General features: G+C 34.3%; 1 protein-coding gene across 4 annotated transcripts; it reads right to left on the reverse strand.

The window, feature by feature from the left end:
* Positions 1–2,474: 2,474 nt before the first annotated feature.
* On the reverse strand, positions 2,475–53,034 carry Ttd14 (TRPL translocation defect 14). Of its 4 annotated transcripts, XR_016302538.1 has the most exons (11): positions 52,765–53,034; positions 52,289–52,356; positions 52,015–52,052; positions 51,660–51,697; positions 26,553–26,615; positions 9,396–9,524; positions 6,721–6,857; positions 5,513–6,057; positions 4,837–5,033; positions 3,677–4,319; positions 2,475–3,635 (listed from the first exon to the last, which is right to left on the reverse strand). XR_016302538.1 is itself a non-coding variant. In XM_089634928.1 (10 exons), the coding sequence occupies exons 1-10, from the start codon at positions 52,814–52,816 to the stop codon at positions 3,997–3,999; spliced, it is 1,590 nt and encodes a 529-aa protein (XP_089491054.1). In that variant the 5' UTR covers positions 52,817–53,034; the 3' UTR covers positions 2,475–3,996. The 4 variants fall into 4 exon arrangements, 3 of the variants coding, with proteins under 3 accessions (XP_089491054.1, XP_089491056.1, XP_089491057.1); XM_089634928.1 differs by having other exon boundaries at positions 2,475–4,319; XM_089634930.1 differs by lacking the exon at positions 26,553–26,615 and having other exon boundaries at positions 2,475–4,319; positions 52,765–53,033.
* Positions 53,035–72,089: the final 19,055 nt, after the last annotated feature.

Here is a 72,089-nt window from a genome sequence, read left to right on the forward strand (position 1 = left end):
GTGTGATCTGCAATCAGACCCCTTTTACAAGGGCAGAACAGAAACAGGAATTGATTTTTTTAAGCTCCTCGCTGAACGTTTCCCGAAACTGACGAATTTCGGGCAAAAAATGGGCTCGATGATGGGCAGTACCTACCTTTGTGAAAGTGCATATTCAACAATGAAGTTTATTAAATCGAAATACAGGTCTTCATTGACAGATACTTCACTTAAACATGCACTGCGCCTAGCTACCACTAGTATTGAGGTTGATGTTGACAGAATTGTAAAAGACAAATTAATGAAAAAGTAGATAATAAAATAACGATATTACGTATTATTACCAGTATTTTATTTTTATAAATATTTTGCGGCCCACCAATGTATTTAGTCTTTTTTATTGGCCCTGGGTCCCATCTAGTTTGGACACCCCTGATCTACACGTAAGGCATTTCTACTGTACTAATTAATTCTTTGTAATCCATCATTTCTTTCTCCTGTAACTTCATTTTGTAGAATTTCTAACACATATATAATACAGAAAATTAAAAGTTGTAATTCATGATTAAGCATTTTTATTAAGTGACTGATATTTTGTATTGACGGTTTTAATTTTAAATTACATTTCCAAACTTATATTATATCTAAAACACTTAACAATCATGCTGATTATGTATTCTGACACATTATAATGTATATCTCTATGGAGAAAAGGCTAGGAGATTCTATAATATTTGACATTAATTACTCTGATGTACATATTCAATTTTAAGTACACAATCCAAATCTAGTATTTGATAATAAATCGAATTAATACCACAAATACATAGTAAAGTTACTTCTCTAAATGCATTGCACAAAAAGTGTAAGGTTTATTAGATTATAATAAATATAAATAATATTCGATTAAGTAACAAAACCCATTGAACTATAAATAAACCGAAGATGTGATTGATAAATTTGGGAGAGGTTGGTGTACTTTAGCCAAAGAGTAAATGCAAAGAATCAAACATGGTTTGCGCAAATCTAATTTTTTTACAAATATTAAATAAAATTTCTTCTAAGTTGTAAGAGCAATAAGCGAGTATGGCTCTTAAATTTGTAATCTAATGAGGCAGAGTGAAACAATCATAAAAATATTCCGCTAGTATACTGAAATCCAAAAATATTGGTAACATTTTGTAATAATTTGATTAGTATTTTTTCATTACATATAACTATTTATTTATATATATATGTACACACATTGATAGATCATACAGGTACACAGGTTAATAGACAATAACATGTCCTAGACTAACTCATGCGGAAAATGACCAACTAATACGTATTTCCAATACTTCGGCTCGCAGCCAATCACTAAGGCATGCAAATCATCGTGATTTTATTGCAGGAAATTGTTGTAGAACCGTTGGAGCATAGTTAACGATAATTCAAAACTTTATACGTGGCCCCCTAGCTAGCGCAAACACATCGAAAAACATTTTATCCATTTTGTTAGTGACTTGTTATCGATCCTGTCACAACTGCAGATCACCAATGAACGAACTGTTGACTAAATTAAACTCAGTTGGTTAATGTGAACTACTATTGTTTGTCGAACAAGTGACTGACATAATTGCTAAGATTTTTATCAATGCATTTGTGCTAGGGGGCCTGGGGTCCTTATAAATATTTTCAAATATCAGGTACAAATATTTATTTAAAAGAGGAGACAACATTAAAAACAAAATAGCAGACTACATTGTTATATCTTTTTTAAACTTCATAACATTTGAATATATACCAACAATCTTTTTTGTTTCTACGCAATAAAAATATTGAAATGTACCTGAACCCAACAAAAAGCTTCTGGATATTCTTTGGCAGGTCATAATATTATATTCATGTATTAAAAAAAGTTCATTTTTAACACATAAATGTGTAAAGGTGTTTATTTCATGTTTACAAAATGTACAAAAATTGATAGTTAAATTTAAAATATTAATTGGTCAGATATCAGCATCAGTCAGAACAATTTATACAAATAGATGAAATCCACGAAGAAGGGATGATGACTGATAATTTCTGAGGAATACTCATAAATAAGTTCATAATAAAAAGTATCAAGTGTGTATGAAAAAAAAATATTGTAAGATGTAAGGTGACACATGTGTCAAAATATGCAGAATGTATGGGAAAAATAATTCATTTCAGAATTAAAACAATTAATTATCCAATTACGATTATTACAACATATTAAATGATATAACCCCTCAGGCTAATATGTTCGGTTTTAGGAACAACAGCTATTACCCATAGAGTTAATTTGTTCTCTTTTGGGAACAGGTCATATGGTCTCACAGAAATTCTTGTCTCCCTTACCGTTATAGTTAGAAATATGAATTAAACAGTTAGAAGGAGAAAACACCAAGCTTTATATTCAAATATAGAAGTTAACCACAATAATTACAATGTTCACCTCTAACAATTTGAGAAAAACTTACGACACTTTGTAATTTTTTTTGGATGAAACAACAAAAATGTGAGGTGATAATAATGTATATATGTAATACAATTGTCTTAAAAAAATATGTGTTTTTTTGATCAGTGTTTAGACGAAAAAAACTTAAGGTGGGCAACTTTTAAAACTTTTTCATGTTTGCCTTCAAATTTTTGTATTTAACAATTTAATAAATAACAATGTTTGTTTCTAATAATAAAATTTGAAAGCGTATTTCATCACCTCTCAAAAAAAGTTTTTATTTTTCGGATACATTCAGAAATACGAATTACATATATTTGGATTTTATTGCAAAGTGGAAATACATTCGAATTCTGCGACCTTCTGACAGCATATTCAAGAAATATAATGGTCAATATGCCAGAGGCCTGAGGGGTTAAGAATTAAATAATTATACAATTCAATTTATGATTTCACAGTGAAACTTATTACAGTAGTCCCAGAGAGAGGTTGAACGTACTTTTCCTTCTCACATGTCTTGTATGAAAATGAAAAAGATAGAAGATACTAGAACAATGACGTCACGTACAACCTCTCTCTGGGACTAGTACTAGTAATAGTACCGTGACAATACAATTATCAGTAGATGCATCGGTTGAATGAGGATAAAAATCTATTTATACCACCAATCACATAAAGATAATACATGTTGATAATATAATAAACATTGATAACATGACAGATTAAAAGTAAAGATTAGTGACTGTAAAAAAGATTTTTCATCTGTCCCTAAAATTGAACAGCTGATTTATCTGCCTGATTATCTCATATGTTTATGTTATGCAAAAAAAAGTTCATATTGGTGGTAGACACATAACAATCTAGCAGTTAAGCAGCCTGATTTTAAGAGTTCAATTCACGGATCTGCTGATAAATTGCATTGAGTATAAACCCGGTTAATTTTCCTAGTACATAAGTACTTTAGGATATCAATACTAGCACAATAGTGGCAAAAAATTAAATAAATAATAATACTAAAATATATTTTAGTAGAATTTTGGAATAAAATATTGCTAATTATTAGATTGCACGCCGTGATAAAAATATTAAATTTATAAATCACGGAGATTTCGGTGAGCCGTTGGATAAATAAAATTATAGTTGTGGTGACCGTAGTATAAATAACAGAACAATTATTATAGTTGGTGGTGACCTAGTATAAATAACAGAACAATTATTATAGTTGGTGGTGACCTAGTATAAATAACAGAAAAATTATTATAGTTGGTGGTGACCTAGTATGAATAACAGAACAATTATTATTATTGTGTTCACAAATGCATTCATAAATAATGTGCCATTGATATGTGAGAGGAGATGGGATGATAGAACTCCGTGATGAAAGGTAACAAAAAATACTTTTAACAATAATGCAATTCACATCAATGTTGTAAGTTGAAAGACATGACAATAGAAAAAAAAAAGTAGGAAGCCAAACTGGCTATGAGCTTTTCGAGCCAGACTACACAAATCACAGTGCAACACCGAAAGATAATTCCAAGAAAATTAATAGTCTACACTTTTCCATTGATGGCTCTCTTGGGCTCGGGTTTATGGATCCCGTTGGTTTTTGGTCGCTTCGATACTCCGTTCTTTGGTGCTTCATTTGTTATTCTGCTTGATGGAACATTTTTTGTTTCATTTGATGTTCCGTTTGAAGTTCCATTTGATGTTCCGTTTGATGTACCATTTGAAGTTCCGTTGGAAATGTATGAAGTACCATTGGTCAGTTTCGGTTTTGACATTTGTTCTGGTATTTCTGTGGCTCCATTCGTTATCTTCAGAGTCATCTTGACTGAGGTCCTGGAGTCTGCCAGGGAACCTGTTTCCTCTTTTTCTATAAAAAGATATATTGTTATAAAATCAACATATTAAAATATGTAAGTTATAAATACATTCTTTCCTCTTTAAACTAAGAAGAAATACACCTTGGTATAATTTGCTGATGGCTGCAAACCATACCGGCAAAGTGGTTAAATATTATTAAAAAAAGACAACATAAAAGTTATTTTGGAGATGGTGTTTCTCGTTGTAATTTAAGTTTAATGCTTTATATTTATGCCGTTATGTCCCTTCGGTATTACGTTTTACAACTTTTTTATGTGATAACAAAAGGAAATTTGAAAAAATAGGAGTTTGTGCTCTTTGAAATTTCAGTCTTTTTCATCATTTTAAAAATTTCAAAATATTTGAAAAAATTACCAAGTACTCTGACACAGCAGCGTCCCAATAAAAAATAAAAACTGTCATCTACTTCTCTGCTTTGAAGGGTCATAAATCATTGCTCACACTTTGGGGTGTGAAAACATAAGATATACATATTTGCCCAATATCCTAATTCAAGCGTTTCTTACCATCTGTTCCATTAGTCATGGCTCCTCGGCAGAACTGTTTGGAAGTCTTCCATTCCTCCAGCAGGGACAAGTTGAACATGGAATAGTCGGGGTTTCCTGTCACCTCCTTCTCAATGGTAAGGAACTGGGGGAGCAAGCCGAGTAGCTGGTTCTTCTCGTGGGCGCTGTAAGTCTCCAGCAAGATTAAACCTTCACACCTGGAAACAGACATAATCATCAATATATCTTTATACGAACCACTTTCTTTCTAGGTAAACCCTTTGTGGCCCTTGAGTGTGGCATGTTCATATACAGACTGGGTTATGGAAAATGTTTTGTGTTATCTACCGGTACGAAACTTGGGTCACTGCAAGGGGAACACTTGTCTCTGTAACTTGCTCATTTGACATTAGAAATTACTTTTTTTAATTTGGCATGTTTTGGTCCAAACATAAAATAAAATCATAACCTTATTTTTTCATAGATTATTGACAATTCTTATGAAACTACGAAAAACAATATTATATGGGTACTCTGAACTATTAAATGAATAATATATTCAGTAAATAATATTCCACATATATTGCAGCTAGCTAATTAAGCAACAATATTAAAAAAAAAGAATTGTTAGCTTAAAAGTAATACTCATTTGTAAGAGTAATAAGTGCATAGCAGAAAAAATAATATTTCAAAGTACCTTTGGTGTCCGGGATCCTTGTAGATATCCAGCTGGTAGTACTGATTGTTGATGATGAAGCATCTCCTCTTCTTACGGATTGTGAAGTGCGATTTGTCCTTCTGCTCCAACCTGTTGGTGTAGTCCTTGTGCGTGAGCTGAGTCTTGACCTCCACGGACTGTCCGCACCGGTGGGGTCTCCGGATGGTGTAGGTATAGGACCAGTGACCCTTCTGACCCCGCTTCCTCAGCCTGGCCTGCATCTTGCTCCCGTTATTCTGAAGGTAGTTATGAACAACGTCGAAGTCTTGGAATTTGGGGAACTCGCTGTCTGGCGGGAGGGGACCCTTGATGAGGAATTTGAGTTTCTTGGAGTTGCACGACAGTCGGTCCCCGGTGTCCAGGCCGATCTTCTGGCAAACACTGGCAATCATGCGCTTCATCTTGGACTCAAAGTCGGTGGTGTTATCTATGACATCGAAGTAGGGATGGCCGATCCACGCCGCAGCAGCTTTAGAGTCCAACTCCTGGGCTAGTTCTACTCCTTCAGATCGACAAGCGTGATCCTAGAAAACGAAAGGTGTGAAATGAAAAATTGAAAGGTCAATGTTGAAGGATGCTCTCAGAGGCTGTCAGGTGTAAAATTTTATCACAAAATCAGTGTAACAAAGAACTACAATGGGTTCTGTAATTTAAACAAAATCAGCTTTAAACACTAACTAATAATGACTAGGAGAAGTAAAAGGTCTAAGAAAGTCTAAGAAAATATCTTTCACTTTTTTTTTTTTTTTTTTAGTGAATACCTCACAAGAGTCCCAACTGCTCCCGTCTGGAGCCAGTGAGACTATGGCATCCCCAATTGGGGGATGTTGTGAGGCTGAAGGTAAGTGGGGAAGGGAAAGAGGAAGGTGGGGAAGTACCTGGCTATTCAGATCTAGTCACTAAACACGGCTAAAGCCATTTGGAGCAACGTTTCAATTCTGAATGGTGGTCTTACACCAGGGCGATACTGGTAGTATCTTCCACTCTGGAACGTGCCGCAAATATACTATATATTATTTTAATTAATTAATTGTGAAATAACACAAATTAATCAAATAAAATTTATTTGCGCACGCCGGGTTCGAACCCGCGACCTTCGGAATGGCAGTCCAATGCGTTACCACTGGACTATGCCGGCCGTCAAACTGGACAAACTGGACAATATCTACAGTAAATGATCAATTTACCTCTGTGGAGTAGAATTCAACGGCTCCATTGGCTGCAGAAACCATGTGCACGATGTGGTTGTAACGATTATCTCGCAACTCCACATTGTTCCAATGGTTGGCGGCTATTAGTTGTTCCCATTTGTCCGGAGATATAACTGAAAAGTTCAAAAGTCATTCATTAGACAAACTTTGAATAAAGATTCATCACAGAAAACAGATTTCCTGATAATTTAATTTACCAGAGCAATTTCAACTCAAGGTCGAGGGGCGAAATCCGATCCGCTAAATGGGATCAAATAAATCACAAAAGAAATGCAGAAATAATGCTGTCAAGACCGGTGCCATAAAAATGATCTAAATAATATTAACCTTTCCTCATCTGTGGTGCGTATTTACTACACATTGCTTCTAATAACTTTAATAACTCTATAAATATAATAAATTCTGGGTTCAGATTTTAGGTATTCCTCCGTTATACATTTATGCACTGAATTAAAAAATAATATATTACATAGTTTTCAAATTCAATTAAAAATCAAAAAATAAATCTTTGTTAAAAATCGGGAACAAATACACCAATACAATCAACCGTGTGATACTAAATACGCGAAGAGTGTGCGAGGAAATGACACGCTATTGATGTCCCGCTTTAATTCGCTATGCGGGAACATGAGACATCCACACTTCTGCAGTTGTAGTTTTGATTTAGACCATCGATACCTACGACCGCACAGCTGTGTCTGTGCCAGCCGCGCCGCTAGCCAGTTGGCCGCGAACCGTCGTTAGATGTAGACCTCTCGCACGTTTCTTTAGCATCTGCCGATGGTTTTTTCATGTTTTCAGCAATTAAATTACAATTAATATCACTTTTGATATAAAATATAATATATAAACATAATCGATTAGCTATGAATATTCATATTTTTCCGATATTAAATCGCTTATTTTGAGATGTGTATTGACTACACAGCACAGTAACGCGTGTATTTTTTTAGCACAGTAAGGGAAAGGTTAAAGAAGAATAAAAGTTTACAGTATTTGGCAACTTGTACTCTAATTATTGGCATGGCATCATCTTTTAACTAATGGGTCACATAGTGTTTACAAGAGATACAATTGGGAATTACTATTGACATGTGAAAAACATACATTTGTTACAAAATACAACTTAAATTTAATTAGAATATATTTGTTATGGTTTCTCCACAGATACATTCAAAATAATTATTTGAAAATATGTTATCAGTTGTCATTATAAAATCGCAAAGGCAAAGATCGAATTTTAGAAGGAGCATGAACAGTCTTAAATAATTTATTATGCATCAATTTTAAACATATAGTTTTATAATAATCAGTTGTAATACATATATACACAGTTGTAAGAACAGAAAAGTAACTGCACTCGAAATTACACAAGACAAGAATCTCACTCATCTTCATATCAAGAGGTCTAGAACCTCCAGTAAGAGGACGCTGTTTCAGTCAGAGTTAAAGTTTGATAACAGATGATTTAGTTAAAACAATAATAAACGTTTTGGTACTAACTATCCATATAAAACTATACAGATTTTTAAAATTCATGTGAAGTTCACCATGGCAATACCGAGAGAATATACCAGTTTTTTATTTTACATACAAATAATTCAGGAAAATCAGGTTTTATACAAGGAGTCAGGGGATAAAGTGCAGTAACTTCGGGAGATGATTTTTAGATAATAATACATGTAAAAAGATTAAAAACTGTTTTTTTTTGTACACAAATATTTGTTAATAAAAAAAATTGTCTTGAAAAAAATTTTCGAATAAATTTTTTTGTTTACATTATGAATAATCAAATATTTTTACTGAAAAGCGCCTTAAAACGTTTCAAATCAAAGTTATTTGATTTTTTTTTTACTTGTACTATGTAAAAAGATTAAAAACTGTTTTTTTTTTGTACACAAATATTTGTTAATAAAAAAATTGTCTTGAAAAAAATTTTCGAATAAATTTTTTTGTTTACATTATGAATAATCAAATATTTTTACTGAAAAAGCGCCTTAAAACGTTTCAAATCAAAGTTATTTGATTTTTTTACTTGTACTATCATGTACCTCTAGATTGAATTTTTGACATTCTACAGGACATAATGAATATTTAGTTGGTATAAGGTATTTTTTTAACATTAGCTCCACACATGAGGCACTCAGGAAAATAATTTCCCTCAAGGACTATGTCATCTTTCGGGATGCTGTGTGGAAAGGTCTTTTTTAAGGAAATAAAGGAGTGGAAGTTCTGGGAACAAAACTGGTATGAGGGGTGGGTAGGAATCTGCAGGTAAATGTGTCCAGGAGTGAAGGACGTATTTCTCCCACTGCGGTGCAAGGCGATGGGCTGAGAGTCCTGGTGGAGAGGACAAAAGGTTTCCCCCAATCCGACCCGCCATGCAGTTAGGTGGGCAGACGCCACCGCCGCCGAGACCTAGACAAGCCTTACCTCGTGAACCCGGGCACCCCTGCTAAGTCACCAAACATAACAAACCACTTATGATTCCCAGGGCAACGGTGATTGATGGACATTATACAGTAGATGCCTCAGCATAAGATCTACCCGGTGAGGAGGACTACTAATTTACCTTCTGAATTTTATAATCAATTGATTGATCAAGAAAAAATATTATATTGAAACAATACTTTTTTAAATGCGAGACTCACATGCACTAGCGTCCATGGCCCCCCGATCGCAGATGATGAGGCAATCGCGCTCGCACGAACGGCCAAGCTCCGAGAAGGTGTTCTCGATCTGGATCATGGTCTTTAAAAGGTTCTCTTGGAATTTGAAGGCTGGAAAACAAAAGAAAATCAACTGTTAATGCTTTTGTTCATTTTATAACAACTTCAACAAGATGATGGCGGAGGGTCTTAAATATATTGAGCCATGTTTAAAGACAAACCACGGCAATCTCCACCATTGGTCTCAAATAGGTTAGATATAACGATGGATAGAGAAACAAATATACTATTGAAAGCTGCAATGGTTTCGGAGTAAAAATTACAGAATCCCATACATTTTTGAATTATTGTATTGTATAGTTCCGCAACAAAAACGGCAATCTCCACTAGGTTACAGGACAAAAACAGCAGTATTTGTTTGGGCCAATCAGAGAGCCAGAAATATAATATCAACCAGTTCAGTGCCAATCACTCCTTTGGGCGGATGATCAATCATATGTATTTTGAATGGTAACAAAAACTCCTGGCATTTAATGGGTTAAATATGGCCGCCCCATATAAAAAGTGAATCTAAAAAAATTAATTTTCAGTTCCTAATAATACTGGCAAAATATTAATAATTCATCTGTGGAACACAAAACCAAAAAATAATTTTAATTCTTTGAAACCTGTAGTTTTCATTTTTTCAATTTTCAGATGATGATATATCCATAATAATAATTGTTGAGATTGATACTAATGTCTAGTATGTTAAAAGATGGACTTTATGGTCTAGTTTTACGCCCTATAATATTGCGCATCATGCATTAGTCACCCTGTACATTTAAAAAATAAAATGAATTCTGTGAAAAAAATATTTATCGAATTATGAGGAGCACTGATTATTTTTTTTTCCTTTAGCTTTAAATGTTTATACACAAAAATATTAGAAAGCTTGTTCAAAATGGCAATAAAAATATGTACCTACAACAATGAAAGAAATTATATTACATAACAGGAAAATGGAACTAAAATGTATTATCTAACCATATTCATATATTAATTATGTAAAATAATATGATTTCATTTAGGTCAATATTGAATCAACACAGTGTGATAATAGCATAAAAACTCGTAAAGGATAAAACAACTAATTATTATCTTTTATTAATAATGTTAGAAAAAAAAACTCGATAGTCAAATAGCGCAAGAAAATGCATTAAGTGGAAAGAAAATACACACGTGATATCACTCGAGAGATAATAATAATAATAAAATAGTACCTAACTATCTTGTCAGGTTTATCATCATTATATTGCAAGCATCGGTATTTCAGTCATTTTTAGTAATGCTTATCTTGTCAGAGTTCCTACCAGAGAGCAACTTGCCGAGAGTAAATATCTCTCAATACGAGCTTAAAATACAATTAAAAAGTGTGCAAAAAGTTAGCGCTTTTTTTAAATTGCGCCATTTGTATATGAACTTCATCATAGAAAATTTCGCGGCATAATTGGCGCGAAGCGCTTTCCCAACGAACGACAGTTCATTGTCGAAAATAGAGATGGCTGGGAGAGCTGGGAGAGCGGCGAGTTCGCGCTTTGTGATCGCCGGCAGCTAATAAATAATGTTTCCGCCGGACGCGGCGGTGCCAAGGAAAACAGTTTCCCGCGACCGCGACGGGTGGAGACGGGGATTTCCCCGGAGGCGCGGTCTGCATCACCGCTATCGCACAATCCCGCCAATATCCAGCGCACAAATGTCCGAATCGCAACAATAACTGGCCAAAATAGATTGCGATAAATCTTTCGATCAGGATCGTCAATATAAAAAAAGCAAATTAAAAAAAACACGGCGTATCCAGAAATGTTAGCACGCACACACGCCACATTTCTGTCTCCGCATCTGAGCGACTTGTTAGTATTTGTGCACCTGAAACAACCTCTCAAGTATATGATCCGATTTAAGTTGTAAGACCCCTTTCCACGGATACCAGCCCTTGCCCAGCAGCACAAGCCGAAGCCCATCGATAAAGCTTTTGTTTATCAATTATATCGGTAACTTGTAATAATCGTTCCCGATCACGACTGCAGATCGCAAAAGTACAATCAGTTATTGATAAAACCTTCTTCGATGTTTTTATGCTAGAGGACCTGAAACGATTGACGATAAATATATGTATTTTTATTTTAGGTGATTCATTTTACGTAAATTCTAAAACTCATTAAAAAGTAACTCATTTAAACTTTAACTAATTTTTTATATTGTTTAAAATTGATTGAATTCAAATTGTTGTGTTTACATATACAATTAGCGTTTTTATCTTACCTTGTGAATCTTAAGATACATTCAATTTATTAATGGTCAACTAAATTTGTCATTTGGACCGCTGTGCAGCGTCCGATGTCCAGTGCGTCCGCCAATCAACCCAACGGCCAAACTACGAATCTACACACGAGGCTATCTATATTAATTTTATTTTTACACGATTTATGTTTGAAAAAATAAAATGAAGGCGAGTTAATAATTAACTAATTCGAAAAAATAGAATGAAGGCGAAACAAACTAGATTTCATTGCGAAAATCGTGGTTGCAAAATCACGCTTATTGCAAGGACAAAGTCGTGGAATTCCATACAAGTCTAATATAAGAATGATTTTATAATACAATAAATAGATACACGAGTAGTTTGTTGTAAGAGAGAATTCTGAAATTCAAAGAAGTTAGGAATCCGGTAAAAAAAAAATAGTTATGATAACATTATTTTATGAAGTACGCGTTTTATATTAAATAAGTCAGAAAAGATAATAAAATAGAAAATGTGGTTCGTCGTTCGGGAGGATGTTGATATTAATACTAACATCCGGTACACAAGATAATAATATATTGGGTGTCCGGGGGTAAAGCACGCTAATTTCGGGGGGTGATTCTACATGATTTTAGAAGTAAAAAAGTTGAATAACTTCGAAATTCTAATGTTGTGAGGCAGTTTTTAGGTTAAAAAAAGATGAATTGTTTGTATGTGAAAATAAATATAATTCCATGGAAAAATGAACGTTGGAATTTCTAAAAAGTTTTTTTTTTACTTCTACCATCATGTAGAATCACCTCCCGAAGTTGGCGCACTTTTACCCCGGCCACCCTGTAGAATAAGGAATAAGTTCAGGTGACGACAGATATTCAGCATATTAAATAGTAGTTGATTATAAGTTTGTTATTATTATTACACTTACAAAGTTTCGCAGCACATACATGACATATTAGTCCAGAAACGCACAGATCATAGTTCAATATGGTACAGTGTGCAATGCTATGCAATTTGTGTTTAAAATAAGTTGATCCGAGGTATCGTGCCATATTATAAACATATATGTATAATGTACAGAGTGTATCAGCACGTACCCGACAGACTTTAACCAGCGATTCCTGAGTTTATTTGGAATTAAAAATGTACATGTAATTTTGCTGTCCGGTGACATTTAAAAAAATAATAAACAAACAAAAATATTTTCTATTGCACGTCGATTATCTTAAGACCCCGTAGTAAGCGTTCAAAGATGGTTTGAAAGGGAGAAATGTAGATACTAATGTCAGAGGGAGCGCGCTAATATTAAAAAAAACTATAATAATTCAGCGAAAATATTTAATAAAACACGACTCATTTGAAATAGAGCAAAAATCTTTCGACAAATGCTTTAGTTGCATTTAAAGATAAACTGTGAATAAATTTGTGATAATTTTTTCATGCCTATTTTTTATTATTTATTGAGTTATTTTATACAAAATTTGAATATAAACAAGATAATATTTCATTTTGAAACTTTAAATATTTTTACAATAAACATAACATTTCTTTTTAAATACATTCATTCTTCAGACTTTCAGGCATTTCATCATACATCTTTAGTCCTATAACATATTAAATAACAGAAAAAACGTGTTTTTAATAATTTTCGTAGTTTACTTAGCGATGTTTTTTCTATCGGGGGAATTTCATATAGTTAACGCTTCAGTATAACAAAAGTATAGATATTATCTTCGAAAATAACATTTTAGTAATTAAAAACATAAAGAGTTAACGAGAAACTTGTCATAAATCGGTAGAAATTAGGTATGTGGGGGCTTAATAATCATTATTATTTTAGCCATTTGTACATCCAAGTTTACAGATGTTTAATTTATGATTAATTATATACATACATTATTACATTTTTATTGCATTTTCTATTGATAAATATAGCTCCAATCCAGATTGAATATATCAATTGGTGCAGACTTTATGGTTTCTTGCATTACTTTGCATAGTAAACTATTTTGTGTATTGGCTTTGTCCTTTTTTGGTAACCTAATAAATTGTACTGCACGTTCTTGTGTTGTCTGTGAATGTTCTTATGGCACATAATTTTATTTAAAAAGTATTTGGTAATAAGTTATTTATAACTTTACGTTTAAATATCATCGCGTTTAAGTTCAGCCAGCATCTGTTGCACAGTTAGCCAATTTAGTTAATTTTAATTTAATTTATAATTATCTTTATCTGATGATCTTCTTGTTGTTCTAGCCTGACATCAATATTAGAATGAAATAAAACGTACAAGTGCACAAGCGAACACCAATGGTCCAATGTGACCCCGTCATGAGATGCTGATTATGTCAATTGAGGTGGCCAAAAAGATTGATCTTCTCGGCCAACAATTTACACTTGCGCGAGGGACACTTTACGTCGGCAGCCAATTTATTCCACTCAATTGTATGTACCTAATACTAGGTCAATTTAACTGAGAGCTTAACAATGGTTGAACTAATAAATACTAACAATATTTCTTTTAAAGACGCTCTCACGCGCAACTAAAGATAGCGGGGAAGTTACATATCTATGGTCGTAGGTCAAAAATTGTAATTTTGTGATAAACATATAATTTAATTATGCTTTGTGTCCTCTTAAGTATAATTTAGCGACCTATGTTCCTTTTTCAAAATTGTAGATTCAGAGCTTGACTGGTCAATTTAAGAGTACCTACTCGACACACTAGGCACAAGGACCTATTTCAATGTCACCATTCACAAACAAATTATGTACGAGTAGCAAACTCGCCAATACCTTGCCTCCAAAGTTCAGCAAATGTATATACCAAAGATATCAAAATTTTACATGTAATAAATTCGTTGTTTAAAACATTAAAAATAATTCATTCTGATGATTTCCGTTTATATTTTATCTAATTGTAAACCACTGTTTTGTGAGAAATTATTTTTTGCAAACATTATGTACAAAATTGTAAACATCAATGTACCCAATGACAAAGCACCATGGGCGTATAAAAAAGGTAAAAAAAAAATATAAAGATGATATCTCAACCCTAACTCGCCAAGAAACCGAATTATTTTTAAATTTAAAGTGACAATTAATTAGGATGGATTGTTTCACAGAATTTGAACAATTCATCGAATTTTCAAGTTCTGTGAATGTTCTATCCAAGTTCTGTTATTATATCATCAGATGCTTCACAGAACTTTAATAGAAAGTTCACAGAACTTGAAAATTAACTTCGAAATTGTTCAAATTCTATTACAACCAGTCATTGAAAGGTTCAAACTGTTCTCAGAAACGTGATTTTTGCAAGGAGTTGTAAAGTGTGGAGTGATATTATCACACAGGCTGTAACTATGGAAATGAGTTCTTGCATTTGATAATAAATTATTGTAATTGATAATAACTCGCGCGATCAGATACAAGGTAAAATTTAAGCACCGTATCCACTAGTCAGTACAATTATTACTGATAAATCTATTACAAATTAAACGGTAATTAGAACCCTAATTATGCATGTGATTATCTTTTGAATCCGATGTCATTACATAGGTATATAAGATAATTCCAAATTTTCATAAATCATGTTTGCCTACATGATGAGTTTGTATGACAAACATACGAATTTGTGATAAAAGAGTCATAAGTGTTTATAGTACTTACTATTTTAGCAGGAAAAATTGTTACGTAAAAGAACAGTATGGAAATGCGCAATTTTGTATAATTATATAATATATACTTTCAGTAGAAATATGATTGTAATAACGGATAATTTAATATCAGCTTGGCAGAGAGCTGCCCGGATGGTCGGTAGCCGAATTCACCGCGATAAACGCTTTACTGTATTCATAAACAATGTATTCAAAAATAATAAAAACAGAAGATTTGATTACTTTTATGATCTTCCCGTGAACGGTGATTGTCGGATACAGGAGTAAAAAAAGCATAATAATTGACAGGGCGAAGTAGCGAGGTCCTGTTTCAACTTGACCGTTTGGCATTTCATCCGTCTTTAAAATTGCTTGTACGTTCCTGTGCATCCATTTTGTTATTAAAACAAGCTTCACCTTGACTAGATGGTTGACTGATTTGCGTTTTAGAAAATCTGCTGCTTCAACTTTATTAGCCTTAAATTTTGGTTTTGATTTAATAAATATGAGAAAATTAAAAATATTTTCAAATTTTACGTAAAATCTACTGTTCAGAGTAAGAAAGCTACAGCTTTTACTAAGGCGTGTATTATCAGCATTGGACAGAGATTCGCATCTTCCAAAGAAAAAAAAGGTAAACAACAATTTGACCAAGAAAGATCAAAGTGCAAGGCGCCGAAGTTTGTTATAATCGTAAGATAAAGTCCACCCCTGAAAACCAGTGATCCGCACTTGGCGGCAATCAACTACTCTCCTCGGGGATGGAGATGGAGAAGAGGCGATGGGATGGGAGAGGCGGGAGGCTGGGTACAGAGAGAGATCTAAAGATAAACACAACTGCGTCGCGCGAGCCTGTTTTGCGAAAGAATGTCAGTTTTTCCGCCAAGTGAAAAGAAAACCACATGGCCGCCCCCTTATGACGTTTCGTACTGTTGTTTAGCTATTCAAGCAGATCAATTACTGCACACCGCCAAATTATAATTATCTCTCTTACATGCATCGGGTACTGTTGGGTGAGAAGGTTGGATAGAGGTGATCTATTATATTAGTACATTAATTAGACTCGTCTTTTCACTGAAATAGAATATTGAACTATCGACGTGTCTCGTTTTCAGTGACGTTTGAATAACTTTCTGCACCTCTGTCAAACAATGCAACTAATGCATTAGCAACCATAATAAAACAATGCACCGTATGCATTAGCAATCATAATAAAACAATAAACACTCGAGGTTATGACAGCAATGCGGGCTAGATAGATACTAGATAGTATTTGTCAGCGATTAACTACATAAAACGCAATCGTAAGGAAAAGAATATTTATAAATATGTATCTGCATGCGTTTAAAAAATGGTGCGGTTGGAAAGTGGGAATTCCGAGAATATTACTAATTTAACATAAAATTTAGCAATCATAGTACGTTTTTATAGACGAAACAAGTAATATTTGGACACACTTTCTCTTGCGATTTAAACTACATATATTCCCTAGCTATAAACATGGTTGACTAGCTTTCACCCGCAGCTTCGCTCGCGTGGTATTAGGGAGAAATTACTGCACAAAGAATTTTCCCACGGGAGTGAAATGTTTTGCCGGGGTGAAATGTTTTGCCGGGGTGAAATGTTTTGCCGGGGTGAAATGTTTTGCCGGGATGAAATGTGGCCTAAGTCACTTCTTAGTTTTTAACTATCCATATGCAAAAAATCACGTCTATCGGTCGCTCCGTTGCGACGTGAAACAGGACAGACAAACAAACACACTTTCGCATTTATAATATTAATTAGGATTGAAGTGAATATGAACTAGGAACGTGGGAACCCAAACAAAGGCGTTGGCTGAACACGCGTAAAATGAAAGAATGAAAAAATATAAGCAAAGAAGAATGAAAACAGATTCAGCGCGAGTCACGTGGCCGTTTCACGTGATTAGGCGAAAAGCTGAATAAGCAGTAGCGCCTGCGCCGCGCGGAATAATGACATCATTGTTCAGTCGGTTCAGTCTTGCTAATATGCTTGCTTGTACCTGTCAACGCGAATGCTTTTTTTTTACTCGCAGAATGTTGAGAAACAGAAAAAAAAAATCCTACTCCCGCAACTAGACAGGGTGAAAATTACTGAAAATAGGAAATTTACAATCATAATTATACGTATGGTACCTACCTTTGAAAGAACATGCCATAAACTCTATTATTTAGACTTTAGATGAACATTTTGTAATTGTTTGAATTCTGCAACACTAAGATAAGAAAGATAATAGCAGGTAGATGCGGGATGAGAGCTCTTCGGTCGTCATCAATAATAACGGGGAAAATGAGAAATTATTAGCGCAACGAAGTGCGGCAAGAGGAAAAAATAAATTAATTAAATGCAGTTCTTCAAATGAATCTCTAATATTTTCGAATACCCGTAAAAAAATGATTTTACGTCTTAAATTTGTTACTTTTCGATACAAATAATGCATCATTTATATCGAAAACACTTCAATATAATTTATATATTTTGTCAGTGGTTATTTATTTATTTAGTCTTGTTCTCACATAAAACGGTTATGCACCAATATAATACGAAGATTATAAATTTGAGGTAAATGTAAGTATAAAAAGGTCATGGGGGCAGTTTTACTATTTTGTGACATGCGTCCAAAGATAGTCGCTGAACTGTCTGCAAGTGTTGAGTCCTTCTGTTGATGGGCGCGTTCTGGTAGGCGGAAGTCCTCGCTTTCGGAGCATAAAACAAGTGCATGTGGTCTCCCACGAGTATACTTGTAAGTAAATTAACTTCTTTCAAGATAGGTGGATGAAGTATAGTTCCAGAGATTAACTTAAAATTATTTTTACATAATTTTTTTCAGACTGCCGACGATTAATTGAATTAGCAATGAGCGTGCAAGTGACTTACTTTCGAATGACTTAACTAACTAACCCTGTAATAAAGATCTTACGCTAGATCTTAATTATGAAATAACTATGCATACAGTTGGGGGCATAAAATAATACTTAAAGAATGACTCTCATAATTGTCTCCGTAACAAGCGACGAGCAGTCATTTGTTCACATGATCTGACTTGCGATTTCCCAGCACGAGACAATTCATAATTGACATAAACAATATCATATAATCGTAGATTGACTGACATGGTAGTTATGACTGCGATCGCATCATAATAAATAACATTTATATCATGAGAGATGTGTTTTTAGATTGTCAGTGGGGGATTTATTGATGTTTTGACAGGAGGACATTCGTTATCGTTTTTACGTTACAGTAAAAACCCGAAATTTGATAGGTAAATCTAAGGATTTACCAGTAATTTCTAGCTTTATCGAAGAATACTGCAGAATTGAAGAAATTTTGTTGGTTAAAGGACTTGTAAAGCCTTCCATGTTCATTCCTACTTTTACAACCTTTTCGGTTTATGTTTGTTTACTAGTTTAAATTAACCGTAAAACCTTAGTTCTTTACGAATTTTTAAGAATTCCAGATAATTTAATATTTTCCAGTTTTTTCCTGATTTGGAGTCACCTTGTAATGTGATAAACGCTTTGATGTAAAATACCCACACTTGAACAAATCGGTTACATTCAACTGTGACTAAATAAAGCAGTGTAACGAAATATCTAAAAAAAAATAAACCTCCATGCCACGATAGCAACAGACAGAAGGATTTTCATATCATGTTATTATAAATATCTTACATATTTTTTTACATTCAAATCCTCACATCTCATGATGGAAGCTACGTTGCAAGTTGAAAATAGTTGTGTGCAATAGTTTTCTGCTTTACAGTTAGGATTTAGAGCTTGGTAGGTATATACACTTAATAATTATCTTCAGACTCCGAAGGAACATACTACGTATCGAAAAAAACATGTAATAAAAGCACGAATCGTTAAGACGAGTTTATTGATTTCCATACAAGATGTTATTTGGTAGAGCATACCATCTGAACATACATACCTATTTTTACAAACGAACAGACGTTTTATAAATAAGTACCTTCTGAACAACCACCATGACACGCGACACGACACACACATACTATAATAATAAATATGTTCGAGCGAAACCTTTCAATTATCGGGGACTTTGATATGAAGTGAACATTTTTCCGAGGCAAAAAATGTACCCATTTAGTGGTACGAGTCGATACTTCAATATTAACAGATTCATTGTTGCCTCCTCAAACATAAACGTTACCAGAATTCAATAATGTATTTTACCTTTTCTGAGTTCTATAACGGCATATATATCTATCTACGTTAGTATTTTAAAGGTCCAAGGCAAACTTTAATGCATTAATTGTAATGGACCACATACACAAGACGTGTAAACGATATATTTTTTAATCTCAACATGTTTGTATCACCATGTTATGGTAACTATCATGCAGAGGCGTGCATTCCATGTAGGTACATAAAGCACTGCCTTACTTAAAGAACCAAATATTAATTAAGAGTATTGCAATAACAAGTAGGTACCTACCAATCGCAGGCCCGCGTGCCCTGCTCTGACCGTACTACTATTAGTGTCAAATGCATAAACCAAGTATGCAAAATGACGAACACGACATAATCAAGTGACGATTCGTTTGTGTTAGTGCCGAAAACTGCCGTGCTTCGGTTACAAATATAGCGCCACTGTCAAATTTTTACACCATTTTTGTTATGCTTCTATTAATTAGTGCAATTAACGAAATAATGATAATATTATGTTGGAAAAGTAGGCCCATTTTCGTTATACTGTGTGTTTATTTAAGGGAATTTTATATATCCAGTAATTGGTTTTTAATATACGTAAATAAACTTTTTCATTTAATATTTTTTCATTCTAGGTAACTAGGCCACTGCTATCGTGTACATGCGACTGCAAATATGTTCAATAAAGTAAAATCCCTAGTATACACTGTGTTACACACTTATATCGCGAAATTTCGAGGGGTGATTGATTATTCATGGTAATCTAAGAAAAAAAAGTCTCGATTGTAATTATCCACCAAAAAAAATTGTAATAAAATTGTTCTAGTGTAATCGTAACTTTTGCTAGTCGTAATTAGGTACATGGCTAGTATCAGCGGTTATTCACTTGGAAATATTTTGCAATTACCCTTTAAAATATAAATAAATAAAAGAGTTTAAATTATTTTCAACGGAACAATAGAACTGACCCGAGGGCGGAGAAATTGTAATTATAAAGGCGTGTTTATACGAACTTATCCTCAGTTTTTACCCCTCAAAGTTTCGCGGTATGAGCATGAAACAGGGTGTATTAGGGCATAATATTTTAGATGAAGATAGATCTTAAAAATATTTCAATTTATTTTGATTAGATTTCATCTTTAAACGAATAAACATAATTCGATCATCACGAATCGACTAATGTTGACTTGGCACAGGTACACAGGAAAAGTCCCCCGACGACAACTGATTTCCATCGACGATGAATGAAAATCAAATTAAGTTTACGGTCTGCAAATAAATTAATTCAAAAATAGAACGTACTTTAAATATTTCTGAGTTTTACGAATATACGTAGAAAAGCATTGAGAAGTTTAAGCTCACTATCACATAAAGTACCTAAGCATAAATATAATATATTAACCCCTCAGGCCTCTGACATAATTTCCGCTTTACAATCAAATACAAATAAATGGAATATTTCTGAACATATCCGAAAACTACAAACTGTTTTTGAAAGGTGATGAAATACGCTTTTAAATTTTATTATTAGTAATAAATATAAATTTTAATAATATTAAAATGTTAAATGCAAACATAAAAATAGCTCAACTTACGTATTTTCGTCTAAGCACTGAACTAAATTTAACCAAAAAATAACTGTCACCTTATTTATTTGTCGTTTCATATAAAAATAAAATGTTCACAACATTTTATTTTGATCCTCGTATTGCGGTCGAAACCTTCGGTTTCTTAGAGTACATTGCAATTATTTTGTGATTAATTTCTAAATTGTGATTATATAGCCTGGTTTTTGTTTTCTCATCATGACAGTAAGGGAAACGATTTCTTAGACCATATGAACTGTTCCCAAAAGCGAACAAATTAACCTAAAAATAAAATATAAACAATAGGCGAACAGTTTTGACTTAACACCGTTAAATAAATTTTCTTGATAATGTTAATACAACAGACTAATTTATGCGAGTTTATTTGATTGAAAATATTATTAATATGATAAAAATGTGAAATAACATAATGACCATTCCAGATTGGTTGATAAACAAGATAAGATAAAAACATTGTTAAATGTGATAATAATTCCTACTGTACACTTTTATTCAGTCAGCTGATGGGCAACTTAAACAAACAACTCGACGACACCTCGCTTTATTTCATTCATGGCTACATTATATATTGATACAACAAAACACGCAATAAAATTAATGGTTTTCAATTGACAATTAAATGACAGGTGTAGGGAATTAACATATTGGGTAAACAGTGTAGGCTCTGTATTTAGTTTTCTATTGTGTTTGGTCAATAGTTTGTCATAGTTCACTAGTGATGGGCGGAATCAATCGATATATATTGATTTGAAAATAGTTGAATGATAATTATAATTTCTTCTTCAGTAATCGCAAATTCAATTTGCGGCGTCATTTTAATTGATACACCATTTTAATTGGTGTAAAGTTTAACCGAATGAATTAGTACTCGTATAATAGACACTAGAAATTAATAATAACCAGACCAGTAACATTAATTATGGCGAAAATTATGCGACCTGCCGTATGCAGAAGAGGGGTCAGAACAATTTACGGAGCGTCGTCATTGCGCGGCTATCATCTGTCAAAGTGACAGATCCTATATAATAAAAATGATATTCCGCGGCAGTCCCCAAATTGATCTGACCCCTTCTCCTGAGTAATATTATAGCGTAGTGTGTAACCCCAACATATAATACGTATATACCACGCCCAAATTATGCGCGCATAATGTGTCTAAGGCTTTAACACCTGCAGGACAAGGAAGTCAAGTCACCAACCAACATCAACGTTTCGGAATACCTGCAATCTTTTATTTCTTTCAATAATTTGAAATTGGAATGTTTCTTCGTTTTTGCTCTATAGACTCAAAGTTTGTTCTTATTAGTGGAGTCAAGAGTATTTAGAGAGTGTTATCGGGGACGCCCGACTTAACGCATTATCTCAGCTCTGGGCTTGTTTTCAATAGTGACAATGTGTGGTAAACATTATTGAATGGTAGACAAAATCGGGGAAACCAGAGGACGACATGGCACGATCAAATAAATCACATACTTAAGTGTGGTAAAATATGGTGTACGTAATGAATAAAGAATATATGACGTGAAATTGAAAGGTAGAGAAAGTCGAGGAAGCCCAATACAGAGTGGTACGACCAAATGAAACAAATACTTAAAAATAAGTTAGCAAATACTTTTAATTGTTACGATAATATTATTGACATCTTTAAAATGCACGCAGTTTTCAGTTACACTAAAAAATTGGCAAATTCAGACTAGGGGGAAAAAGCAGCCCGGAGTAGTTTTTCATTAAAGACCATTCCATAAAAATGGCGAAATTTTTTTATACTGTCTATACAGAAAACACTTATTGTATTCTCCTCTGAATGCGGATAAACTCAGGCAATTATTAAAAACAAACCTAAAATACATCTTTTTCCAAGAACCATTATTATAAATTCATTATTGAAGAGAAAGGGGCCCTTTTGGGCCGGAGCTCTGTATGCCAATACATATTTCAAAAAAGGAATACTAAGAATTTTTAATAAACAAAATGATATGACACAGAAATGACACTCATACAATCAGATTAAAATCGACGACCTAGTAGATATTGTATTGTCATTTCTATTTAAAATTATTTTTGATAAAATATTCATTCGATATTTTTTTAATTGTTTTCTTTATACTTTATTTCATAATGACGATTTATTGAGGTTTTTAAAGATAAAATAACCAAAAACTTTATAACCGAGTCACTTTTAGACGTGCTGGCATGCTTTTGACTAAGATGCGCTGTCATTTTTACGCTTACGTTTTTTTCATTGGGCAGAAGGAAGTGTGCCAAGATGATCGAATTCCATATAAAACTAGTGGACCCCGATATGCTTCGCTATTCCTGATGTCGTTCTCGGGCGTCTCCGACTTCTTCCATCATTCACTACTGTATATCTCAATGTTACTGTTAGAAAAAACGCTACATCGACTTTAATATATTTATTTATTCCGTATTTCATTCTGGTGCAGAGATATTGCGTTAAGTATTCCTCGGGCGTCCCCGACATCTTCTACGATTCAAACCACTCTCTAAACACTCCTGGCACTAATAAGAACAAAATTTGAAATTTTCATCGATATCTGTCGACTACTTTTCGAGTTTTGCGAGCACAAACATAAGCAGGCTGAATTTTTATGGTTCCATAATATTTCATCAAAATGACAATTAAACACCACAAAAAGTGATATATAGTCATTAAAAGTGATGAAACAAAAACTAGGTTAAATAGTTACATATGTGACCTATTTAACATAGTTTATTTTCATCACTTTACATTACTTTAATTGAACTGTTATTTTGATGAGATATCCGGTCACCAATTTTTATATATTAAGATTTGTTTCCATTCATAACTTTTAATAATTTTTAACGTTAAAATATCAACCGAAAAATTAAAAAAACGCGAGACAGCCTTGGGATACGACTGGTGAACCCTTTTGTGAACGAGGCTTAAAAACGTCATTATTTCACGTAAACATAATAGCATCTTTAGGTTCTAGCCTGTGACAAACCACGCTATATTTTCGTGGCTTGACCTATTTCACCATATCGCTCGCCATACATTCCCATTGGTTGAGCCTACCTCTGCCGCAAAAAAATTAAATCATCTTTTGTCATACTGTAATATGTAATACAAATTAGTAATAAGTAATGAAAAACTTAAGAGGAAGCTACAAGCCAAAAACATGTATATTCTTGGTATACCTTATATCGTAGGTAATAGGCATTAAAATCGATTGACAAAAGGAGTCTAGAAACGTTCGATTTCAAGCAAAAAACTGGTTTTTATTTATTTTATAAATAATTTTAAATGAAAGCAAAAAAGTTAATCAAGTGAAACTGTCACAGATAATCTTAGCTATAATACTGTATTTTTTAAAAGTTGTCCCCTTTATGCGTTCATACATTTCTATTGCAAAAATATATTTTTTTAGTCGTTTGCATTTATATTTTTTATTGAGTAATTTATTTTTTTTATTTGTATTCTACTCAAGCGAAGCGATAGTAAAACCTTCAATTTATCTAAAGGATATATTTTGGTATTCATAATGTACACCAATTCCTTATAAAGATTAATCAAAATAGTGATTTGGCATTAAGTTTCGCCAGATTAACGAAAACTCTACTATTGATTAGCCTAAAATTTGCTTAATAATGGTTTAAAAATTTAAATTTGGCAAGTTTATCAATAATACTAATTTACTTAACGCTTAGATCAGTTTGTATGACTTGTTGCATAGCTTTTATCAAATGTAATTTTATTCTTATTTTTTATGTTTGAAAGTATTTGTCAAATTAAAATTATACTACCAACCATGTAAAAGCCCTCTGGGCGTTAAATAAATAAATAAATAAATTATTGATTAACTTGCCAAAAATTAAATTTGGCAAGTTAATCAATAATACTAATTTACTAAACGCTTAGATTTGCGCCTAAAGCTTTCATTGCAGGCAGATTTGAAGGGGAAACCGAGACATGTCGCGGTAGTAAAATGTCAACAATAAATATAGATAATTATAAATCGATAATGTCGTAAGATGGGAATCATGGATATTAGTAGATGACTTCATCACATTTAAAAAATGAATTTTCGATGTGTGTGGGTTCAGTTCAGGTTCATCATTCTATTATTACCGTTAATTATTATTATTACTCTTGTGCTTTAGGCGATATACGCTATAATGAAAATCATGATATTCCTCACGTAAGTTACTAAACATATATAGCATCTGGCTATGTGACGTCACGTCTGTATCCATAAAACAATGATATTATAACCTTTGAAACACATGTTGAACGAGATCTGCAAACCAGTTTTTGCAAATAAAAAAGCGCGGTCGTGACCTAATACATACTAACGAAAATATAAAAAAAAATATATTTCGAAGCATTTAAATTTTTAGAAGAATGTATTGCGACGCAGAAAGAAATAAGGGTCTATGTACTTCGTATCTAATAGATAAAAGTGCGATGTATTTAGTATCGATTTGTGTTGTTCCTGAACACAAACAAAAATACTCATTATTGAATAAACAATGAACGAAATTATGTCGTGCGAGATAAAGACAGTTCTAAAGATAGATGGTCAACAATACAACACCAATATTAATAATTATTACTCCGGTAATGCTTGTCTCACAATTATTAATGAATACATACGTTTGGAGTGTAGTTGCTGTAAAGAGAGGTAAAAAAATAATGTTGATTAGTGACAGCACGCAGAGAGAAATATATCATCGCACAACATAAAGAGGCTTAAACAGCTGAAGTTATCACAAGAAGATCATATCACACATTGCACTAATTGTTGTTATCACAAAACAGTAGCTTGTCTATTGTGCTACTTGGGTCACGAGAAAAAAATGATTAGTACTTTTCTAAATTGGCAAAACAAAAACTTTGATGATCTAAGTAGGATCATTACGTTGATTCTAAAAAAAGATTTTAATAATAATTCCAGTTTTCAACACGTTAAAAACCCAAATAATTAAAAGCCTCTAAACAAGCTTGGAAATACGCACGAATGTTTTAGCGTTTTTTTGTAATACTGGTTTCTTCAATGAATAAATATATATATGAATGACCATTTGAATGAATGCCTCAAAGATGGACGATTGGCGAATCAAAAAATACAATAAAAAAGAGGTTTTATTCCGAATTGGCAACTAACAATGTGGTTACATCACTATTCGAAACATTGGGAGTTGATATGAAGCAATAAATAAACGAAAACGATGGGGCTTTTGAGGATCCGTACAAAATGTATATTTGAAAGAGAAACAGGTTCAGAGATGGTTCTAGTGGCCTGACTGGGGAGGTTGGTAGCGAGTTAGTAGGTACACAATCGTCAAGGGGAAAGATAAGCGTAGCGACCAGACAAAGCAACAGTGTTTGTGTGCCGGCGGCTGGGCCCTTCACTCACCCTCGCTGGAGTAGCCCTTCAGGTTGGCGCACAGGTCGTCGTGCCCCCGCGGCCCTCCCAGCCCTGCAATACACATCACACCGTATCTCCCTGCGAACACCTTACCACACTACCGCTATCTTACCAAACCAACCCCCGGGAAGATCACTGTCCAAAGGATGACTTACAGATACCAAGTTCAATAATTAATTAAAATGTTAAAAAATAATTATTAAAAAAATATTACTGATTACATAGATTTTGATGTACTCCTAGATAAAAACACGATTTAAAAGAATCTTCTATCTCGGAGTCATCTGTTGAACATAAGCTTCCGTCTGGTAAATTTTCAAGAGTTAAACGGTAAAACATTAAGTACTACAATCATGTACAACCATACCATTTAGCGAAGGCTTTGTTTTTCGTTGGAATTTCAAAGACAAAGGAAATCTGTTTACAAGCATTCCATTAGAAATTTTGCTGATAAAAATACCATTAGGTAAATATTTAAAAAATACTCGCAGAATAAATTATTATAAATTTCCAAATGGTAGGCGGTTTAAAGTTGTGTACATATTATTTAGGCAACTAAAATCCAAATGGCACGTTAGCTAATGGTATATAATTAATCGCAATGTATTCTCTTGCGACATATATGACGAGTACACGATATCAAAGTGTAAGAATTAGTTGACTCGAAGTTCAATAACCGATTTCCTTGTTTTTTCAATAAAAATTTTCCATATACATTATGGGAAAATAAATAATTTTAATTAGTTAGAATGACATCTATTCAAAGCTACCAGTAAAACGGGGGAGTAAAGCCTCTTAAACCACGATTGTGGTCAATTTTATGGGAAAACTGAAAAGAGCTTAGTTAGATAGTTCCCAAAGCTTTAATTTATGCATTGTTGGTTAAACGCGTCACATTTTTCATTATTTGTTGTAAGGCAGAAGATAACAAGCTGCATACCACCAGGAGCCTTCAAATTACCAGATAATGGAAATTCCACTCGTTTTCTGTCAAAATTGTTTTTTTAAAATAATTGTTGATAAGAACACAAGGTATTTTTTAAATCCCTTTTCTCTTGTGCTATCATAGCCGTAAGGATATTTTCAAAAAAATATTTCTCTGAATATAACTAGCCATTTTAGGGAAACTACTTATAACAAGAACATATTATCTGGTAATATGGTATAATTTACAAACACATAATTTATAAGTTACTACGAAATAGAATCAGCTGGCACACTGCGAAAATTCAGTGTCGGCGATCAAGAAGTTAAATAAAAGGGAACGTGGCGTATTTTCACCAAGATTATTAAGGCTCAGTTGTCTCGCAGAAATTCAAATGAAACATTGTTATCAAATGATCACTCAGCGCCATTTGTTCCTTTGTCATTTTAAAGGTTCCCGCCGATTCTAGGTGCGTTTCAGCTCTCATCAAATAGTAATAAGCCGAAAAGCTTAACAACATGTTGGCCGTCCTCTTATGCTGACCACAATTCATTCAAAATCTGAAACGGATTTAGAAGGGAACCTTTCAACTGTCAAAACAACATAATGGCGATGAACGGTCTTTTGAAAGTTATAGTGTTAAACTAGTATGTGCGTGCTGTCTTCTGTAAAATTTTGTTATAAAAACAAATTGTTATAATCGTAGGTATATGTTTAAATACATTCAACATATGACTTGTTGAATAGTGTATAAAATCGAGTCGGCTACCTTTGCAGTAAAATAAGGATTTCAATAATCAATGAAAGAGTCAGCTAATTAATTATTTGGAAAAACCAGAATATAACAACATTGTATTGACGGGTTAATAAGATGAGTAAGTAATATTAATGTAATAACAATATTATTGTACTGTGCTGGTCGGGGATTTATTCGTTTTATTTTGGAGATCCTGACTAATACATATTATAAATGCGAAAGTGTCTTTGTCCTTTTTTCATGTCGCAGCGGAGCGAACCCTAGTTCCATGGGAGCGACCGATCGACGTGATTTTTTGCATAAGGCTAGTGGGATGACTGGGAAGTGACATAGATTACTCTTCAATCAGGAAAAACATTTTATTCTAGTGGCTAAATTCTCCGTACAGTAAATTCCACCCTTAACCATGCGAGCGAAGCCGCGAGTAAAAAGGCTAGCGCGAATTCAGAAAATTTCAGAATTGTATTTTATCGAATTGTACAACTGTTGTTGTTTTTATTAATGTTAAATAAAATATATAATAAGAAAACACGCCAATATCAGTACTAGCTAACCCGAAATTACGGTATTTATTTTATTAAAATGAATAACGGTTCCCAAGTAAATAGGTTCAAATTCAACCATGGAAGTCATGCGAAGGCAGTAAAATTGGTAAACAAGATAATTTATGCAAGGAATTATTTAAATGTTACAACTGCCTTTTGCTCGTCGTAAATCACGAAAGGAATCGCGTGAGACGTAAATTGCCAGTATCTTCTTGATATTATATTATATAGCAACAATAAACGAAGATAATATTAAAAAAATAAAATAAAAACCAGCAACAGCTCTGGTATGACACATTATAAAATATTAAGAGAGAAAGGATTTTAATAATCACATAATTTCATATCTCCTTCCAGTCCTCCATTCAATAATCCTCAAAACGTAATCGACTTTCGTCCTCTTCTCACGCGTCGTTTTTGAAAACGAAAAAGACTAAAAGAGAACATACTAGAATGACGTCACGTACGATTTCTCACTGTGACTAGTGTAGAACCGCTGGCCTATGGCAGGGGTTTGCAGTTGGCAGTTGCAGAGCCAAGTTGTCAAGGAAACGGGATAATAAAAATGTATCATAGAGCCTTGCGATGGAGGTAACACAACCGGTTCCCTAGTAACTTTTAAATCATCATTTTACGGGAATAAGCTCTGCATAAAATGAAGTGCTAGAAAAATGTGAAAAATATCTGAAAACTGTAGCTCTGTAAGAGCCGAGTTGGCAACACTGGTGTTATTCGAGTCAAAGTTCGTTGGGTGGCGTCACATCATAAGGCTGGTTGAGTGGAGGTTGAAATTGGAGTTGATGCCTGAAGAACGTTTAAGGACCGCACGCGGCTCTCTAGCCGCGGTACTGTGACCTCTAGCCAAGGCAAAGGATGTTTGTGATTTTTTAAAGATTGAAGGTGTTTTTAAGGATATTCCGGGATCTAATGCGACACTGCAAATACAGAAAATATTTCATACAAATACATATTGACTTTCGGAAAATTATTAATCTTTATAAGTGTACTAGTGGACCCCGCAATTCTTCGCTATTGTCAATGTCTTTCTCGGGTTTTTTCGACGTTTTCCACAATTTACTGTAAACCACAATGTTACTGTTAAAAACTACATTACATCGACTTTAATTCTACTCTGTATCTCATTCCGGTGCAGAGATATTGCGTTAAGTATTCCTCGGACGTACCCGACTACTTCTACCATTCAAACCACTCTCTTAACACTCAAGGCACTAATAACAACAAAATTTGAAATTTTCATCGATATCTGTCGACTACTTTTCGAGTTTTTCGAGCGCAAACATACGCAGGCTGTTACTAATATCGGATGTTTCTAGTTATCGGTGAATATTTTAGCGATTAGTCTTACCAATTCTCATTGGCACGACTGAGTATACGGGGATCTCCACTGGGAATTCCATTGCCATTACAGATAATACCTTCCTAAAGTAGTAACAGTTGGTAATGGGAAATCGAATAGAGAATCGTGACTGGTGATACTGGTTCAAAACACGACATCAGAAAAGGAACAACGCACATCGTCAAAGAACATGCCCCAATGGGCCGATAAAGGGGTGGAATCACTTAAAACGTAAGTCGATTTGAAATAATGCTATCCAAGAACTTATATAAGAAAATAGAGATGTCGGTGAGTCCCGTTGGTAGGACACCCGGCTAGCAGAAGGGCGGACGGAGTTCGAACACCACAGAAAACTTTCAATCACTTTTGTTGCGAATATAATATTTTAGTTTGAATCGGGAGGCAAAATAACACGTTGAGAATTCACGGAATGGTTAAAATAAGGTAACGAGCTAGGATAACAGTAAGATCATATAATAATTGCAATGCGCCATGCAGTAATTATTCCACCTCAAAGACTTGACGGGTTGTTTCACAGGATTTGAACAATTCATCAAATTTCAAAGTTGATTTTCAAGTTCTGTTTTATTTCAAGCCAATGATATCATAACAGAACTTGAAAATTAACGTTGAAATTTGATGAATTGTTCAAATTCTGTAAAACAACTCGACCTTGCTGAAAAAATTATCTAATTAACGGAGCATCAAAATCTCAAATATTGGTTGCAGAATCTACATGACGCAAAGGCACTTAGGCCATTCTTACACATAGACACTTGCAAGCTGTGTGACTGTGATGCAACCACAAGTCGCCTATTAACATGCCACTCTCAAAAGCTGGATTCGGTACACGGGGCTACCCAAATTATACTGAACTTGATAATTTTATCACGTGCAGCAGTAGAGTTAATACGATGTCAAGTATGGCTATAGTATACTATATTGAAGACAATATTGTGCGTCTTCGTTACAAACATAAAAAAAAACGATTTAAAAGAAGATGTTAACATTCGTCCCCGCCAAGGAACTACATGAGAATGATGTTGTATTTACATACACATAAATACTTTTCCACCACCAGACCGAATTTAACATTAAAATTATGCTCTGACACCATTTCTGTCAAAGTAGTAGATGTGTACTCAACTGGCGTTGCGTGCTACCAGCACTGTCAGTAGCGTGCAACTGACGTCAAACTCGTTGCCGAGGCGTCGCGTTGTGTACGAACACTAGCAAAATAGTATGGCGGATACTCATGAGCGACGCGTATGCTACGCGCACAAAACTCGAGTCGCTTGTAAGTATCTCTGTATACGAATGGCCTTACTAAAAAAATGCTTTACGGTCGACATGTTTAGGCGAATCAATTCAGAAGAGTAGAGATCAGGACATAGGTACCTATAATGCTACGAAAACGAACGAAGCAACTGCAAGCGGCGTTTCGCGCCATTTGCAGTTGCTTCGTTCCTTTCCCATGAGTTGTGGTTCAGCTCTGCAGTTCGGCTCGCTTATGTTTTAGTAGCATAACACCATCGACAAACAAAGTCACAACACAGATACCGTCTTTAGACTTCGAGAAACATTGATGTGTCTTATTTAGTCAATGTCGAGAAAGCATTATTTGACAAAGCCGACCTTCACATAAAGGGGCCTTACTAATAAACGCGTTTAAAATTTTACACAAAAATGTGTAAAAATTAACACTTGTTAATTAGTCAGGGCAAAAAGGCTAATTATCAAGAACAGCAGTAACAGCATAACTTTCACTCCAATGCAAACTCCTTTCCACGGTACCGGTCTTACATTCCTAAATTGGCTGCGCATAATCCAACCTCCTCTTCACCCCGAGGCCATAGTGTGTGCAGGGTATTACTTCTTTAATTGGTTGCGTTTTAAAGGACGACAACAGACATTTTTTATGTCAAACAGCTAGATTAACGTTATGTTACGTTACGTTATGTTGGCGGCTCCTAGGAGGAACTAACGGACGATTTGAATTTCAGATTTTTTCCTGGTAAAATAAAATAAATAATAACATAAAAGCTAGCGACGCCACCGAGTTATTAGCGTTTTACACTGTACGTGTACGTGTATTTCTGATTCAAATATGTTGCAAGACTACAACCATTTTTAAGCTGCACTTATGTTGCACTTACGTTTCACGACCTGAATACCCGAATTATTGAATAAACCACTATTCGATATCATTATTATAAATAATTATGATTACGATACACGTGTATTGTGAAAAGAGCATACGTACTTACACATAATAGACGGTAAATACTAAACATGAAAGTAGGCAATCTTCGGTAGGTACTTAATTGGCTTCAAATTACCTTCGTAATCTCTCTTATGCCTGTGACAGAGCACGCTATAAGCGAGCTATATTTTCATGGCTTGGCCTATTTCAACATATCGCTCGCCATACATTCCCATTGGTTTGTGTACGGAGATCGATATGCTGAAATAGGCCAACACATTATGCGTATAGCGTAATTTGTCGCCTACCTTACAGTAGTGAGTAGTGAGTATAAGGGTACGTATACATTTGCGAACCGAAACGCGAACCGTACCATGAATTACGGGAAAGGAGCGAATCGACTGCAAGCGGCGTTTCGCGCCATTTGCGGTTGCTTCGTTTATTTCCCATAAGTTCGGCTCGCAGATGTATACGTATAGCATATTATGATAATACATAACACGATCATTATTCTATATCTATAGCAATAAAGCTCAGTCACAGACACAGAAACACCGAATAGATAATACACACTAGAAATGCTCTCCGTGTAGATTGGAATACCAACCAATGTCGCCACTGACTTCGTAGTACCTTTTGATTCTGGACTATTTATTAGCACGTACTCTATCTCTCTTACACTGTATTGTATATCGCCATCCCATTTGATCGAAATAAAAAAAAACATAAAGATGATGAAACACAGTTCTGTATTTCAAATTTGAGCAAAGAATGGTCAGACTTTTGGATCACGATCCACGCTCACATCGCATGTCGTGTATTCTTCTTTACTCTAGTCTAAAGAAAGTAATTTATTTCAATTTGAATTTATTCAGCAAGAATAATAAGTCTAGCTTCACAGATTGATTGTAATAGACGGCATGTTTACTGATCTCTTGTCCTTATTAATTAAGTAATAGCATAAATTATGGTTTGTTCTATATTCTGAATGCTGGTGAGAACATGGCTCACGCCTGGCAAGCCAGACCACGTCACAAGCGGACTAATAATATTACCAACAAAGTCACGAGGATAATTAAAAGTAAGCAAGTTGGCAGGGATTCAATTTTTTGAAAATGTACCCGAAAAAAACAGGGAAAAATGAAAAACGTGGTGTTTGGGATGTGATAAACGTGTTTAAAAAAAATCGTAAACACGTTCTTCGTTTGATTGTCGTACGTGCTTTTTAAGAGCAACGTCTTGCGGGAAGAAGTTTACTTTATTCCTGAAGGAAGAATGATATTATAAGCGTGTGAAAAGGTGAGAGACGAATATAAGAGCATCCCAAACGAGAATTCGCGCACAACATTGAAGATGATTCCATTAGATGCCAAAAATACAGGTAACTGAAAACTGAATGCTTGATATGAAAAAAAAACATTTAGAGTGCTTATTTGCAGTCATATATGCTAAATTAATATAGGAGTAAAACGATACGCCTAATTAGAAATCTCAAGTCGGGGTAGTTTTAAAGCTATAAATATAAGCAATGTCCTTGGAGATGGATAGAAAAATCAAGGTGGAGTAATATTAAAATTTCCCATAATACTATATACCTCATCCAATCCTAGGGGCCGTTCAAGCATTACGTAAGCAGATTTATTACAATTATTTACCCCCTCTTCCCCCTTGTCACCAAAAGTAAGCAAAGCTCTTACCCCCCCCTCCCATGCTTACGTAAAAATTGGTACCTATATGCATTTTTCTGTTAGTGTATTCTGTTTTTTGAACGTATTAATTATTTGTGGGAATCCCCGAATATGTATTCGGTTTTCAAATATAGACAATGTGTGGGTTGCAAATGTAAAAAAAAATAACTACTGCTGAGCAGTGCTGACGTAATCACTATCTCGACCCCCCCACCCCCCATGTCATCAAAAATAAGCAAAGCAAAGACCCCCTGCCCCCCTATAGTGCTTACATAATACTTGAACGGCCCCCTATCCAAAATATGACAGTTTCATAAAAATATTTATAAATGTTAATGAAGAAAAACTTTCAATCCCTCAGAATCGGATTGCCAATTCTTGTCACTTGAAACTATTTATGATGATGATAAATCACCACTTTTTGCCCACATTCAAAAAATAGGGGTGATCCAGTCAGAGAGGTTGGAGAATAAACAGGTTAAGCAAGGTTGCCATAACAATTCAGTTAAAACCGATACTCTTTAAAGATTATTATTCGTTATTATCTTTGTTTGTTACTTCGTTCCACAGCGAGTTCGGAAAGGGGTGCTAAGTTTGGAAAATTATGATAAAACCAGACTACTCTAGGAGTATTAGGGTAGTATTAGGGTAGTATTAGGGTAATATTAGGGTAATATCAGCGTATTTCAGTCGAAACCCATGCAAAGGAAAGACGAATTAATATCGTAAATTTAAAATTTTTAATTGAGCAAAGTAATGAGCTCTGATATCAGCACCGCTAATCGTAAGTAGAAGCTGATTAATAATATTATCCTCACTGGGTAGGGGAGACCGGGGTTAGTTGACTATAGGCCTTAGTAGACTCAGCGGTGATAACTTGAACGGTTCTCAAGAAAGGGCGCTGTAAGTCCTTCCCATCATTTAAATAGCCGGTGCGGATTAGTATTTGTGTTCCTTTGGATCCTTACGCACGTGTCGGTTTATATAGTTCTGATTTTCGATATTTTGCTTTGGTGAGTAACTTTTTTATTGCAATTTATTTTATTATTGCTGTGCCCTAATTAATCAAGATCATATAAACATAAACTGGGTGCTAATTGTGCTTCTTTTATGAGTGAATAGCGATAGTTGTGTTTTTTGTGGGACTGGTCGTTTACTGGAAATAATGCTTTAAAATTAAAAATGGCGACTTGGGTTAGTCGACTCAGTGGCGTTGGGGTTAGTTGACTCGCTGAGTCAACTATTTAGTATTTGCATATTTACTTAATATTTTATTTTTGTAATCCATATAATTGTAAGTCGCTAGTATACGTATAATTTTAACAGAGAACTTTTCATTTCGATAGATATTCGCAATGAGAAAATACAAAAGAAAAACCGATAAGGGGAAAACTTGCGATACAAATAAAAAAAGAGAAGCAATCTGGAAAAACTAACAAAAAAAGAAATCCAACACTACTAAATTAACAATGGCTACCAAAACTTTGTTTACTGATGACGACGAGGATTCTGAAGATGAAACTTCATGCCTGATTTGCGATGAGCCCTACACATGTAATGTTCCTGGGGAAGAATGGGTGAGGTGTATGATCTGCCAATTATGGGCTCACAAAAAATGTGTATCTGGCAACGCTACCTACTACCAATGCATCAACTGTAATTCAGATGACGATATGTAATGTTTATAATGTGTAATAAATTTTCATGTGTAAATTTTGACTTTATTCTTTTTCAATTCGATATTGACTCATTTGAGTCAACTAACCCACTACTATGAGTCGAATAGCCCCACACCCGGGGTTTGTTGACTCAGTGGGAGGGTTTTTTTGTAAACATAATTGCTGACCTGTAGGTGGATGTTTTAACTTGTTTTATCAACTGATCACATAGTCAAATGTGTATGTTACATTATTGGATTAACAGTCCATGGTGACGAGCCTTCATTTTTTTTTTTAAATCACGAAGTGAAAAGTGGGTCAACTAGCCCCGGTCTCCCCTACTTGTATTTAAACGAGAGAAAAATTAATAGAATTGATAACAGTAACACATTTCGAAGTTGAAGAGGACTTCTGGCGGTGTTGATGAGGATCTCTAGAAAACATTACAGATCCCTCTTATATGTATTAATTACGGCGTAATTTCATAAAACAGCGAAATTGTTAAATATGCAAACAACGTAAATGACTTTTTTGATAAGATAAGGTACAGAACAAAGATAGAAAAATTGTAATTTTGAAGTTAGCGACCTTGGTAGCTAACAGATTATAAGCAATATTTACTTTTAAAATGCAGAATATTTTATAACGCACTCTAAATATGAGAGCTACGTGAGTAATTTTAAAAATATACATTATTATTATAGCTTTTACTGCTTTGTATTACGACGTTGTAATTGTAGTAATCTTATAAAGATTCCCTAATACGCCGCTGCAGCACTGGTATAGCTATACGTTGGGGAGGCCTTATACTCCTCGGGTTAAAGAATTTACTCATAATAATATTCATGCAAGATTTTTTAGACTGGCACCACTTTGTTCCAATCCTCAAAAACACGGTAATTTTCGCATATCGCATTTAGTTGCTAACTTCACGTTTCTTCAGATGACATTTGCGCTGTCATTGACCCGGTATCCTTTGAATTGCTTCGAAATTTGGCCAATTTTATTATATTATGTTTATATTTGCTTTGGGATATCGATATTTGGATTTAAAATATTCGTCTGATATTACCAATAAGTATTACTGTTTTTTTTACATTTTTATTGCGCGATCGATCGATATTTGTCAAATCAACTCGATTGTTAACAAAGCCCGCGATCTCCGTCTACGACAATAATACGTCCCCAATCCCGAGGGTCGGGCGGTTTAAAAATCTGTCGGCGACTAATACTGCGGTATTACGGCTGGTATACGCAGTACGCATGCGCGTGATTATGAGTAAAGTTTTCTACTAAGCTGTTCTTATCCCTCCGTATTATCTATTATGATTAAGACGGTAAAGGTTTAATCATTGTGCGCAGGAAAGCGGTAGTTAGTAGTTAGGTATATTTATACAGGACACCTGTGACTGTGAGCAATATTAGGTATGAACAGTGTCATACGTTATTTTATTATTCAAACGACAATCATTTGTATAATGCTGGTCGCTGGCATAGCTCTCTTGGCAAACACGCATTCTGTCTTAGAGAAATAATAACTAAATATTATTTATTATTTCAACTGTATTTTTAGAAAGGAATAAACACTCAAATGACAACTTCTAGAGTAGATGAAAAACTCTTGCGTCGTGTTATTAAGTGCCTTAAGAGAAAAATTACTGTGTAAAACATCGAGGTAATTTTTGATACCTAATATGGGTTATATAAAAACACTTTGCGAAATATTCCATTATCTTACCTGATAACAATTTGATAGCGACCTCAGAAATTGACCGTTGCTTATTTCCATCCTACTTGCGGCAAAGATAAATAATTATGGGATATAATACAGTAATAAAATATTAATTATTTTCAGAACAGGTTACACCTATGAGGTAGGTTATGTAAAGCATACAAGTAGTTATATAGAAAATTAATTACGGTACCTACTATTATTGTTGAGATTTTGTACGAAAACTGTAAAAATTATATTTCAATAACGCCGATTTATCGGTACTGGACTAAACTGGTTATTAGGGTGTATCGATTTTTAACTTTTTTTTTGTTTTCAAATTCCAAGTTGAGAAAAAGTTGCTACTAGGTACCACAACTTACCACAAAAAGTTTTGGATTTTTAAAAAAATGTTTAGGTCTCCCGCACAAGGCCTAAAGTTTTAATTTTTTTCAAAAAATATCCAATTTTTTTTAAATTAAAAAAATCAAATCGTAACTTTTGTGTTTATTCCAAGTAAAAAAACAGTATTATTAGGGCATAAAAATAAGTAAGAAACGATTTTTTTTTATAAAAAATGGATTTTTAGGTCTCCCGCACAAGCCCTAAAGTTTGTTAATTTTGATGAAATTTTGTAATTTAGTGTACATATATGAACCATGTTTTTTTTTTTAGTTTAAACCACCGGAATTAATTTTAATTTTCTTACAGAAGGCATAAAATGAGTTCAGAACACAAAAGTTACGATTTTATTTATTTTAATTTTTTATATTTTTTATATTTTTTGAAAAAAATTAAAACTTTAAGCCTTGTGCGGGAGACCTAAACATTTTTTTAAAAATCCAAAACTTTTTGTCGTAAGTTGTGGTACTTAGTAGCAACTTTTTCTCAACTTGGAATTTGAAAACAAAAAAAAAGTTAAAAATCGATACACCCTACTGGTTATGTGCTTGTTTCATTTTAAAAAGGTGGGTTTTTGTAACAGGCAGTGTTATAATAACAAACAATAAAATGCATAAATAGCTTTTAAATACTTATTTCATTTTGCCAGGATAGCCATTGATATAATATTACAATAAACGTATTCTCTTTCGCATGTTCACCGTCAAAAAAATCGAAACAATTTAAAACGATCCAAATACATTACATTTATTTGCAACGCTATTTGAAAGTTACGTCAATCAATGATAATAAAGAAAATAGACACCAGCAATTTATAGAGTACTATGGAAAGTTTGTAAATTAAGTGAATACCTTCATTTCCATGTATTTAAAAAAAAGGTTATTTACGACCTTGTGGCAAACAATAGGTGTCATGAAACGTTCTGCTCCAATAGTCCGTAAAGTTTGTAAATTGGTAATTGTAAAGCAGGTAGTTGTAAATGACGATAGATTGACCGTGTCTCCACCTATTACCAGGTAAGGCACCGCTTTTTTCGCGACATGACTCGTTAAATTAACCAAACAAAAGCCTTGTGAGATGCAAATTGAAAATCAAATATATCCGAATCGGAAAAAAAACGTGTCACTGAATTTTCCTCTTTCAGTAAATTGACACTGAAAGACGGACACGCAAATAACCTCCATTGTAGGACAAAAGAAAAGATCTTTAAGATACAATAACTACAGACACGAAAAAATGAATATTTAATCATTGACGAAGATAATATCAACAACTCTTGATGAAAATATGTCACACAGGAGCACACTTCGTAGCTCGGCTTGCGCCTATAATCGTTTCTGATCGACGGTGGCCGTTCAACAGATATTTAAACTAATATTTGCTCGACCTCACAACGCTTGTAAAAATGTCATGACTTTTCACTTTAGATTTGCAACGCGTCAAGTGGGTGCAAGTGACAGGTATAACGGGGCAGTGACTAGCGATAGGCGCAATTTAAATACGAAGATATCCGACAATTTCAAAAGTTATCACTAGGACCAGTGGCGGTTTTTTCTTTAAAGTGGGTTTGTGCGGTGAATCCCCATTAAAATGTGAGATTATGAGGACAAACTTGCATTATAATCATATTAGCACTTTATAAACAGCGCGCCATTAAAATTCTAAAATACGGTCAAAAAGCAACCCGATATTCCCATGTTGTACGTTAGAATCGCTGACGGAGAATTCTTATAACCTACACCAAAATAAGACGATCTTTGTGCGCCGCGATAGCGAATGTTTGATGCTAAGTGACCCCCAGAGCATGATTGGCCGAGCCGTCACCGCCCGCACCGGCAGCTGACCAAGAACCGCCACTAGCTAGGATACACAGATCTACGACAAATATCATGATCGCTGTAATCGTTTTTTTTATGAACTATCAAATCAGAAATCGATTTCGTAATCAAGATGTTTATTTGGACTGCTGAAATAATCGATCCTTTTGGAAGGAGTACCCATCTCTAAGACGTCCATCACTAGCAATGACGTAAAATCGAACGGCCGCTAATAAAGCGTAGTTGTGTTCGATCTGCCCCTGGCCGGAACAAAGTGCCGTTTTACGATACAATATGCAGTGGCCTTCGCCTTGACTCTGGAGAAAATGCCTTGGAACGAAGCTCGTACCTTATGAAGGATTTTATGTGAAAAACTCGCATCGCGTGAAGAACAGCTCAATAGAATGACTAATCTACTAGGGAATACCCACTTTACGCAGGGAGGTACATTCCTACGTGTCCTGTTGCCAATCAAATAGAAAGGTTTACCGTTCAACTGAGACAACTGTAATCTAAACAGGGCATTGTATTAATATATGCGATCACGCGGCTGCAATAAATAATGTTGCAATTCAATCTCACTGAATGGAATGAAATGTTTAAATTATTCATTAATGCGTTAAGAATGAGACGAATTTATTGATCAACCGTAATATCTGCTGCATTTGCAAACAAACAAAGGTTTATAGAACATTCAGACTCTTATGGTACGTGTATACATTTGCGAACTTAAACGCGAATCGAGCCACGAATTACGGGAAAGGAACGAAGCAACTGCAAGCGGCGTTTCGCGCCATTTGCGGTTGCTTCGTTCCTTTTCCGTAAGTTGAGGTTCAGTTCGGTAGTTCACTCGCGTATGTATACGTAGCATTACAACAACATCAAAGCTTAACATTGATTGACAGCTGATTAAACGAAAAATGGGACAGGCCCTCAAAATAATAAAGTCGGATTATTTTTACCAAAAAACTCAGTTTATTCATAATGATTTTATTATAAAATGTACGCGGATTATTTAAAAGCACCTGCTTCAATATTTACATCTGACAGAATGTACAATATACTAATGCCTTCATCGTAATATTTATTATACGTAGACAAAAAAATACAGGTACAATAAGGTAGTATATGCGCCAAAATAATCTAGAAATTGAATATTTCTTGGTTTTGATTTTTTTTTGTCAGAAATCCGCCAAGAAATATTATTCCGATCACTAATTTTAAATTTATTCATTAAGTAATTGTAGTTTTTAATACAGTTAAATTAGTTCAGTTATACGAGTAGCTCCGGCTGGTTTAAGTAAAAAAAAAAACATGCACTTGGATCATTGAGCTTTTTAAAACTTACGTACATTTTCTTTTGAGCGATCTCGGAGTTGCCATTTATGTACAACCTTTTAAATTAAATGATCACAGCGCCCTCAATTTTTATACACATGTTTTGAACGACTTTTAAATCATTTTTACATAAAATATAGTGTTGGTACCTACTTAATCATCACGTGGTGTAATCAGGGGACAGACGTTTAGAGTTAGAAAAGAGAAAACACGCACCTATCTAATGTAAATAATCATTTTTCACGTGCATAACAGGTTTTTTAATCAATGTGCAGCGATTTAAAGATAGAAGTCGTAGTAGGAAATAAAACAGCAGAGCATTTACTTAGCACGTATTGATAACACTGACGCCGCTGTACTTTACCTTTTAAATATCATATTTTCGTTTCGAGCACCTGGCATGTCGTAATATCACGTTAAAAATTTCGTCATATCTTTATTTTTCTCCGTATTTCTGACAACATTCAATGAATACAATGTGGGCCATACACATAATACATTGATAAGAATTCAATGATTAATAACAATATTGATAGTGCTATAATATTATCACATCGACCGCTCCAAAATTTATCGAGAAAGTGAAAAACCCAGTGGTTAAATAATTTACTAAAGAGACCTACCTTTTTATCTTTTCACGATTTGAAAAGTCAAAAGCCATAGATTTAAAAAATATAATAAACCCATCTTATGGACTGGTTGTTTCACAGAATTTGAACAATTAATCGAATTTTAAAGTTCTGTGAAGGTTCTATTCAAGTTATTTCAGTTTTGTGAAACAACTGGCCAATAATGATATAATAACAGAACTCGAATAGAGCCTTCACAGAACTTGAAAACCAGCTTTGAACTTTGATGAATTGTTCAAATTCTGTGAAATAACCATTCCTTAGGTTAGCAATATTACTAGGCGTTATTTAGTTAACTGGACAAGATTTTGAACGTTTAACCGTCATGTGTAAAAGAAATTGGTTTATTATTTATTATACATATAACAGCTAATGCGGAAAACTAATAATATTGATAAAATGGATAATTATTGGACAACCAGGCAGGCGCAACGACAGGAGGGAAGAAAAAGGTAATTGATGATCTGGTGTGAAGGATTAAAAGCCTCCTCCGCAAGAAGTGGAGGAAACTGGTCCATCAGAGCAACGAGGCGGTGTGGAGGTAAGTACAGGTAAATCATTTTTAAAGAGTCTCTTGTTTGTGTAATTTTTTTTTGTAACCTAAACTAACGGTAAATGAACAAAATAAAAAAATATACATTTATAAAAAGAACATTGTCGAATTTAAGCCTAAGTAATAAACATCTACTGTATATTTGGGCATCATCGATGTTATAAATTAGTAAAATCTTATTTGATACTTTCGACACTATCGGTGTACAAACACATTCAAACGCGTCCTCTTTAAAATGCTTTGCCTGTAACTAGCCGGCCCTGTGCAGGGGCAATTGGAGCAGTCCGCTCCGGGCGCCGACTTGCCAATGAGTCGAGACACGGATAATAAAGTAACACCTAAGGATTCTTAATAAATTAGCAATATTTTATATCAGTGTGTTTTCTCCATGTATTATTGCGCTCCAAATGGTAGATGTACAGCTGAATCCATTTAAGGCGAAGTTTAATGCTAAATCACTATTTTGATTAATCTTTATAACGAATTGGAAATACCAAAAAATATGCTTTAGATAAATTTAAGGCTTTCCTATCGTTTTGCTTGAAAAGAATACAAATAAAAAATAAATTACTCAATAAAAAATATATGTAAACTACTGAAAAAAATATTTTTTCAATGTATGAACCCGTAAAGGAAACAACTTCAAAAATACAGTAGGTATTACCGCTAAGATTATCTGTGATAGTTTCACTTGATACATTTTTTTGCTTTCTTATAAAATGATTTAGAAAAAAAAAAAAAAAAAACAGTTTGTGCTTGAAATCGAACGTTTCTAGAATCCGTTTGTCAATCGATTTTAATGCCTGTTACCTACAATATAAGGTATACCAAGAATATACACATTTTTGGCTTGTAGCTTCCTCCTAAAAGCAACCTAAGTCTCTCAGACCATTTAATGTGGTTGTCTTATTTCGGAGGCAGACTGGTTGATGGCTGTAATGCGATTTATTATGGTATCTCATAACATACACAGGAGACAGTTTAAACGAGGCCGGTTGATTACAATGACCGCCAAATTACGAGATTATACCAATGTAATATGTGCAAATTACATACGTCAAGATTACGAGCTAACGATTACACTGTCTTTACAACCCAGAGTGACGATAAGTTACTGTTATTTTTAATTTTTATTAGATTACAGCAGTTAAATAATATTATTATCATCACAGCGTTATCACCGCAAAGCGTACCTCCTATCACTGTGACATTAACTTAATTAGAATATCCGTGGATATACACAGTGTAGCCTCGAATTATGGGAACGGAACGAAGCAACCGTAAGAGGCTCGGCTCGCGTTTCGTTTCGCAAATGTATCCGTACCTTGATACAGTGTACAAGGCATAGACATTCAAATTAATAGACAAGACAATCGGGGAATAAACCAACTTGTCGGACAGTATACAGGCAACTCGCACTGCAACAGCACCATTCCGTCCTCGAAAATAATATCTGCTTAGGAATTAATAGTCTTTTTTTTTCAATGGTGCGCAAATTACGTATCCCAAAGCAGGTAAACAAAATTTCGGGATTGTTTCCAATTTTTTTTACACTATTTAGTTGGATACTTTTACAAGTGTGTTATAATTTACCCCCCTCACTTAATTTGAGCGTCGCTACGCCAGGTAATTCTTATTTTAAGAACGAATATTCAGATCCTGTAAAAAAGTCTCATCGCTGCAAACGATGATTGCCTCACTTTAGCGAACTTTATTTTTCTGCACATGGTCTGGTTATTTAAATGTGCACTCTTCGGTGGTCAATGTATGACTGATGTCATAGTTTATTCAAAGCGTTCTCGAATTCTCCTGGTGTCAAAAAAATGGTCACGAGGTTTTCCTCTAGCTGGTTTCGATTAGTAAATATGAAACCCATATTTCATGCTAGGCAAGTCTATTCATTTGGATGTCTATGGTGCCAGGCAAGGAGTGATATAAAATCGATCAAAATAAATAGTGTCAAAACCACAGACATAGGAATTAATAGACGAGAAGATAATGGCGAGGGGTAAAATCAACTGTTGAAGAACGAAGGGAGTGAAGCTGACTGATTCGTCAATAAATCAATCTGACAGTAAATAGGCATCTCGCATTATAATATCACCATTTACTTCTTAAAAGTAAAATCTGCTTTTGAATGAATACACATTTTTACATGGGAGCGCAAATTACTCGCCACGTTATGAACAAATTTGCGAAGTCCAAATTCGGCAAAACAATTCGGTTCTATTTTCAGAGTCGAATATTTCGTTTAAGTATTTAGTTAAGACACTTTTATAAATGTTGTAATTTACTTCCTAGCAACCAACCAGCTTTGTGTTTCGCGTCCAGACGTTTCTCGATGTGATAGTAACAACTGATTCATATTATACGATGTGAATATGCTTAAAATAAAGTAAAATAATGCTTATATATGGAATGTAATACGACAATTGGGTTTATTCTCTTTTTCACATCTATTTTTATAAGTTTTCATAGTACAAGTCAACATTTTGCCGTGTTATTTCGTAAAATGAACCGATGATGCCTCGACCATAGTTCGCACAAGAATGATGACGTCACGTTTTCTAAATTCACTTGAGGCCATACGCGAGCACAGCCGGCTCCAATGGAACCGGTATGGGGAGTGGGGAATAATACGCTTTTAATCACTTAGGGCAGGTCTACTAATAGTCATATGTCTATGTGTCAAAACATATTTTTTGTACAAAGTTAAGAATTACGTATTACACAAGAATCTCATAAATACACTTTACAACATTTACAACCATTTATCACTTCTGCTGACTAGATACTTTCACATTGAGTATTCATCGCGACGGGTGTCTTCGCAAAAAAAGACGAGAGTAAATGACCCCAAAAATAAAATATTAGCAAAATATTTGCCTAGCAAATATTTTGTAGATAACAAACATCGATAAAGGACTTATTAATATTCTTTTTTATTTAATATTAAATTATTATTTAATATTCGGTAACTTTTCATCGTACCCGAGCACGACGACAACAGGTCGCCAATTAACAAACAATAGTGCACGTCGACTAAATTAAGCACATTTTGGCTTAATTTAGTTGGCTATCTGCAATATAGTGCTCGGGAACCGACATTATCGACGAATGTCTGTTTTCGTTATTTATCGTTGTGCTTGTCCTCGGGCAGGAGTCGGCAAAATTCCAAATGAGAAGAGCCAAGTTCTCAAGGAAACGGGATAGCAAGCAATCCATGTATTCGGGTGGGTCCAAACGTTTGGGAGCAGTTGGGACTCTTGTGCGTATTTAAAAACCATCTCATAAAGCTGGTTGAGAGGTAGTGAAATTGGACGTCTGGAGAACCGCATACGCCTATGCAAAGAGCCGCATGCGGGTCACGAGCCACGATCTGCCAACCCCTGTCTTAGGGGCCCTGGGGAGCATTTCTATCAAAGTTCCATTATCATGTAAAAAATACACGCCTAACGGATTAAACTCAAATTACCGGTTATATCGCAAAGGGGGAATATACCATCACTAACAGCTGCTTGGTAATTCTTTTACCAAAATAACAATTTCTAAGTTATAAAGGTTTGACAAATAACAAGTCGATACTCATTTATTCAGTTCCAAGTATGGAACTTGAGAAGCGAACAATGAAAAAAATATTTAGTAGAGAACAATTATTGAGGTATATAGATTAGAGCTAACATTGGCGTTTGAAGCACGGGCCACAAACATCGGTTAATTGTCCGCTGTGAGATGCCATGGGTTTCAGGAAGTCTCCAGCGATAACTTCGAAATGCCGACATGCATGCTGAGATTATATTATTGTACAAGTCGTACTATAAAACGAGAGGGAAAGCAATTGTATAACCTTTCATCGGTAAATATGGTTAGTAGTCGTGGCTTTTTAATGTTACCCAAATGGAGTTACCTGCTACTCTGTTTACTTGAGTTCGTTCGCGGACGGAAGGATTCGGGCGACATCAACACTATCGATCGCCGCCAAATGCCCCTTCCTTACTTCCCCGCACGGGGCAATATTTTACACGGATTTTGCAAGGTATGTCGACTCTATTTATATAACTCAATGGAAATAATCGACAATCGCTCGTGTAAAAATGGTATTTTATATGCATATAGTTATTTTCCATCAATCATAGCAAGTTGATCAAACGTTTACGAGCACAATCAATCTGCCATTGAAGCGGAAACCAATATACCTACGACGGGATCGTAAATGCAGCAATTTGATGTTCATTTTAAATTGAATTTCAACAGTTGGGTAACATGATAAATCATGCCAACAACAACCAAATAAATTAGTTTACAAAAATTATGATGAAACCGCAAAAACTCTTAATCGGTGATCTCTGGTTTCACTTGAAACGGGCAAAAAAGTTACTGTGAGGATTTTCTAGACCAAAGCAACTTTTTACAGATGGCTACAGAATTTCCACCACAATCAAGATATTTGAAATTAAAACAGGTAAATACGGAACATTTGACTCACTCTTAATGCTACCATTTTCCACCCTCCTCGACTTTCCAGGACAACAAAACATCCCACAAAGATTAGCAATTAATTTATTGGACAATTTGTATAGCGCCGCTTTTGTGAGATATCACCTCAGGATCGCTTTACAGTTGATGCAGCTATTACAAAAAATATAAGTATTACAAAAATTAAGTTAAGTAAAATGAAGAACAGGAACAGGTGACACGAAGATAGAGACTCTGCAGTAAGAATCCTAGGTGGTGAAGATACTGGACCAGCTGCTGCAAAGAAAGGTTTACTCTCCGATGAGCCTTCGCCGCACAGAGTTTTGACGGCCGCGCGGAAAGAGCCGATGAGTCACAAGGCGGGCCGAATTAAGCGTCGTTCCGTGCAAGCCCATCTTGCCACGCTTACTACGCAGGAGTCGGTTTTACCTCCCAGGCGTGCCAAAAGACGATTCACATAAAAATACGCAATATGGCTTGTAGCGTATTGTGATTTCAAATCTCTGGCCGTACAGCTATTTATTTTTAGATCAAAGGCATGCACTCCCAGTTGATACACTTGGAAATCAGGGGGTCTGTATTGGCCGGGGTCGGTACCGGGCAACGGTGGGAGACGGTGTGGGGTAGGTTATGTCGCCCACCCTCAGGCGCCCTTGACCTGACCCCCCTGACCCTGCGCTGGTAACCCAACAAACCCGGGCCCTGCTGTCTTCTGCTATCCCGGGAGATCTACCTCTATTCACTAAACTCAAACTCCACAGGTGACTGACAAAGGTATATTACATTATACGGGCACAGCACCCTTGAGGTGATTTTGCATAAAAACGGCGCTATACAAGTCATACAAATATTATTATTTGTGTAAATTAAATAATTACAATTTTTTTTTCGCATGACGCTATACATGAAGCACAGGTGACAAATATAAAACAAACATTGGCAGTGTCCACTTTGTGAACGAGAGGTGAACATTAAACAACATCACGTCTATTGATTGGACTCTTATCGAGAGAAAACCTGCAGTGTACAGAATGCGCCCTACAACACACGGAGGATTTAACAGGATAGGAACACATAAACACAGCCTAGTTGTTTAAACCTCCGTCAATTTTAACGTCACAAATCGTCATTTTCGAAGTTTTTTTAAAACTCCACTTTTGGTTAAAACTAGCGGAACGTTCTACCCACCGATCACCTCATTTACGAGGCTGAATTGCCCACAGAATTTAGTAAAAAAAATAACATTTATTTCGTAATCGGCAATGTTTATCTGATAAGATGCGCGGAAAAGCAATATCAGTATACCGACGTAAACTACGCCAAAAACAAACCACTTGAGGCTATTTATTGGAATCAACTAATATTTAATTTGACAGGGCTTCAAATAAATACCCACGCAATGTTTGCTATTGACGTTATATGTATTATGTGTATATGTCCATGGCACTGTGTGCAGTTATTCCAGGTATTTGAAAGACATTAAATAAAACGTACGCATCCTTGGAATCGTCAGTGCAAACTACCGACACACAATCAACATGGGTACGGTTTCATAAATTATTGCGGAAAATGGCAACAAATATAAATGACCACTTCTCGGTTTGGTAAAAAACGAAGGTTACATAACCAAAACTCGTGGGTGCAAGACATTTGTAAGCCCTAAACCTAAATAAAAACCAAACAAAAATGAAAATCTCAAAAGGTTAGGTGTACGTGCAAATTATGAAAATCTGAGACATTATTTCATTTGTGCCCGGCTATCAGTGATATTTTAAATTTGCAAAGCGGTCAACAAATTACTGTGATTTAATGGTAAATCGGCGCAACAAGAGTTCTGTTATATTTTTTAATTTGCAAGTATTCAATTTGAGATATTAACCGCGAAAAAATTAGGTGGGGCACATGTCCGATTGCCTTGATGAATAGCCGCCTCTGAGACGTTATAATAGTGCAGGCAAGATAGACAGTATATCCTTTAGGCTCGTGGCTCCTGCGTAGCCTGTTCGGTGTCACATCAGTATTCGTGGGTCACATCACTACTGTGGGTAGTGAGATTGTTATTGTCTGGTGATCTGTTGATGGAACATGTCGTCCTTGTCAATAAAGTCATTTATAACAGTCAAAAGTGCTCTCCATAATCATTCTTAAAATACCAAACAAAAAATTCAGATGTCTTAGCATAAGTGATATGCGCACCGATGCACTGGAAGTTTGCAGTTAATTTGGACAGTATTATACTAAAATCAAAGCAATCAATCACTGTGAAGTTTGATAATATTGTATTGAATTAAAAAAAATAATAACCAATACATTGAAAGAAAAGTAAAAGCCACTTTCAAAACGCGCCCATTTAATCAACAAAGATACTTTTTTATTGTGTTTTGGTGCAATCTATGAGCAGTGCCAACTTGCTAAATAAAAAGTGATTATGCCACAATATTACGTAACTAACATAATGTTGGAGTTAAGAGATAAACGCCACGAGAATCGATCATTGTCGCCACCAGTAGAATTATAGAAAGCCCTCGCCTTGAAGGAAATCGATGAGCATTCGATAATTCGCAATATTATGTTCGGTTGTGGAAGCCATTGCAGATTTGCAGCTAGTCAAGTCGATAATTGGATCATATTTGCATACCAAATCCAATATGCCATGTTTTCCACCGCGCGCAACCGTGAATCTATTTTTACTTCTTTAATCTCGTCACAATCACGTTGTAAATTCACATATACTTTGTGAAATATCGGCTTATTTTTACGATGCGTAGGAATTGTTAACACCGCATTTTTAATATTTAATGTTCCCATGTTGTAATCGTAATTATTATCGTAAGATTAGAGAACTACGTACTGCGTGTGCATGGGTGAATAATGATCGCGTTGCAAAACGCGTGGTTCGAAAATCTCTGAACGTAAATTCTGGATTTCATGGAAGTACCAAAACATTTCAACAAAATGGTCGTAAAATGGGGAAGTTGGTGCGTCAGAAAAACACAGCGGAAAGTTTTTGGAAACAACAAAGGAAAGGTTTTTCGCACATGCTTGAATATTGAATATCATTTACGCACGTAAGGGCGGGAAACTACGGAAATTTGGCAACAGAGATACATTATTTACAGAAAACGTCCTAACCCAAATAAACACAAGAATGTCGACTAGTCTGCCATCTTTAGACGGGAGACGAGCCCCCCCAGCTCTGAGAAACAAATTATTAAAGAATTCGCAAAATCTTTCTTAAATTTAATTAAAACATTATGCAGCAGCTTTATGGTATTCGGGCGTTTGGTTAAAAATAGTACTGATAATAAGTTTAATTTTTATGGTCTGTTGACCGCTGCGCCATTTCAGTGAACATGATTATTATTAATGTTATTATTTACTAGCAGTACCCCGCCACGCGTGTTGCTTTTACGTCAAGCAGATGGCGCGGTTTTTCAAAAAACATGTTTGTGACATCTATATAATATAGGAATATTTAAAAAAATATGTGTATTCGAATGCAAAGTTGTGTCAAAATTTCAAAGCAATTGGTGAAAAACTGTCGGAGATTTAAGATTTTGAACAAACAAACATTTTTATAGAAGATATAGATAGATACGGAGAATCAACCCCAAAAATAGCTTTTTTTTACAAAATCCAGACAGGTATATATACTAACATATCTATTCATAATAAGAAGAAAATTATACAGCGGTTTTCACAGTCCATAGAGATAATAATAAAATTATATATTTTTTTAAAACATCAAAACAAAATAATAAAATGATAAATATAATAATGGCAAAATTAAAAGTAAATTATTATACACAAAAAACACAGAAGGAACTGTTAGGCCACAGGCACAGTAAATAAATTCAGGTATCTCCTCCTCACTTAACGGCCTACCTTTTTTAACTGGTCGGACTTAAAACCAGCTCTCCTCGCAAAGCGAAAACTAAGGACGGGTTGTTTCGGAGAATTTGAACAATTCATCAAATTCCAACGTTCTTTTCCGGGTTCTGTGAAAGTCCTATTCAAGTTCTGTTATTATATCATTATAGGCTAGTTGCTTGACAAAACTGAAATAAAAACAGAACTTGAAAAAATATTTCACAGAACTTGAAAATGAACTTTGAAATTTGATGAATTGTTCAAATTCTCCGAAACAACCCGTCCTAAATGTTTAAAAAAGAAGATATGCTGGTAGATTTATTTTAGGATTGGATTATCAACTGCTTCACACCCTCGGTCAAACGTAGTTGTCTGGAAAAGGTTGATCCCTTAAATTGATCCTTCTGCTTGATTATGCCCCAGGCCACCTCCAGCATCTCGATTATTTACACCCAGAAGTTTAGTAAAGGTAGTGCATCTGCCTTAACCTCTGGAAAACTCTTTGTGCACCAGTGACAAGAATTTTTTCACACCGACAAACCGTTCGTGGACTGTTGGCATTGGAATTTCGCCCTAGCTGGAATTTTTTGATATGCGATTTAAACCTGTACGCCATGAGAAAGTGCATTTTTTTTTTAACAGAATCGCTTGCACTTGAAACACTTTAGAGTTAATTTTTGATTTCCCTCAAAAAGGGTCTGGTGTTTCAAAGGTTAAAACATGACTACTGTCCAACAGCCAATGGGTCAGGGGGCTAGTCGTTGGAACGAAACTCGGTCGTTAAGTGAGGAATACCTGTAATAGATATAAATATGGAGATGTGGACACTTTCAGGCATCCGGGATTAAGGGATACACTTAGAAGATTTGTATGTATTATTGAAAATAATTAAAGTTTTAAAAAATGAGTCTTGCTCCTTTTCATGCATTAGAGCTGAATGGCATTTTGCCAAACATTTCAGAGTTATTTGAGGAACGAAATGTTTTAAACTACACAATGTTGAACATAAAGACCGAGTAACAATTACTTCCTGCGCTAAGTTCCTCTTTTCTACACAAACACAATATTTGGATTGCAAATTTTATAATACAATTCATACTTAGGTGAGATGAAAACTAGGTAGTGAAAAGGTTAGTTTCATCAACAGTCATCCAAAGGGACTCACCTTCATCTGCACTGAGGTCGGAGAACTTGATGCCACCGCTGCAAACAGAAATAACAAACATATTAATTTTATTTTAATTTCTGACCTCCGTTATATTAAAATTGTATTAAATAAAATTAAAAACAACTAAAAGATTTTAGTTGAACAAAATTTTTTAAATTACCGCCGAGTCTTACTGACTCTGGCAACAAGTTAGAATTCATGGAAAAGGCTATTAATTTAAGTGAAATAATAAAGTTTATTTCTTGGTAAAGTATATAAAATAAATACAAATGAAATCTACAATGGGATAGAAATGAAAGTATAAATGTAAAAAAAATCCACGAGGGCCCGGTGGAGCTAGCATCAAGCGTACCTGAGAAGGACGGTGGCAGTTTCAGGCACACGGAAAACCTGCAAATAAACGCATTGTGGAGCCGTACTCTTGTCTGGAAAGCCTTCTAAGGCCTTCCATTTACATATCAAAATTCAAAACAGTGTGCCCTCAATGGGAGATTTAAATAATAAAATACTTTGTGGGAACTTTAAAGTCAAAATAATTCAACAGGCACTTTTATAGGGCACACATTTAAATATTTACATACTTCATAACAATTAAAATTCAAAAATATATTGTAAAAAATGCGTACCTTCCATCCCAAATTTTCAAAGAAAGTACATAATCGAGATTGTCCTGTTGTTTTTCCGCCGCAGGGTCCTGGAATGTTAGAGGAGAAATACTGTTGCCATGAAACATGTGAATTATTGGATGTCCCTTCGGAACTAATAAACAATCCTTCATTTTGATAATATGTATGTCCTATTGATACAAAAAAAATCTAGACGACACTCATTGGTATGGATTTCAAATAAATTGTGATATTAATTGTTTATTACCTACATAAAAGACAGGCTGAAAATAAAATCATGAAAACCTATTGACGTAAGATAATAAAACAAATTATAGAAATATCTGAACTGAAATCAAATATAATAAGTATTATATATGCTGAAATACACAGATGTCAAAATTGTCAAATGACACAATTTTGAGTTAGGAATCACTTTATTGAGTCACTGAAAATGCATAAATCCGGAAAACCATGTGCTTGGAAAACAAACTCACCTCCAGTCAGAACGATTTTGTGAACGCGCTTTTTAGCTCCTTTGGGATCCATTTCGAATATAAAAATAAATATTTTACAGAATGTAATATACTAAGAACAGCACTAAATCACTTTTAATTTATGCATAATAAAGATCAAATATCATAAACAAAACACAAAAATAGACATTATTCACTACTGGACACCGCACATGACGGCGCAACTCGAAAGCACATTTTCAAATGGTTGTTTTCTGTCTCTGCCTTCTAATCTTCTGAAATCGCAAAAATATTGGAAGGGAAGCAATATTTTTTTGTTGGTACGTGTCAGTAGAATACTGAAATATTTTCATCATTCGGCCTGCGCAGAGGCAGGTTTGGTGCTAACTTCACTTCACCCGCTTAAGTTGGTATTGTTGTTAGGGTTGCCATTATTATGAGCAATATTAACCCCATCAACAAAACAAATTTACCTTTCTTTATTTATAAAATATCTTTCTTCTCCCACTTTTCATAATATGAAAATGAAAAAATAATATCGTCGAAAAACGATAGGAAAACCTTCAATTAATCTAAAGCAATTTTTTGGTATTCATAATATACACCAATTCGTTATAAAGATTAATCAAAATAGTGATTTAGCATATAAGGAAGTTGAGTCCATTTTTTTATTTTTTTTTATCAATGTTCGCATTCAAACTTAAATACTGGTATTTTTTTTTTTTTTTAAGTTTGTTTTCATAGTTAAATTAATTCTCAAAGTTTAAATTTTATTAAGCCCGCCAAAACGAGCGGAATCCGAGCGGTAACAGGCGGGGTGTAGTGTGACGTCATTAGAACTGTGAAAACCACGTCGCTTAAGCATTATGTATGGAAAAAAATTTAATTCTTCAACAAGGAATTCCAGTAATTTTTTTACCAATGTTAACCGTCTATTATAATTGATGTTATTAAAAAAAAAAAAAAATTGATTAAGATTTCATAGTTAAATTAATATTTTAAGTTAGAATATTTGCTTTTCACGCCCGGTACGGTATTGCCGTCGCTACTTGTTGACGTTCCCCGCGCGAATTCAGGACCACCGCGCAGAAAAGTAGAGACCAAAAGTAAAATAACGGTTTACAGACCAGTTCACTGTGAGACTTTTCTGAGCGGCCGGCGGCCTGAAGTGTATCACATGCTATGTGACATGTATAATAATAAAAACATCTAAGTTATGCAATAAACAACATATTATTATAAAGCACTATACGAATATGTATCTTTAGAAATCCATTTCATATAATAATAATAACAAATACATACATATATTTGACAAACCCAAATAAACCTTTGGCCTATACACCTCTCTCATCTAAACCGACCATCTCTCATGTAATAGAAAGAGATGCACCATAGGTGTTCCGTTGTACGTACTAGTCACGACACATGTGACGACAGAATTCTTTCGACCAATCGTGGAGCGTATACAGTCTAGTGCTATTGAATGCTTTTTCAAGAACGTTTAACTAATTCTAAGAATAATAATATAGAAATATATTTATATATTTAGAATCGATATTTTTTGATCTACATGAACATATTTTTTATAAGTCAAAATATTTTTCACTCAACTTCCTTATTAGCGATTCGCGATCGAAGTAATTCCGGTAGTCCCAATTTTTTTTATATGTTATATAAATTGATCCCCTGATGTAAAATCTGAGTTTCCGACCTTGGCGCACCTGTGCTCGCGCCGCCATTTTGAAAAAACTGGCCGAAATCGGGCCAAAATCTAGTTTTTTTCCAAATATTTCATTTCCAATGCAAATTTCGGCTAAAGTATCTTTACAAGTATAATAGAACATAAAATAACCTACAACTTTTGTAAAAACAAATTTCTTCTATCTCTAATATGTATCGAGGTAGAAAGTCGTAATGGTGCGTATATTTTTGAAAAAACAAGTTTTTTGCGCGACTAGGTTTGGTTTTTTATAAATACCTCGTTTCCAGTGGAATTTCATGAAAATTTTATTGATACCAATTATGTAGAACATAAAATTTCAAAAATAGCTGTGCAGTTTTTATGTTTATATAGTTTTTTTACCGATATTTACCTGGATTCGTTTATCTGCATAACATTTGTGAGGGTATCGAGTCATTCTGTGGGATTGAATCAGGAACGTCAGAGCAAAATGTAGAGATGAGGCCTACGAGAATTAAGAGGGATGATCGAGACGTTCAAACTCTCATTGATTGGTTTGCTTGCCATGAACCATTTCCTAAAACAAACGTGATTATGTCTATTAGCAGTGGCACAATCGGGGATAGCAAAGTCACTTGTCACATGGCTGAAAAGATGGGGAAATTAGCTATGTCTAAAGTTATCAACCAGAACTTTGGAAACCTACACTTAAAACGTAATAATGCGATAGTTTCTCTTGCGGCGGTGACCAGCAGTGTCAAAAATCAGGGCGTGACTATGGCAATAGATCCATTAATGCTATTCCATCGTACGTGTATTGCCAAAAAGTCTGAAAGTGAACTTAAAGAATATTTTCAATATGAACTCTCTCCTGTACCATTGTCTCTTTTCTCAGAGGAAGGCATGCGCAAAGGAACGAAGTCTATATTTTATTCATCATTCAACCCTCTACCAAATAATACAGAACTGGGAAGCAGTAAAATACACGTAATTGATGGAGGATATTTACTGCACAAAGTTGTATGGGGTCGTGCTCAACCTTTTTCAGTAATTTTCCAGCAATATGTCAGGTATGTACAAAATCATTATGGATCCAATGCAGTAGTCACAGACATAGGAATTAATAGACGAGAAGATAATGGCGAGGGGTAAAATCAACTGTTGAAGAACGAAGGGAGTGAAGCTGACTGTGATTCGTCAATAAATCAATCTGACAGTAAATAGGCATCTCGCATTATAATATCACCATTTACTTCTTCAAAGTAAAATCTGCTTTTGAATGAATAGACATTTTTACATGGGAGCGCAAATTACTCGCCACGTTAAGTCCAAATTCGGCATAAAAATTCGGTTCTATTTTCAGAGTCGAATATTTCGTTTAAGTATTTAGTTAAGACACTTTTATAAATGTTCATAATTTACTTCCCAGCAACCAACCAGCTTTGTGTTTCGCGTCCAGACGTTTCTCGATGTGATAGTAACAACTGATTCATATTATACGATGTGAATATGCTTAAAATAAAGTAAAATAATGCTTATATATGGAATGCAATACGACAATTGGGTTTATTCTCTTTTTCACATCTATTTTTACAAGTTTTCATAGTACAATTCAACATTTTATGACTTCTCCACTCCATAGTAAAAAACCCATTTTTTAGCTTCTGTTTTTTCACTCTTTTCTTTTATGACTTTTTAACTTTAATATATATGTTTTAACTTTACAAATTAATATTGTAATTTAAATAACAATTCGAATATGATTTTAAGTCCCTATAAATGCTGATTAATTTCAATCCATTTATTTTTCTAAGTAAGTAAAAAAAAAAAAAAAAACTGTTCTCCATAATGGTATTCTGTATTATTAGTAAAACATTTATGTACTACAGATATAATAACTATTTTATTTATATATGTACGTAAACTTTTAAATGTCACATAGTTAATGTAATAACACTAATAACAATGTATGTAAAAGCCCGATGGGCGTTTAAATAAATAAATAAATAAATTTTGCCGTGTTATTTAGTAAAATGAACCGATGATGCCTCGACCATAGTTCGCACAAGAATGATGACGTCACGTTTTCAAATTTCACTTGAGGCCATACGCGAGCACAGCCGGCTCCAATGGAACCGGTATGGGGAGTGGGGATAGTACGCTTTTAATCACTTAGGGCAGGTCTACTAATATTCATATGTCTATGGCAGTAGTGGTATGCGATGGATACCCAGATTCTATGGAAAAGAAAAGCACTAAAGGGGTGGAAAGAGCATGGCGTGCCAGAGTTACAACTTCTGCTGAAGTTTTGTTTTTGAAAGCATGCACCCACAAGTGCCACAGGAAAAGTTTCTGGGAAATGAGAAGAACAAGTCTCGTTTTATTTCCCTACTCAGAACCTCATTTGCACGATCCCACATAACGACAGTACAAGCTGAAGAGGATGCTGACGTTCTCATAGTGAACACAGCAAATTCGTTGTCATCTCAACATGATGTAGTCAGAGATGTGCAAAATGGGTACCCAAAACCATTTGAAATGCAAAATGGAAATGGGTCAAAACTTTTCCATTTGAAAATGCAAAATGCAAAATGGTTTTTAGAAAAGCATTTCAAATGCAAAATGCAAAATACCTATTTTCAAAATGCAAAATGGTTTCATGTTCAGTATTTTTTGTAATGGTATCACTCAATTGACAGGGCTCCTACCAGGGAGCAACTTGACAAATGTAAATTATCTCTCATAGCGAGGTTGAGGACCGACTATTTAGGGTTTATGAAAAAAAGATGAGTGGAGATAGTAGGAAGAATCTTGCAAAAAGCATTTAAAATGGAAAATGCATTGAAAAAAGCATTTAAAATGCAAAATGCAAAATGGTTTTTAGAAAAGCATTTAAAATGCAAAATGGAAAATACCCATTTTGCATTTTGCATTTCCATTTGAAATGGATTCATTTGAAATAAAGCACATCTCTGGATGTAGTCATAATCGTTGGTCAGGATATTGATCTGCTGGTACTCCTCACAGCTCTCTCACCTCCAGAGGCGGATTTGCCCTTAGGCCTATGTAGGCCCGGGCCTAGGGCGGCCAGATATTAGGGGCGGCCAATCGTGACAAAAAAGTCACAGATGATAACAAGAAATTACTTCCTAAGTACCTAAATATTCTACGTACGAAATAGCGATATGCAAGAGCGTGTTCACACACAGCACACAGCGCACGACAATCGACAATTATACAGTAATTGAACTAGCGAATTTAACAAGCGTATTTTTTTACATTTATTCTACACAGGAGGCTTTGAGGAAAATATTTTCCCTCACGACCTATGTCATCTTCGGTGATGCTGTGTGGAGGGTCTTTTTAAGGAAGGGAAGGATAGGAAGTTCTGAAAAGGAAAATGTATGAGGGGTGGGTAGGAATCTGGGGATTAGTGTGTCCAGGAGTGACATACGTATGAATACATCCCTCCAACTGCGGTGCAAGGCGATGGGTCAAGATAGTCCGGCTGGAAAGGTCAAAAGGCCTCCCTCACCCAGTCTCTCTCGATCCGGCCCGCCACGCAGCAGGTGGGCAGACGTATCCGCCGCCAAGACCTGGACAAATCTCACCCCGTGAACCATGAATGATAATGGCAGGAAAATTAAAACGGTTTTGACCCTAGGAACTTACTGAAGAGTTTGGATACTCCTGGTCAATATGATGGGTACTGAGAAAGGGGCGGCTACATGGTCTGGGGCCTTAGGGCCTAGGGCGGCCAAGACTGCAAATCCGCCTCTGCTCACCTCCCAACGTATATTACCAAAAAGTTGGAAAAGGTAAATCACCTAACGCGTTGTACTCGAACAAATGTTTTAAACACATTGAAATAGTTGAAAAATTTTTATTCCTTCATGCCATAAGTGGTTGCGATACAACTGGAGCTCCGTTCGGTCAAGGCAAACACAAATTTTGTAATATTCTTCTCAATAACCACTCAGTGAATGAACTTGTTCGTGTATTTCAAGACCCAAAAGCAAAGACAGAAACAATCACTTTGGCTGCCGAACAACTATTTGCACTTTTGTATGGCGGCAACGAGAAATCAAATTTGGAAAATTTAAGGTAGGTACATCATTTTTGTCAAAGGAGTAAAAAAGAACAAATTCAATTTATCCAGGCTACCACCCACCAAAGATGCAGTCCAGCAACACGCTTCAAGAACATACTTGCAAGTGCAGATTTGGCTTGGTAACGATAAAGATCCGACTGAATGGGGGTGGAAAAAGGATGCTGTTGGGTTACTTACTCCAGTAACAATGTTGAAGGAAGCTGCACCTCAGGCCTTGCTGAACTTCATATCATGTCAATGCAAAAAAGGTTGCGCTGGAAAGTGCACCTGCAGAAAGTCGGGTTTGAAATGTTCCCTACTCTGTATTCATTGCAATGGCAACTCCTGCGAGAATGCTGTAGAAGCCTTCGTTGATGACGATGACGGGGAATATGATGACCCAGTCGCCACAAATTTGGGTGATAAGACTCATAAGACAGATGAAGAAGCTATTCAGAGCCAGAAGTAAAAAAACTATAGTCAAGTACTTCTGTCTAAACTGATCTACCATTAATTTTATTTTTTGTTAACTAATAAAGAAAAGAATGTCAATAAATGTTTTTAATAACCATTTTTTAATCTTTTTATGTACCTTATCATCTTAATTGTATTAATAATCTTAAATGTATGTTGTGATTACGTTGATAGGCATGTCAGACCAAGCTGCGAGCACAAATGTAGTAGCTTGGCCTATTTTAGTGGTCTTCCCATTGGGAATGTATGGCGACCGATATGCTGAAATAGTCTATCTACTATATTTATAGCTAGGTCTGACACAGGCATGACGATTGTTGTCAACGTATATGTTCTTAGAACAATAATTGTTAAAGAAAAATAAAATCAAGGAATGCCAAGTTTAAAACACCTAACCTCTGTTTCAATTTTTGGCCTGGTTTTGGTGGATTAGAGTTTGGATACGTAATAGAGATAAAAAATATAAATTATATAGGTACTTACCTGTTTCTTTAACGAAATTTTATTTTCTACAAAATTATTATCAATAAATTTTTCACAAATTTGTTTTTTCAAAAATATACGCACCTTTACGACTTTCTACCTCGGTACCTATAAGAGATAGGAGAAATTTGTTTTTACCAAAGTCGTAGGTTATTTTATGTTCTATTATACTTGTAAAGATACTTTAGCCGAAATTTGCATTGGAAATGAGGTATTTGGGAAAAACTAGATTTTGGCCCGATTTCGGCCAGTTTTTTCAAAATGGCGGCGCGAGCACAGGTGCGCCAAGGTCGGAAACTCAGATTTTACATCAGGGGATCAGTTTATATAACATATAAAAAAATTGGGACTACCGGAATTACTTCGATCGCGACCCCCTTTTTGGCTCTAATTGCACTGGCCTATTCGCCTTAACGACCTTCACGAAGAATTTCCTGACATTTCTCGAATTCTCCTTGGTGATATTGGTTCGGAAAACTTCGTTACAAGAAGTTGTGTGCAAGATGGAAGCCCAGAGTGCCGCACGTGAATTTGTGGATAGTTTTGCTATAGGACGGATAAACTTTTCTATACTCTATCGCGAAGGGGGTGATACGTGGGTCACTACACCCCAGAATCCAAAATAAAATCACTTGAGCGGCGTCACCCATTCAGCGGAAAAGTAATAACATCTATTTTTTGGGACCGTAAGGGGGTCCTTTTGGTGGATTTTATGCCTAGAGGGCACTATGCAGAGGCTTCCTTTAATACCCTAAAAAAACTCAAAAGAGCCATTCAGAACTACAGAAGGGGAATGCTGACCCTGTGAGTCAGCCTCCTGCATGACAACGCCAGGCCCCAAACTGCGCGAGTTTCACAGGAGCTGCTAACATCGTTTGGATGGAATATTGTCACCCATCCCCTATTTACCCGACTTGGCACTTTCGAACTATCACTAGAGGTGGGTCCTATGAGTTATTTTCGTTACTGGGTACAATGAGTACAGGTACAAAAAAATACCGGTGACAAAATACTCAAAAGTATTTAATATACCGACCTGAGGATTGATTCAGAATAAGTAATTCTAACTCGCATAAATTCTGCCCACATATTCCCCACAATAAATTATTCTATTATTCTACGGGATTAATTCCCCGTTTTATTATTTGAAATCCGTGGGGGGGGGGGGGGGGGGGGTTGTTACAGAATTTCCGAAAATTCACCACAATTTTTTTTTAAATGAATACTCCACACGAAATATTTGGAATCCATGGGGGGGGAGGGGTTGTTACTGTAAACCATAATTCCCCACAAAAATTATCAAAAATACCCATCGAAAATACCTATCGAAAATACCTACTGAAAATACCCGTCAAAAATACCCGTCCAAAATACCTATCAAAAATACCTACTGAAAATACCCATCAAAAATACCCGTCCAAAATACCCATCAAAAATACCCATCGAAAATACCTACTGAAAATACCCATCAAAAATACCTATTAAAAATACTTGTCAAAAATACCTACCAAAAATACCTGGTAAAAGTATCTATTAAAAATATTTAGGTATAAAATACTCATGAGTATTTTGCAACCAGGTATTTTAGAGATCTGTCACAAGTACAAAGTATCGCATGGAAATACCCGGTACTTTTACTGGGTAGGTACGATAAATACGCCTCACCTCTAACTATCACCTTTTCACTAAACTGTAGGAGTTTTTGGGTGGGAAACGTTTTTCCAAAGATCAGGAGGTCGAGGAAGCTGCGAAGAAGTGGCTGAAAGAGCTGACGCCGGAGGTCTTATGACACTTGCATACAAAAGCTGGTGCCCCGACTACAGAAATGTCTCGATCTCGCCAGAGATTACGTTGAAATCTAGTTTAATATATTTGTGAAGTATCCTGTGAATTTCAATTAAGATTATACGAGAGATATTTCAATATTTTATGGTTTTCTGCATTTTCGAAATCGCCTGTGGCCATAACAGCAACGCGAAAAAATATATTTAGCATGAAAAATATTAGATCAATGCATGTTCTCTCCTACTCAGATAAAATCGAATATTAAAAAATATACTTTTCTTAATAATTATAATAATATATTTAGATACTGTTGAGGTTTCTCATAACCTGTCGAGGCAGTCATTTTAAAGGTTAATTTAAATACATATAACCTACGATTATATTATAATAGAATAGTTCAATATTTTTGTTGAATCAATAGTTTCTAATTTGGTCGAGTGCACCGGTAAAGGCCCTATTATTACTTTTTATCCAAATTATAATGTTCTTTTTGAGTATCACATTTTTTATGTTCTCTGGAAGGGTATTGTACAATTTTGTTGCAACACCTAAAGTAGTATGCATTACAGGAATTTGGAGTAAATCCTTGTTATTGTTTCTAGTACAGGGAGTATTTAAACTATGAAAATATTACAGCATACATCAAAATTCCCATAAAAGAATGTAAAAAACAAATATGTTGAACTATTATTGGACAGTGGCGCGGATATATCACTGATTAACGCTATGGCTTTAGATGGCGAAACTGTATATAATGATAAAGAATTAATAAAAATTAGAGCGATTAACGCTGAAAAAACGGTCCAAACGTTAGGATCTGTTAAATGGAACTATTTATTCAACGGACTTATTGATAATGATTTCCTAAGAAAAGTAAATGCTAAAATAAAATGTAAAGAAATCTTAGTTGAATTTAACGTTTTATTTAAAACATATGAAATAGGAGAGGGACTTATCTTTGCAGAAGTATGTCAAAAGCAATCACGTCTTTTTAAATACGACAGAAAAAGCACTAAAAGTTAACAAATATGATATTAAAAGAATTCAATGAAAAAGATAGTAGAACGTTAGAAGCTGATTACGATGATATAATGATTGAAACAAAAATAAAAACGTACATAAGTTAATAATTAACGGAAACTTCGATAATACATTTAAACTTTTAAAATCATCATTACGGACTGAACATTTAAATAAAGAAGAAGAGCGATCACTATTTTCAATTTGTCCAGAGTATAACGATATCTTTCATTTAGAGGGAGTTATATTGAGTCAAAGCAATTCAACTAGACATGAAATAAATACTACAACACAGACTCCAATTCACGTAAAAACATATAGATATCGTGAGGTACATAAAAAGGAAGTAAATAATCAAATAAAAAAATGTTAGACAAAGGAATAATTAAAGATTCGAATTCAGCATGGTCTTCTCCTTTATGGGTAGTGCCCAAAAAGAAAGATGCAACAGGAGTAGTGAAATACAGAATAGATTGATTACCGTAAATTAAATGAAGTCACTGTAGGCGATGCTTATAACTTAAACAACATTACAGAGTTATTAGATCAATTAGGACATTCAAAGAATTTCACAACGTTAGATCTTGAATCGGGATTTCATCAAATTCCAATGAAATCGGAAGATTCACTAAAAACAGAATTTCCACCCCTCTAGGACATTACGAGTATTTAAGGATGCCATTTGGATTAAAAAACGCTCCTGGGACTTTTCAAAGATTAATGAATAATGTTTATCTGGTATTCAAGGACTAAGATGTTTCTCATATCTAGATTTTTAGGAGTAGGGTATTTTTTATGATTTGAATTTTATCGGGGTTTGATTTAACTCCATTTTCTGATATAATATGACCTAAATACATGACTTCATGACGCATAAATTCGCATTTATCAAGCTGTAATTTTAAATTGTGCGATCTTAAAGATTTTACGAAATATGCTCAACCTCTCGCTCAATTATTAAATAAGGATATTCCATTAATTTGGAAGGAAAAACAATAAGAATCTTTTGATATACTTCGAAATCAATTGACTAATGAACCAATACTTCGGTACCCCGATTTCAGTAAAACGTTCAATGTTACTACAGACGCGAGTAATTTCGCTATTGGTGCAGATCTGAAGGCGAGATTTCAAATGATTTACCAATATCTTTTGCTTCTAGAACTCTAAATAAAGCCGAATCAAATTACTCAACAATAGAACGTGAACTTTTAGCTATAATTTATGTAGTAAAACATTTTAGACCTTACTTGTATGGTGTTAAGTTCAATATTATAACGGATTACAGATACAAAAGACCTCGCTTACTTCGTTGGCGTTTAAAATTGGAAGAATATCAGTATAATATTATGTACAAACCGGGTAAATTTAATTCTAATGCCGATGCGTTATCCAGAATTGATTATTTTCAAATATTACACTTTTGAATGAACCCAGAACCAAATTCTTGAAAAGAATGTATTAGGTCTCATTATTTTTTTTTATTTATTTATTAATTTTCGGGAAATCGACAGTTTACATTTCATCAGTTTGTACATAAGTATTATAGGGCCAAAATAAAACCAATTAAGGATTTCCTCCTTGTGACTTTACCTCTACTGAGACAGCATAATATGGAATTAATAACTTAAATTTGTAAGAAAGGAATATGAATAAAAAAAAATATACAAAACAAAAGATTATATAAAACGGAAAATTTACAAAACAATACATTTATAGCCATGGAGAGAGGTTGTAGATATAAATCAAATAATAATAGATATATAAACAATAGCGACATAAACATTTTTCACAAACCATCAGAGAAATATTCTTTTATGGACCTCTTGTATTTGGTAAGTTCGCAACTGAAAATATCAACCTTGGATAATACGCTATTGTAATTATTGTATAGTCTGTTCAGGCAAGAATTCTGCTTAGAGTTCGTTTTGCATTGATGAACCCTGAACAGGCCACAAGAGCGTGTTATTATAATAATTCTATTTCAGAGTTATTTCACAACATTGATCAAATCATTAATATATAAAATAAAAACAATGCTCCGAGATGAGAACCCTGTTGGATCCCAGAGGAAATTTCATTAAAATCTGATACGAAGGCCTTTATTTCTACTGACTGTGATCTGTTAAGTATACATATAAGATGAAACCCAACGAAATAAATTACCACGTATAGGTACCTAATGACCAAAGTTTTCGTAATAATTATTGATTAATTTTATCAAATGCTTTGGCAAAGTCTGGATATATGCAAGGGCGGATCCAGCTTTGGCGCCAGGGGGGGGTCACGTAGTCGTGGTCAAGTTTTTTTTTTTTTTTTTTTAAAGAAAGACAAACATTCCCGGGTTACGAATAACCCAACAATAACTCCTACCACCACCACAGAAAGCCGAAAATGCTTGCTTGTGTTGTGATGGAGGACTTAGGTCCGGTCAGTTACAGTTACAAGAAGTTATCATTTAATTTTGATAATAATATATACAATTAAAAAGTAGGTATTGTTGGATATGGTAACACTAGGTATATCATTAATATTGTCTTTTGCTCCGCAAGCCCGGGCGGCGTAGGCTCGTGTAATGTCAATTGTCAACCAATACAGTACAGATTACAATTATTAATCGTGTTCTTATTTCACCACAATATAACATGGTGTCAGGTGTGTCTTCAACATAGTATTGTGTGTAGGAATCTTGCAACTTTTTGAATTTCCTTTTCCTCGTTGTAGTTATTCGCCATCATATATAAAAGAAATGATTGCTTAAAACGTTTCCACTCGCCAACCATATCCGTAGCATTCTGCATTTGCAGAATTTGACTCGACATTATTATTGTAACACTTTGCTTGTCACGACAAAATAGACAAATAATAACAGCTTGTCGACCGTTATTTCTTTGCTTCCTGGTAAAGAATTTGAATCGTTCCACTGTAATATTCACTGTAGGTATGAAGTGTCTATCCAGTCTATCGAAGAGTAGAATAATGCCTTCCAGCGTGCTCTTCTCAATAGTGAGGCCGAATGAATTAAAAATTTGAACTCCTTTAGGACCAATCGTGTGCAGCAAATGTTATTAATAAATGTAAGTACTGTACTTCCATATTTAAGAGGAATATAAACGCTGGAAATATTTCGATTCTTGTGCTTTATAAATTTTAAAACCGAGCGCCTTGCACCGTCATATTTTGGCCTGATTTGCACGAGGCAAGTAATTTGAAATAAATATTGTTGCCATGACGCGGTGCTTGCAATACGTAAGAAGCGCCCAGCGAGATCTCCGTTCGCCGATGCTTCCATACGCTTGTTAATACCTTGTTACCTGGTGGATGAATACCGTCCATTCTATTTTGCCAGCAGCGGCCGAGCCGGCAGCGTAGTCAATATTATCGACAATCCTCAAACTATGAGGAACGCTAATAAAAGTAAATATTTATAAAATTTGAATTGATTTTATTTATTTACAATCCAAACAAAAATATTCTGAAAGTGAATTATTAATAGGTACATATAAATATTAATAAAAAGAAACTTGATTAAGTTAAATATAATATGTATATATATTAACAAAATGTAACTAATACGTTCTTTTACAAAACTAGGTATATGTACTTTTATCAAATTTACATACACTTTATCAAATTTCCACATCTAAAATTTTTGTAAAATTTATTTACAAATAAATTTTTTGGAAACAAATCAACAAACCAATCTCAATATTAGAAATGATGATGGAACAACTCACAGCTAGGTTTAAATATATTCTACAATAGATGCATCAATTTATGGATACATACACTTTAAAAAAAAGGTTAAAATAAATAACTTGCATCTAGCTATTCTGAATTTATCCTAAAAGAGCATAATTAAAACAAATACAATAGATATCGCGGGTTCGAACCCCGGCAAACAAATCTCAGTATTAGACATTTTCAAGGAACAGCTCACAGCTACATATATTTAAAAATTATTCTTATAAAATATTAACTCTGATCTACCAATACTGAATTTAAGCATTATATTCGTCAACCTAAAATTTCTCAAATGAAAATATTCTACATTAGATACATCAATTTATGGATACATAGACTTTAAAAAAAACGGTGAAAATAAATAACTTGCATCTACCTATGCTGAATTTATTCCAAAAAGTAAACAATAAATCTAGTGAACGTTAAACGTCAAATTCAAAAATTCGCCGGATATCAAAGTGTTGCCGTATAAAAAAAATAATCAGTGTGGAATTTTACAAAATTAAGGGAACATAATCGGAGACAGAACATTTTTATGTAAATCATTCAAAATCCATCATTAAAAATAATACTATGCATTTCTAAAAAAAATTACTAACGTTTTCGTAATCTTAGTAAAAAAATCTATGCACACTTTTAGCCTTCATTTTAATTGATTCTGAAGAATTTGTTACAAATATTAAAAATGTGTCCACTTCCGAAGTTATTAATTCATCATCTAGAAAAATAAAATCTGGTACTTACCGCTAAGTCCGCTAACTTTATAGTTATACACGGGTTATAAATTTTAAAATCGTTAAACGTAAAATATATTAATTGTAAGGTATTGTTTCATTAATCTAAAATATAAATAACTTGCATCCCTCGTGCGGCATAATTTTATTTTTTTTAAATTCAATTATAATTTCGCCGAAATAAATTAAAATGTTAGCCTTGGGCAAAACCTCGATGAACGAGGTTGTGTCTCGCCTTAAGAATTGCTTTAGGAAGTATAGGAAGGCTGGTAATTCGCGCGGGCGCGTTAGACCTGTCCAGACCTGTCAAAAAACTTCCGAAAGAATAAGTTCTGTAACTTACTAAAATTACGTTAAGTGACTTTTGGTGTCATTTACATTGGGAATTTGGCCAAACTCGCCTTCAAGAGCGATTTACAGGAAAAAAACTTACGAGTCTAACCCCAGCCTTAGAACATTAACAAATAACATTTGAGTTTAAACACACATACACTGGCATAATGAAGAAACTGATTAGATTACTTACCATTTCTTGTAATGAATTGAATTTGCAGCAACAATTTTTAAGAACACTATTACTTATATTGGAACTTATTTTTTTAAACTTAGTAAACAAAATAAAAGTAAACACTTTATTAATAAAGTTTAGTCGTTCCGATTGAGGTTAGGTTTTGCTAGACGCTAGTCGTTAGTCGAAACAAAGCGCGCGCAAGCGTCACACGTGGTTACACGAAATGTGTCATAATAATATGAAAGGTGGCGGCCGAAGCGCGCGCCGGTGGCGGTGCGCGGTGACGCGGTAACATTCGAATTTTCGATGCGTTCCTTCCCGAATAATGCGTTTGCCGTCAAACAAAGTATTATATTAAATTAATTAAATATTGAAAGTACTTAAATAAAATTTATATTGTGACAAAAAATATATAAAAACATTATGTTTAACAATTTTAATTAGTGGTCCACCTAGGTCCTGGATGGGCCCAGGACCTAGGTAGTCATGCCCCCCCCTGGGCTGGGGCCCAGGGGGGGGGTCATGACCACCGTGACCCCCCCCTGGATCCGCCACTGGATATATGATATCTACTTGAGTGCGGTTGTCCATGTGATAGACGATAAATTCAGTAAGAGGAACGAGGTTACTTTCCACATTTCTGCCTTTTGTAAAACCATGTTGCTTTGTTGTTATGATATGATTAAGTTGTGGACTTAGATATTTATAAATATTTTTTCCAGTAATTTACTGAATATTGTTAGTTTTAAATCGGACGATAGCTTTTAACATTATTTTTTTCGCCATTTTTGTGGATTAGTGTTATAGGCTCTTTTCCGTATTTCAGGTACCGTGCCTTTGTCCATTGATTTATTATATATAATGCAGAGAGGCTTTGCGAGTGTTTCGGCGCAATTAGCTGTATACGAGTAGTATGATGGAATCAGTGATTGGTTTATTTATGGATGCGTTTGTGTTTATGTCAAGAGCTTTTATTTCTTTTAAGACAATTTCTCGTGTGAATTTAACCATGGTGATATTTATGTTATTTGTGTTTTCTGGTATTATAAAAATAAACAAACTAATCTCTGCACAAATATTATTGAAACCTATGAAAGTCTTCTAACACGGAAGATAATTTATGTAACTTTACTTCCAATGATAAAGAAATCAACCGAAGGGTTGCCTACGGAGATAAGGAATATAATGAATAATTACGATGATATAAAAAAAAGTAAAACGGATGTAAGAGATATATTATATTAAAATAAAATATTTAACGTTTACCATCTTATAAAAATGGAACATTTTTGGGATAAACTAACATATGAAGTCATTTTTTATTGTTTTCTTAAATTAAGAAACGTATTAATATCACAAGAAAAGAAATCGCTTTCAATTCCTAAACTATCTAGCGATAATAATTATTTAAATTGGAATACAATAAAAAACAATTGTTTATTAAGTCTTTACAAACTCCGGAATCACGATAACGATTTGTAATAGTAAAATAAGTAACTCAGATCCCAATGATATAAGTAAATTAATAGAGGAAAATCGCGACTCTCTGAATCAGGACACTCAGGGTTTCACCGAACGTGTAATAGAATTAAAGAAAGATATAATTGGAATATATAAAAATGGACATAAGAAATTTTGAATTGTGTCAAAAAAATAAAATTTCTCTCAACAAATTTATTCATCCAATGGAAATAACTACAACTTCTGAGAAAGCTTTCGAAAAGATAGCTTTGGATATTGTAGGTGCGCTACCCTTATCCGGAAATGGAAATACATATATTCTCACATTACAAGATGATCTAAGAAAATTTTCACATTTCCAGTTCCAAATCATGAAGCAATTACCCACTATCATCGCAAAAGAGTTAGTCAATAACTTCATAATATGTAAATTCGGAATACAGAATCAATTAATTAAAGATCAAGGAAAGGATTTCACGACAAAATTTTAAAGGAAGTCGTGAAACTATTTAAAATTAAACAAATCCAAACAATAGCATATCTCCCTCAGTCCAACGGTGCATTAGAAAAGTCGCATGCGACCTTAGCAGATTACTTAAAGCGATGCACTACTTCGTGTAATATTTTAAATTGAGCCGCTATCAATAACAACCCTTACGTAGATGGCGATAAGGTTTAAATTCCTGCTTAACACCATCCGCCTGTTTTGATTTATGCAAGAAAAAAACATGGGCAAAAAGTGCCTTTTATTTTATTTTGTGGAAGTTCAGGAATAAATATTTAAATTTTTTTCTTTCATTTTATAAATAACTTAATTTTCCACATTATACAATAAAATCATAATCGAAAATGGGTTCGTAAGTAGGAGATTTTGACTTTAAAGCAGTTTTCATAGGCCTTATACATTATATTTTTCTGGGCTTATAAAAAGACTTATCTAAAAAATACTCGATTATTTCAAAGGCCAAGATGTATTCTACTCGCAGTATTTAATTAAAGCATCTGAAACATTTCTAGGCGACCAAATTTTCAAACCAAAAACACATGATTTTGCATTACTACGTATGGCATCGCCTTAAACATAATATTTCAGAAAAACAAACAGATTGGGACGAATGGATAAATTTTGCTATGTTTTTGTATAATACAACACCTCATACAAGTACTACCAGTACAATTATTGGTTTAAAACCAGAACTTCCGACATCATTAAGGCGAAGTTTAATGCTAAATCACTATTTTCGATTAATCTTTATAACGAATTGGTTTACATTATGAATACAAAAAATATGATTTAGACAAATTGAACGTTTTCCTATCGTTTCCCTTTATTAGAATACGAATAAAAAATTTAATTACTGAATAAAAAAAATTTCAATAGAAATGTATGAACGCATAAAAGAAACAACTTTAAAAAATATAATATTATAGCTAAGATTATCTGTGACAGTTTCACTTGATTAAGTTGTTTGCTTTCTTATAACATTGTTTGCAAAATAAATAAAAACCACTTTTGTGCTTGAAATTGATCGTTTTTAGACTCCGTTTGTCAAGCGATTTTAGTGCCTATTACCTATATTCGTGAAGATATAAGGCAATATACACATTTTTGGCTTGTAGCTTCCTAGCACAAAAACCCGAATATAAATATACTTATGATAGTTATTTTAAAAATTTAAAGTTGAAACTGAACAAATCACAGGAAAGCGAACATTTTCATGTTCAAAAGATAAGATGAAAGGAAAATTTCGATAAAAAATTTCTAGTAATGAATTTTTTAAAGAAAACAATTTAGTCTATTTATGAAACGAAACTAAGAAAAGCAATCAGTCCAAATTATCACCTAACTATCAAGATCCATATAGGATTGTTCAAATTAATTCAAAGGTAAATTGCACAATACAGATAAATAAAAAAATGGTATGTAAAAGTACATTTCAATCATTTAAAAAGGCTATTATTGCAGATTGATGGCATGGTTGCCATATAGCATTGTATTCCACTGGACACAAATATCTTTGTCCGCAGGAATATATTATGAACACATTAGTTATTGGAATATAGTAACATATATTGATTTAGACATATATTTTGATAAAAAAAGTAAATATTAATTGATAAATCATCAAAATGATAATTCATCACATCTTTAAAAAGTTATATAAAGTCATGGAAAGTGATGAAACAAAAAAATTATTAACTGGGTTATGTAGATTAGGTTAGGTTCGGTTTAAATTTTTTTTCCATCGTTTCTAATGACTTTATATCACTTTTTAAAGGTGTGTTGAATTGTCACGGTGTTGAGTTATCATGGAACCGATAAAACATATAGCGGTACACAAAAATTATGTAATGACGATAATATTGTGCATAAAAGGTTTTCTCTTGTGAACCACATTTAAATATTTTCCATCAACAGATAAAATGAGAGTGGTTTATTTATGTCGAAAATCTTTCGCCACGAAAGGTCTTTTCTGACGCTCTGTTCTGTAAGGTTGTGTTCAAAAACTCTAGTGTTGGTGTTTGGCCACAATACATATTCTCTGGAAGGAATCATTTCAAACCAAGGAATTTTTTCGTGTAATTTGAAAGAAGAGGGTCAAAAAGATTTTTCTCTAACGGTCGTGGCCAGTTCACAGACGGTAGTATCCTTGTACCTTTTGCATGTTGCCTTATATGCAGCGCAAGTTTTAAAAGAGGGTACCAACTCGGTAGCCTTTTACTTTTTAATGTTAAAATTTATTTAATTTTATTTGGTTTTATGCCCAGCAGGGCTTTCACATATTTACATTTGTTAGGGAATACAATAATCACTTGGTTTTACTAATAATTTTTAAATTACTTTCATGTTTTTTTACACATGCGATTTAATTTTTATAAATATAATCATTGAAATCAATTGCTGTTTATTAAGTTCTGCTAGATCTTTTTAATTATATGCGTAACGGCAACCTTTATTGGTTTGGAGTAGACTTTGGTAGACGAAACAGCCATTATTTGTAAACAATAATAAATGTAACTTGAAAAATATTAATTAGATTTTATTCAAGTGGGAGATACTCTCAGTATCGCCCTGGTCTAAGACCACCATTCAGAAGTGAAAAGTTGCTTGAAATGGCTTTAGTCGTGTTTGGTGACCAGATCTGAATACCTTGGTACTCGCTCACCTTACTCTTCCCCATCTTCTTTCCCCTCCACTATCTTCAGCCTCACAAAATACACCAATTGGAGATGCCATAGTCTCACTGGCTCCAAACAGTTGGAACTATTGTGCAGTATTCACATCTAAAAAAAATTCTTTTGAATATTTTTATTTAGTTTATTTACCTATTAATGATTTAAAGAGTGTATGAACGAAGA

This window comes from Hesperophylax consimilis, chromosome 8, assembly GCF_061612785.1.
Source record: "Hesperophylax consimilis isolate HC1 chromosome 8, BYU_Hcon_1.0, whole genome shotgun sequence".
Lineage (NCBI taxonomy): Eukaryota > Metazoa > Arthropoda > Insecta > Trichoptera > Limnephilidae > Hesperophylax > Hesperophylax consimilis.

Bases quoted from the DNA above. Each gene is read 5' to 3' on its own strand.
- Ttd14 (XM_089634928.1), bottom strand. From the start codon at position 52,816: ATGGATCCCAAAGGAGCTAAAAAGCGCGTTCACAAAATCGTTCTGACT. The intron at 51,698-52,014 runs GTACGCTTGATG...TTCTGTTTGCAG, and splicing joins ACTGCCACCGTCCTTCTCAG to CGGTGGCATCAAGTTCTCCG. The intron at 9,525-26,552 runs GTGAGTGAAGGG...TTTGTTTTCCAG, and splicing joins GAAGGGCTACTCCAGCGAGG to CCTTCAAATTCCAAGAGAAC.